This window comes from Capricornis sumatraensis, chromosome 1, assembly GCF_032405125.1.
Source record: "Capricornis sumatraensis isolate serow.1 chromosome 1, serow.2, whole genome shotgun sequence".
Taxonomy (NCBI): Eukaryota; Metazoa; Chordata; class Mammalia; order Artiodactyla; family Bovidae; genus Capricornis; species Capricornis sumatraensis.
In genome coordinates this window covers 258,897,261-258,969,349 of record NC_091069.1, presented here as the reverse complement: position 1 = coordinate 258,969,349, position 72,089 = coordinate 258,897,261, and positions in this window count along the sequence as shown.

Sequence of the window (72,089 nt, the reverse complement as noted above, 5' to 3'; positions counted from 1 at the left end):
CCCAGAAAAACGCACAGTCAAGCAAGGTATCCGTCACTGCATCCCTCCCTCCCCAAGCGTGAGGCTCCCAGATTCAAGCCTTTAAAGTGAACCAAGCGAAAACAGCTCACAAACACCACCATATGCCAGAGGCTTCATAAACTACATCTCATCTCATCTTTAGAGAAAGGCCTGGGTGAAGGGCCCACTCACGCCTTCTCTAAAGGTTCAGAGAGGCTGGGTGTCCAGCACATGTGAGGGCAGACAGCTGAGCAGTTTCTCTCCCAGCTCAGTAGCCCTCCTTGTTTCCTCATGGGCCCAGCAGAGATCATCCATCGATCCACAGGAGGGAATCAGCATTTTCATGCCTGTTCTGCCGGTGAGGACCCTGGGGCATCCTGAGAAGGCCTCGTAGGAAGTGAAGGTGGTAAAATCGAGACACCCCAGGTCATCTGAGCCTCAGGAGGGTTTCCTCCATTCTGGCAAGTGTCTGAGCATGGTATGTGCCAGGCCCCGGGCCAGGATCTGATACATACCAGCTTATAAAGAAGCCCATGGCCTGGGACTTCCCTGACAGTCCGGCAGTTAAGCCTTCGAGCTTTCAGTGCAGGGGGCACAGATTCCATCCCTGGTCAGGAAGCTAAGATCCCCCATAGCTTGTGGCCAAAAAAACTAAAATATAAAACAGAAGCAATACTGTAACAAATTTATTTTAAAATAAATTTTAAAATGGTCCACTTAAAAATATTTTAAAAATAAAGAAAGAAAGAAAAGGGCCTAGAGGCAAGTAGGCCTAGATTGGGATTCTCGCTCTATCAGTTTTTTGCTGGGTGACCCTGAGGAAGTTAATTCATGCCTCGAGCCTCAGTTTCCTTATCTGTAATGTCAGGTTAGTCCACTCTTCATTGGGAAATTATCTTACAGGTCAGGGGGGCCGACGTTAGGAGAGCAGCCTGCCGGGGCCTGTGCAGAGTGGGTACTGTTCGAGGTCACTTCCAGATGAATTGGACCTGTTTTCGGTAGTCAGGCAAGAGATCCTTAGAGAAAAACAGAAAGTCCTGCCCTGGAGAGGAGCCCCGTGAGAAGGGCGGAGCAGGGCCCCTGCAGGAACACTGACTTCCTATTCTGTCCAGACCACTCGGCTGACACGCCTCTTTGTTTTCATGCTGAAAAGAGAAAAATATTTTCCTGGCAGTTGGAAGTAGAGTTTTTCCATTAATCTTCCCTCTGCGTGTTGTTTCACCAAGATCGAAAGGGATACAAAACAAACCCCAGAATGTCACCCTGAGGAGGAAGGGAAAATGCATTCCAGGCTGGACACTATTGAGCCCAGGCACCAGAGCCAGGGGACTCTCATCAGGGGGTATGCTGGTCACCCCCAGTTGTACCCCCAGCTCACACACAAGAGCAGCTTCCCACGGATCTCCCCAGATATTTGAACGCAGCCCTGAAAGCGTATTTTAAAACATTTCTGGACCTCCAAATAGAAAGCCAGCCAACGCCCTGTCTCCTGCCCCAAAGCCTCCAGCAAGGACTAAACCTCAGCTTTTCAGTTCAGGGGCTTGTCAGTTTCCTTTCAGCCACGAGGGATGATCTTTAACATGGATTTCATCGGCCAGTCCAGCCTGATGTCCTGTCCAGATATGGGCACTCACATATGAAAAGCCTCCTTCCACACTTACAGAACAATAAACAAGGCTAGAGAATCGAGCCAGCTCTGCCAGCCCAGAAACCAGCCGGGCTTCAGAGAAGCAGCCCCTGCCTCCTTCATCAATGGGGTGCTTGTTTCGCCACCGAACAGCTAGCTATTGATTGTGCAACTGCCCTTTCTTTCACACCAGGGTGTGGCTGGGGTTGGGAGGGTCAGCCTGTCATCTGCATGTGAGCCTCTTGGCTCTGGACATGTTCCTGCTGCTTTGAGGCTGCTGGGCCTGCAGGGGAGGGCGTGGAGGGAGGAAGATGCTCCTGGGGATGGATCCTTGGGGGCGGGTTCCTGTTGAGCCTCTACAGAGCATGGCTGTGGGGTGGAGGTGAGGCAGGCAGCACCCCAGGGCCTCTCAGTTCAGTCTCAGTCACGCCGGACTCTCTGCGACCCCATGGACTGCAGCACGCCAGGCCTCCCTGTCCATCACCAGCTCCCGGAGCTTGCTCAAACTCATGTCCATCAAGTCTGTGATGCCATCCAGCCATCTCATCTCTGTCCTCCTCTTCTCCTGCCTTCAAGAGCAAATTGTTGACTTGATCTGATTGTTTGGCTTTTGCCAGGTTGGCAGGTGATCGGTTACCAACAACCATCTGGATTCCAGGCACTGAGGCTGGTAATATACGCACATATCCCTTCTGATCTTCTCATCAACTCTGTAAAGAAGATTCTTTTCCTAAACTCATTTTGTAGCTGAGGAAACTGACCCAGAGAGTTAAAGTGATCTGTCCATGGTCCCCTGAAAACTGAACGTAGAGCTGAGGCTCAAATCCAAGTCTTTCTGGTTTCAAAGCCTGTGATGCCATAAGCTTCACTCAATGATTCCGTCTTTGTAAGTGCAATGGTGGGCGTTTGTCCCCCCTCCTCATGGACATGCTTGGAGCATCAGATGAGTTATAAATCCAAAAGGGGAGGCCTGGAAGGGCCTGAGCAGTCACTTGGCCCAATTTCTTCACATTACAGATGAAGAAACTGAGGTCCAGAGAGGCAACCTACCCAAGACCCCATAGCTACTGGCAGAACCTGGAGCTGTAGGTGTCTGAACACCCCCTTGTTTCACTGTGAAAAAGAGCACAGGAACAGAATGGCTTAACCCAACACTAAAAAATGAACAGCTTTGTAACCACCAGTCAGATCAAACACTGGAATATTCCAGAGAACCGTAGGTTTGCTGGTTGGAGCCAGAAGTAGGTGGGGCAGAGAGGAGCACTTCCCTGGGCCATCTCCTCATGTCATGGGGAGACGGACCCTGCTACCTGTGAGCCTTGAGCTCTGGTGGTGAGGAGGAAGAGAGGAGCCAGACCCAAAGAAAACATAGTAAGTCATCTAGAGAGTTGCAGGTAAGTAAATTGCAACCTGTCCTTTTAGCATAAGCAGTTTTGGGAGATGGTTGCTTTTAGATAAAGATGGTGGAGAGACCTGGGCAGTCAACCACATTCTTCAATAAGATCTTCCACTGAAACTTAGACTAACCAGGCACCATCATAAACACTTACAGCCCCATAAGCTAGTTACTGTTAATCCCATTTTACAGAAAACGATGACAGTGCAGAGAGGTTAAGTGCCGTGCCTTAAATCCCACCACACAAAGGGGCCTAGTCCCAGTCAGACCCAGTTGTGTGTTTGACTTGTTTCTGTTTTTTAAAGTGGATTCCTCATCGTGTCTCAGGTTGTGTGTGTGTTAAGTCACTTCAGTCGTGTCCGCCTCTCTGCCACCCCATGGACTGCAGCCCGCCAGGCTCCTCTGTCCATGGGATTCCCCAGGCAAGAATACTGGAGTGGGTGGCCTTGTCATCCTCCAGGGGACCTTCTCAATCCGGAGGGGAGGGAGGAGTCTTTACCTCTAGTGCCACCTAGAAAGCATGTCTCAGTTTCCCTTTCAGCAAAAGAGAAGTAACGATTACACAAAGCGTAGCGCTGAATGAAAGCGCCGCCCACCCAGACTTCTTGATGCCAAGTGCTGTAACTTACCAGGATACCTACGCAGTGAGGGATCCGAGGAGCACTAAATCCTTATGTTTTCAAAGAAGCACAGATATTCAGTGGGGTATGAATGGAACTTTTCCTCACAGTGGAGTAGGACATTTCTAATTTTAAATTTAGGAGGACAAAGTAAGACCAATTTAAAGCACAAGGGCTTAAATTGGATTAACTTTACAATTGTTGTAACACAAACCAAATGATTGGGGAGATTGGAATAACTTAGTTCTCAGTGGGTTATTGTTGCTGTCGCTGTTTAGTCGCTAAGTCATGTCTGACACTATTGCAGCCCTGTGGACTGAAGCCCGCCAGGCTCGTCTGTCCATGGGGCTTCCCAGGCAAGAGTACTGGAGTGGGCTGCCGTTTCCTTCTCCAGGAGATCTTCCTGACCCCGAGATCGAACCCGTGTCTCCTGCATTGCAGACAGGTTCTTCACCACTCAGACACCAGGGAATCCCTCCCAGTGGGCTGGCCTATACTATTTGCGAGAGTCTATTCTGTATGCCCCGTTCTTGGGTCACAGCCTTGTCATGGTGAAGGCGCTTGTGTAACTCAATGAAGCTATGAGCCATGCTGTGCAGGACCACCCAAGGTGGACGGGTCATAGTGAAAAGTTCTGACAAAACATGGTCTGCTGGAGGAAATGGCACCCCCTTCCAATATTCTTGCCTAGAGAACCCTATGGAAAGTATGAAAAGGCAAAAAGATATGAGACTGGAGGATGAGCCTCCCGGATCAGAAGGTGTCCAGTGTGCTACTGAGGAAGAATGGAGCGCAATTACTGATAGCTCCAGAAAGAATGAAGCAGCTGAGACAGAGGAAACAATGCTCAGTTGTAGATGTTTCTGGTGGGAAAAGTAAAGTCTGATGCTGTAAAGAACAATATCTCATAGGAACCTGTAATGTTAGGTCCATGAATCCAGGTAAATTGGACGTGGCCAAGCAGGGGATGGCAAGAGTGAACGTTGACATTTTAGCAATCAGTGAACTAAAATGGACCGGAATGGACAAATGTAATTCAGGTGGCCATTATATCTACTACTGTGTGTAAAAATCCCTTAGAAGAAATGGAGTAGCCCTCATAGTAAAAAACAAACGAAAAAAGAGTCTGAAATGCAGTACTTGGGTGCAATCTCAAAAACAGCACAATGATCTCAGATCTTTTCCAAAGTAAACCATTGAACGTCACAGTAATCCAAGTCTATGCCCCAACTACTGATGCTGAAGTTGACTGGTTCTATGAAGACCTATAACACCTTCTAGTCTTACACCTGGCGTGCTGCAGTCCGTGGGGTCACAAAGAGTCAGACATGACTGAGCGACTGAACTGAACTGATCTCTGCTTTGGTGAAGGAGCTATTCAGATTTTTTGCCCATTTTTTAATTGGATTGTTTGTTTTCTTAATGAATCTTGAGAGTCTTTTGTATATCCTGGATAAAAACTATTTTCAGATACGTCATTTGTAAATATTTTCTCTTAGTCTGTGACTTGTCTTTATTTTCTTTTGCAGAATAGAAGTTCTACATTGTGATTAAGTTCATTTAATTAGTTTTGTGGTTCGTGTGTTTGGCATTCTGCCTGACCCCAAATCAGGGACATTTTCTCCTGTTTTACTTTTACATTTTTATGTTTAAAACTATGATCAGTTTTGAATTTGTTTTGTATAATATGTGAGATAAAGGCCAAAGTTCATTTTTGTTGCTACTGCTATATTTTTGTTATATTTTTAAAACAGGGCTCAATATTACCTCTTTCTTCAGAGGAGCCAAACCAAATAGTAGTTTATTTTAGTTTTTTCATGGGTTACATCTTCATATCTTACACAATTTGGAGTACACAATGAAAAATAAGTCTCCCATGTTGGTCCTGAGGGCCACCCAGATACCACCATTCCCCTCTTCCCCCTCAAGACAACCATTGTTATCTGTTTTTTATTTGTCTTAACAGGAATAATTAACACATTTATAATTCAACTGAGTTCAGTTCAGTTGCTCAGTCATGTCCAACTCTTTATGACCCCATGGACTGCAGCACACCAGGCTTCCCTGTCCATCACCAATTACTGGAGCCTGCACAAACTCATGCCCGTTGAGTTGGTGATGCCATCCAACCATCTCATCCTCTGTCGTCCCCTTCTCCTCCTGCCCTCAATCTTGCCTAGCATCCGAGTCTTTTCTAATAAGTCAGTTTTTTGCATCAAGTAGCCAAAGTATTGGAGCTTCAGCTTTAGCATCAGTCCTTCCAAAGAATATTCAGGACTGATTCCCTTTAGGGTGGACTAGTTGGATCTCCTTGCAGTCCAAGGGACTGTCAAGAGTCTTCTCCAACACCACAGTTCAAAAGCATCAATTCTTCAGCACTCAGCTTTCTTTATGGTCCAGCTCTCACATCTGCACATGACTACTGGAAAAACCATAGCTTTGATTATATAGACCTTTGTCAGAAAAATAATGTCTCTCCTTTTTAACATGCTGCCTAGGTTTGTCATAGCTTTTCTTCCAAGGAGCAAGCATCTTTTAATTTCATGGCTGCAGTCACCATCTGCAGTGATTCTGGAGCCCAAGAAAATAGTCTCTCACTGTTTCCATTGTCTCCCCATCTATTTGCCATGAAGTGATGGGACTGGATGCCACGATCTTAGTTTTTTGAATGTTGAGTTTTAAGCCAGCTTTTTCACTCTCCTCTTTCACTTTCATCAAGAGGCTCTTCAGTTCCTCTTCACTTTCTGCCATACAGGTGGTGTCATCTGTGTATCTGAGGTTATTGGTATTTCTGCTGTCAATCTTGATTCCAGCTTTTGCTTCATCCAGCCTGGCATTTCACATGATGTTCTCTGCATAGAAGTTAAATAAGCGGGGTGACAATATACAGCCTTGATGTACTCCTTTCCAAACTTGGAACCAGTCCATTATTCAATGTCAGATTCTAACTGTTGCTTCTTGACCTGCATAGAGATTTCTTAGGAGGCAATTGTCTTTTAAAATAAATTATAAACTGTTCTCCCCAAAAATAAAAAGAAAGAGAACATTCCAGCATGCCAGAAACCCCTCTCATGCCCACTTCCGTCTCCTCCTCAAGGTCACGACCGTTCTGAATTTTATGGGAATCATGGACTTGCTTTTTGCTATGGTACCATCATTGTCCCTGAACACTACAGTAAACCTTGAACGTCATAGCATAATATCACAGTACATATTCCTTTGTGTCTAGCTTCTTTCATCAAATACTGGGTTTGAAGCTTTCATTCACACTTTGCATGTGGCTATAGTTCAGCCAGCTTCACTGTTTTGTGGTATTTGTACTGGGTTGGACAGTGTCTCTCCGAAATGTATGTTTACCTAAAACTTCAGAATGTGGCCTTCTTTAGAATAGGGTCTTTGCAGATGTGATCACTTAAAATGAGATCATACTGGATTAGGGTGGAGTCTGAACCCTATGGCCAATGTCCTTACAAGAAGATATTGAGAGGAGAAGGTCATGGTAAGACAGAGTGATCCAACCACAAGCCACAGTGGTTGCAAGGCAAGCCCCAGAAGCTATGGGAGAGACAGAGCAAAACCTCTGTCCAAGGAGCCAGGAGGAACCAGCCTGGCCAAAATCTTGATTGTGAACGTCTAGTCTGCTGAATCGGGAAGAATACATTTCTGCGATGGGAAGCCACCAGTTTATGGTAATATGCTATGGTAGCCCAGGAGTCTACTACAGTATTCCACTGAGAAAATCAGCCACCATGTGCTTATAAATAAACCTCCACTTCTGATCCATTCTGCAGCGGAGGTAGTTTGGTTAGTTTCAGGCTGGTAGCAACTCTGAGCAATGGTTCTGGGAACGCTGTGATCACATGTCTTGGAGCAAAAGGCTGACACGCCTCCTCTATACCACACTGCTTCCTGAGTGCTCAGCCTCTGATGGCTCTGCCTGTAGAAACTCCTGGTCCTGTCATGAAGCAGACTCAGAAGAAGGGACAAAGGACAGCAGTGCAATTGGCAGAACCCTGGGGATGCCTCTCGACCTGCCCCAGCTCCAGCTCAGGCTGCAGAATCAGGGGCCCCTCACCCTCTCCTGCCTGAACCCTCCTCCTTGCTTCCATCTCTGGCCTTGCTGTGGACCTCCCCCCAGCCATCACTTCCTGTTTACAGGACCCCCTGCACACACACACACACACACACACACACACACACACACACACACACACACTGATGTTGACTTTGCATCTACCCCTAGCCAGTCTCTGATCCCCCTTTCAGTCCCTTTCTTCCTTTGCTGGTTGACTGGGTTCGGGACTGGACCTGCTCTATTCTGTCTTGTGGACTCAGCCAACGCATCTCAGGCGGAAAGTCCTTAACAATGCGTCCCCTCTTGCAAGGATAAGCCTTTTGAAGTATTTTCTTTCCCCCAAGGAGGAAATCCATTGGCAGTAGAGAATGGTCTCTCCCAAGGATAGCAGAAGGTTGGGGGCAGAGCACACAGGCGTCTTGGGGAGGAAGAGGTGAAGGGCATTTCAGTGGAAACGGAGACGCTGGTGCTTACGGCTGCAGCGCACCTCCCAGAGACAGCGTCACGGGGAAGAAAGAATGTGCCCGTCAGCTGCCAGAGGGCTGAGGCGAACGCCTGCCTCCCCGCCTTCAGCGCCCGCTCCTCAGGATGACTCACTTTCTAAGCTTCCAGAGTGGTGACGACGATTGTTTATCTGACACAGACGTCAAACTTGTTTTCATGACTGCAATACTAACCCAAAGCCCGCTGGGTTGCCTTTTTCCGGAGTAACAACATCCTCTTGTTATGAATTCTGTGTTTCACTTGGACCTATCTTCATAGCATTTGTATTTTTCTGTACAGCTCGTTCTGGGAAATTGGGAAAATAGCAATACTGATGTAGATAGAATTCCTTTTTTGTTTTATTCTTAGGGATAATCTACTGCTTTGATTGTGAAATACGATGACAGACCGGTGGCTAACCCCACCCATCAGTGCTCTGAAGCCAGGAGTGGAATATTTGTTTCATGAGGATTTCAGCAGCCAATATTCATTCACGGCTGCTCAAAGGTCTCCTACAGAAAAGTCTAGGGAGATGGGGGGTGAGGGGCTATAGTTGAGAACCGAAATGTTTCGGGTTATGGGAATGCAAACTTTTTTTGGAAGAAATCCTAAGTTTTCAATCATGCCACATCTTCTCTCCCAACTCATAAGTTAATGTTTCAGAGGTCAGGATATTAGTCAAGGTGTGCTCAGGGAAGCATGCTGAGTAACGTGGGAAAACACAGATCTGCTATGGAGATGAGATGGTGAATAACGGTGGGAGCTGGTGAAGAGGGCTGTTAACTCTGCGTTTGGTGGGGGTCAATCCTGAAGTCACTGTAGGTTGGCAGGCCAGGCGGTTAGGAAGAAATTCTGGGAAATGGAGTTCTGATAGCTAAGTTAACATGAAAACACAAGCATCCTAATGGTGGACTCAGAAGTACCAAGCGGCAGTTGTCTGGAGCTCCATCATGGAGGCACCACTAAGCTAACGTGCGTATTCCACTTCACATGCGCCGGACACTCTTCTAAGCTCTTTGTATGTGTTCCACTCATTTAATCCTCGCAAGACCCCTATGAAGTAGTTGTTTCCATTCTTCCTATGTCACAATGAGAAAACCGAGAGATCATGAAGGTCCTAAGCGACAGGCAAACCCTAGTTCAAGAGCAGGAATGCTGGGCAGTCTTTCATTCATCTTCTCGTCTCTCCTTTTTTTAGCAGCCTGCCGTTCAACGCGGAAGCTTGCTTTGCTTTGCTCTTCTGTTTTGGATCTCCTTGCCCCTCTCCCTATGAGACTGGAGAGGCTCTGGCTGGATTTTCCCGTGAGTGCTTTTTCTGGTATGCCCGTTGTTCCTTTCTTCCCTGCAAATCATTTGACTTCCCTGCGAGTCAGTTTTCACTGTGGACCAAATGAACTCAAATAGTGTCTGAACAGCATTCATTAATTCTTGCTTTGTCTCTGAGGCTTGGCTGAGGGTCTGCTGATCCAGGCTGGTATTACCTGAGTGGTTCTGCTTCAAGTTACAAGTCCAGATGGGCTTGGCATCTCATTGACTGGGGGCTCACGGCAGATCCATGCATATTGATTGTTGCTAGAAGGCAGTGCCTACACAGGACTAGCACTTCTCATGATGATAGAAGAGGCAGAGAGACAGACAGGAGAGCCAGCGACGACTCCTAAGACTAGGCTCAAATCTTTGTACCACATCCTACGGGCCCAAGACAAGTCTGGGTCAGGGAGGTATAAATATATGACGTAGTGTGTCTCCAGAGGAAGGGGAGAATTGGAGTCAATCGCATACATTATTTAATAACACTGCTATTATTTAAAGGCAAGCAACTATCCTGAGGTTCTCCTTGAAATACATTTCTAGATCTCAGAAGATTAACTTTCAGAAGAAAAACAGAAATGAGTGGATATTTCAGATCTGGAAAGTTGACTAAGTGGTCAACAGCCAGAGGAAAACTTTAGGCATGTTCTCTGCTCTCCTCCGCACACCTCTAAGGTCAGACCTCACCCTTTGATATTCCATCCCGCATCGCTGTGACCCTCAGGCATAGGTCCATTGATTGATGTCATCAACATATTGCTATCCCTCCAGCATCAATTCTGGTGTGTTTGTAGCCTGACCATTCTAGGTTCTCACCATCTTCCATTTCCCTTCCAAACATCTCCAAAGACATTTATCCTCCACGCATAGAAGTTGGACATGATTCTCAAGGATTTAAGGAACAGACTGTGCCTCTAGGGAGAAAAATCTGCCCCATCCTTATGACTCAGGTGTGTCAGAAACTCAGGTTGAATTTTCTTGCTTCCACGTATCTGCATCCTGTATCCTCTTATTTATTTGTTCATGCATCATTTGTTTTAAAAAAATATTTTGTGTCCATGGTGGGGCATGTCATCCACATTTCTTCTCTTTGGTGAGCTTTATGCCTGTTTTTTCTTCTGGGAAAAAATTAAAAACATTTTTTTGGAGCTGAACTCATATTGGTCAGCTGAGTTCCCTGCAACAGGGGGCAGCCCTCCTCCAAAAGAACTTCATCCCTGTAGAAGTCTTAACAACAACAACCATAGCATCAAATCAAAACCCAACCCCGTTACCAATTCCCCAGGATACTACAAGCTCCTGGAGGAAAACAACGCAGGCTGTCTTCACATTTTAACATGCACTAGGCCTGGCACAGCTGGAATTCAAATGATCTTTGTTAATTAAATGAGTAAATTCCAAACCTCCATGACACAGAATCCATTCTGGCAACACTTCTGAAAACAAGAACACTGCCAGGTTGAATCGCTGTGGATGTTATTTTCTGAGTAAAGTTCAATTCTAGGCAAAATTACGACATGGCTAAACAATTCTCTGGATTTCAGAATCTTGACTCTGTAGGTCCCCCTCTTAAAACTCTATGTCCCTATATTCCTCTGGGTTATTCCCAGGGTGCAAAACAAATGTAAAGAAGCTTTAGAGCTATTTGTTTACTTTTTGTCCACAACGATTTATCTAGTATCTATTATAAGTCAAGTACTATGCAGGTTTTAGCAGTTAAAAAGTCAAATACAGCAGGGTAACTGCCTTGAGGCAGTTAATGGGGGATATGAACAGTACATACATGTAAACATATAATGATTACACATCATGACAAATTACCAAATGCAATGGTGATCCAGGGAAGGCACCCCTAGTCCTTCCTGGAAGAGGTGACATCTGAGCTGATTCCTGGTAGATAAATAAGAACTGGGGTGTGGTCCCAGCAGACAGAATGGCATGTCCAAGGACTCATGCTGGAGAGCAGTGAGCATTCTTGGAACACCAGGAGTTCACCATGACGGGGGGACACAGTGTTAGTGGGGGTGTGGCTGAGCTGTGTGGTCAGAGAAGGAAGCAAAGATGGATCATGCCTGTACCACTTTAAGGTGACTTCTGAAGCGCTGATTTGTCCTGAGGGCAATGCAGAATCATTGAACATTTGTAAACAGGAAGATGACCTGATAAAACTTGTGCTTTAAAAAGACACAGAGTCAGGGAGACCAGTTATGAGACCATCGCAGTGATCAGGCAAGAGGTAAGTGTCCTTGTCTGAAGGACCCAGTTTGGTGGCAGGTCCCTGGTGACAGGCTTTCACCGTCCAATGCGCCACACAGGCTCTGGTCTACATGCCTTGAACACGTTACAAGCTTTGGCTACTTGATTCACACTTGACTTGAACTTCCTTCTTTCACGACCATTTCATCCTGCCAAGTTTGGAGTTTACAGACTACAACCTTTAACAGCTTTTCAATACATATTTCTCAGACTTTTTATTTCTTTTTAAGTAAAAAACTGTGGGGATTTTTCATGCATGAAACCCGAGAATGCATGAATGATTTGGTTCAAACTTCTTCCAAAATATTGACTTTGGATAAAGAACAAATAACCAAATGTTAGGCTGGAGCTCAAGAATAGGTTGGACATCTTGCTTGCTTCTTCTCCTAAAAAAAAAAAAAAAAAAAAGAAGAAGAAGAAGAAGAAAGTGAAGAGAAAGGAAAAGCAAATGAGATTTCTCGTTTCAGGAACTATCTGTACACACACAGCCGATTCACTTTGCTATAGACTGAAAACTAGCATGATACTGTACAGCAACTATATGCCAACGGAAAAAAAACAGATTTCCCATTTCATCATTTAAGAATTAGTATCTGAATAATACAGTAATATCCATGTGAACGTCTCTAATTCTACAGCAAATGGCAGTATCACATTCTAGCCCTCAGATAAATGTCAGGCTCAGCACTGCCCATCATGCTGAGTCCTCCCCTGCCCTCCAGGCTGTGCCTACATCCTCTCCCCAAACTGCCAACACCGAGTAGGCAAGGTCCCAAGCAAGAGTGGCCTGGGCTTCTTGTCATTAGGATATAAAGGAGTTCTGTTCTAATGATTCCTCAAAACAAGCAATGATCAAGTAAAGTGAAAATTTTGCTTTTCATTTTCCCAGGCCTGGCTACCTGTACCCGACTCTGAGGTTCCATAAAGTCACATGTGATGCAATGGGATATAACCCATTTTCTGTCCTCATCCAACCCCCTTATACTCAGATTCTGGATGCTGTAGAAGCTCAGGAGCTGTTCTGCAAAACACCGCCATAAAACATAGGGACATAGAATGAAACGGTTCATTATTCCTCACAATGCTGTGGATTGACTGGGTATTCAAATGCCTTGCAGGTACTGGCTGGGGTGTTGGGTGGTTACAAAGTCTTTGGTGGCTTCAGGCATGAGATTGGCTAGCTCAGCAGGGCTGTTAGTTGGAGATCTCCATTCTTCTCTTTGGGGGTTTTTCTCATGGATAATTGGGCTTCCTTACAATGTGGCAGCTGTGGCCCAAGGAGGGATGTTCCAACAGGTGAAGATGGAAGATGCTCTTCTCCTACACAGAGTACTTCCACTACGTTCCCTGGTTACAGCCACTCACACAGCTAGCACAGATTTGAGGGGAGAGGAAATAGACGCTAGTTCTTGATAGAGAAACGGCAGGATCTGTTGTGTAAGAGCATGTGGGGAGGGCGAGAGAACGGCGACGTCTTGAGCAGAAACAGGAAGAACCCAGTCCTTAGAGGCTGTGTGGACGACTGACTTAGCAGTGCTGAGATCCGGATGCTGAAGGGCAGACTTTCCTGGGGTAGGACCAGTGAGTAGCTAAGCACTCACCCTTTGTGGAGACTTTTGTTAAAAACAAACCAGCTTTTAGGCTTGTTTCTTGGATCATGGTTGTAAATATCCTTCCTATACAAAGGCTGTCAGTCTCTTTAAATCTGGCCCAGCGCACAGTCTGGTCCCGAGGGAAGCAGTCATGATAGCATCCTTCAGATGAGACTGGGCACGTTCAGGGTGGGGTGGCCGGAGACTGCACTTTCCTTCAACATACACTGCCAAGCTCTGGGCGGTGACAACCTGGTCACAGCAGATGGACCCAGGGTCCAAGCCAGGGAAGCTGGCCCAGGGGAGACAGCGGGTAATGAGAGGCCTCGCCTGACACCCCACCCACCAGAATCACGGCACACTGATGGTGATTCCCCAACATGCTCCAGTGGAAACAGACATGCAGAAATGAGCAGAGAGAGAAGCAGAGGGAAAGGGCAGCTGAGTCATGAGGGTGGGGTCAATGGGACAGAAAGAAATAGATGCCCATTCCTGGGGAAAGAGGTGTTCAGGACACCAGAGCCACCGCTGGCTCCAACAGTGGACCTGTTACAGCTTCCGCTGCATCTGGCCTGATGAGGAATACCCGGGGCTGCCCCTCTACCCTCCATGCTCCCGCCTCACTGGCCTCCTGTGTATTCCTGAAACTTACCAAGCTCTCACGTAAGGGCCTCTGCACCAACCGATCCCTATGGCTAGAAGATTCTGCCCCAAGATCTTCCCCACCTGGCTCGTTGGAGCCTTCAAGCCTCAGTTACTTCTTCAGAGAAGTTTTTCTGGACCATGCAACCTGGAGTAGCTTCAGACCCTTCTCCCCTATCACTCTCAGGCATATCATCAGATTCTTTACTTCCTAGCACTTAAGCCATCTGAAATTACCTTGCTCATTTACACATGTTTTCATTGTTTATCAACCCTCCCTTGAGTGGAAGTTCCACGCGGTCAGGAACCTTGTGGGTTTTATCCACCACTAAAGATTGAAGGCAGGAGGAGAAGGGGACGACAGAGGATGAGATGGGTGGATGGCATCACCGACTCAATGGACATGAGTTTGAGTGAACTCCGGGAGTTGGTGATGGACAGGGAGGCCTGGCATGCTGCAGTCCATAGGGTCGCAAAGAGTCGGACACGACTGAGGGACTGAACTGAACTGAACTGAGACTCCCTGGAACCTGGAACACAGTCTGATACACAATCGTGCCCAATGTTTGCTCCAGTGGGTATCCCTCTTCATTCCTCATAAATTGAAAGCACCTCACACCAACAGAGCAAGGGCCCTGAAAACCTTTGTGGTAAATGACTTTGTGGTGAGAAGCGGCAAGGTGGCCAAAAGCCCCAGAAGCCCTCTGCACTGAGGAATATTTAAGTTCCCTAAAGGGCTTCCCTGGTGGCTCAGATGGTGGAGAATCTGTCTGCAATACAAGAGATACAGGTCCAATCCAAGGGTCGGGAAGATCCCCTGCAGAAGGGCACAGCTACCCACTCCAGTACTCTTGCCTGAACAATTTCATGGACAGAGGAGCTGGTGGGCTACAGTCCATGGGACTGCAAACAGTCAGACATGACTGAGTGACTAACACTTTCACTCTCAAAAATAGAACAGAAACTGTTCCTCAAACAACAGCAAAACTAAGGACATTTTGCTGCTAAGTTGCTTCAGTCGTATACAACTCTTTGTGATGCCAGGGACTGTAGCCTGCCAGGGTCCTCTGTCCATTGGATTCTCCAGGCAAGAACACTGGAGTGGATTGTCATGCCCTCCTCTAGGGGATCTTCCAAACCCAGGGATCAAACTCACCACTCTTAATGTCTTCTGCATTGGAAGGCAGGTTCTTTACCACTAGCGCCACCTGGGAAGCCAAGGACATTTGATCCCCTGTAATTAACAGTATGGTGCTGGAGAAAACTTGAGAGTCCCTTGCACTGCAAGGAGATCAAACCAGTCAATCCTAAAGGAAATCAGTCCTGAATATTCATTGGAAGGACTGATGCTGAAGCTGAAGCTCCAATACTTTGGCCACCTGATGGGAAGAGCTGACTCATCGGAAAAGACTCGGATGCTGGGAAAGATTGAAGGCAGGAGGAGAAGAGGGTGGCAGAGGATGAGATGGTTAGATAGTACCACTGACTCAATGGACATGAATTGGAGGAAATTCCAGGAGATGGTGAAGGTCAAGGAACCCTGGCGTGCTGCTTTCTGTGGGGTCACAAAGAGTTGGACACAACTTGGTGACTGAACAATAACAAGAATAATTAACAGTGATACATACTTTTCACTCACACCCAAGGACAGCCAAGATGAGTCAAGAAATTTCTGGAAACTTTCTAAGACCTTCCTTCCTTCAGTGGCCCACTATCTGCCTCTCACTACCACAAACATAGTAACACTTATCAAGACATCTAGATTTGCAGATGATCTGCCAAAGCTGTATGCATGTTTCTCTGTGTCTGGTCCTCTAAACAAACATCCAGTGTCCAAGGCATTTTAGCCACTGGATCCTATAGACAGAGCATCTGAGGTCAAAAGCTTTTGAATGGTTTCTGAAATGCCTGAGATCTGAAAAAAAAAAAAAACCCACGAAGAATATGGTATCTCAGACAGAATAAATATAATTCAATAAATGTTTAAGTAAAATGCGTGTGGAACAGGGTTTTTTCTCAACAGTAAATACTCAGTACTATAATCTGAGGTTGGCCAAACCTGCGGATGTGGAGGGACTGGGGAGACAGGGGAAAGACTATGAAGTCTATGTGGGTTAGCCCCCACGTTGTTCAAGAGTGAGTCGTCCCTCTTAATATCTTTGGGGTGGTGGGGATATTATCAAAGCCGGTGTGCCAAGCACTGCTGACCATCATAAAACAACTCTCACACTATTTGGTGTCCCTAAGCCATGGAGATGTGGCCTCATCTACACATGAATCCATCTGTACGTGAAATCTTTGCCTCACTGACAAGGTCTAGAGAAGCCAACAAGTTTGCCCCTGATTTTGTGGTTTAGGGCTTACTTAGTGCGTGACCTGAGACCAGGATTCCCAGTTCCGGTCTCAAGGATATAATGTCCCAATTTTCCCCATACGTACACCTGTCAGATCTCGTGTCCTTGTTTTGGTTCAGAAACCAGGGCTGGTTATGGAGGACAGGATTCAAGGATGACTGAGAGAAGGAAGAGGAAAGTGGGAGGCGTCTCAGGGCCAAGGTTCCCCTGATTGCTCCCCAGGCCACCTCTCTCACCCCACCCTCCCACCTCCATGTTTCCCAGTTAAAGCTCAAGAGAAGATTCAGGATCCATCCAGAGAGTCTTTTGGAAGTCTTGGAAACCAGATTAGGAAGGATGGATGTGAAGAAGGAGTCTGGGGGAAGGGTGCAGAGGTCACAAATAGTGGAGGTGAAAGTGAAAGTGAAGTCGCTCAGTTGTGTCCGACTCTGTGACCCCATGGACTGTAGCCCACCAGGCTCCTCCATCTATGGAATTTTCCAGGCAAGAGCACTGGAGTGGGTTGCCATTTCCTTCTCCAGGGGATCTTCCTGATCCAGGGATCGAACCCAGGTCTCCTGCGTTGCAAGCAGACGCTTTACCATTTGAGCCACCAGGGAAGCCCCAAATAACAAATCTGAACTATAACAAATCTAAAACTGCTTCGGATCCAGGGTGGGTGTAAATAAAGAGCTTTGTGGTTGCCATGGTTTTAGTTTCTTCAGGGGCTGTCATTCCAGTCCATGGCAGAGTAGAGACAAGTCATTGTATTTTTTTTTAAAGATCTCCAAAGTGTTTCCAGGGTCCTCTGTCACAGTGTTCTGGATGTCTGCAAGCTCTCAAGGCTGGCGACTTCTTGCTGCTGCTGCTGCTGCTACTAAGTCACTTCAGTCGTGTCCAACTCTGTGCGACCCTATAGACGGCAGCCCACCAGGCTCCCCCGTCCCTGGGATTCTCCAGGCAAGAACACTGGAATGGGTTGCCATTGCCTTCTCCAACGCATGGAAGTGAAAAGTGAAAGTGAACTCTCTCAGTTGTGCTGACTCTGTGCGACCCCATGGACTGCAGCCCACCAGGCTCCTCCGTCCATGGGATTTTCCAGGCAAGAGTACTGGAGTGGGGTGCCATTGCCTTCTCTGACTTCTCCTTGAGATCTAACTAAATCTTACCTGCAGAAGCTCCGGCCATCCAGCATGGGAGCCAGAGGAACCTTCCACCTGTTTCGACGTCTTCTTCGAGATGGTCAGGAAGCCTTTGGAGGCCTGATAGTCCTAATCCCCACCATCTCCACTGTGGCTTGTGGAGTCGCTGGTTCTAGGACCTCAGCGTTCACTCTGCCCCTCCCTGAAGAGGTCTCTTCGCACCTGCCCCCCAGGGAGCAGCGACGGCAGCTCACAGCAGCAGCGAGAGGGTGTGCACGGGTGAGTGAAACGGCAGCCCACTCAGGCCTGGCCCTCTCCCCCGGGCCTGCCGGCGGCCCACTCAGGCCTGGCCCTCTCCCCCCGGGCCTGCCGGCGGCCCACTCAGGCCTGGCCCTCTCCCCCGGGCCTGCCGGCGGCCCACTCAGGCCTGGCCCTCTCCCCCCGGGCCTGCCGGCGGCCCACTCAGGCCTGGCCCTCTCCCCCGGGCCTGCCGGCGGCCCACTCAGGCCTGGCCCTCTCCCCCCGGGCCTGCCGGCGGCCCACTCAGGCCTGGCCCTCTCCCCCGGGCCTGCCGGCGGCCCACTCAGGCCTGGCCCTCGCCCCCCGGGCCTGCCGGCGGCCCACTCAGGCCTGGCCCTCTCCCCCGGGCCTGCCGGCGGCCCACTCAGGCCTGGCCCTCTCCCCCGGGCCTGCCGGCGGCCCACTCAGGCCTGGCCCTCGCCCCCCGGGCCTGCCGGCGGCCCACTCAGGCCTGGCCCTCGCCCCCCGGGCCTGCCGGCGGCCCACTCAGGCCTGGCCCTCTCCCCCGGGCCTGCCGGCGGCCCACTCAGGCCTGGCCCTCTCCCCCGGGCCTGCCGGCGGCCGGCGGCTGCTCCCCGGCACCCCGCGCGCCCAGGCAGGGCGCTCACGCACCCCGCGCCCCGAGCCGCAGAGGCAGACGCGACGGGGGAGGGTGGCCTCACCCAGAGGAAGAGGCCTCTCTGCAGCCGGCCAGAGGGCGCGGGGCCGCAGGGGCGGCCGGCACACCCGGCCGTGGGTTTCTGAGGAAGGAAGGGAGGGGCGGAAGCAGGGCCCGCAGGCCTTCTGAAGGCCGCCCAGCCCCCGCGAGGGGCCCCCTCGCGCCTCAGGTCGCCTGGAGTGAGGCTCGAAGCCGACTGCAGCTTCTCTTCCAGCCCAAGGCCTGCTCGACTGTCGGGGCTACTGAGACACAGAGTGGAGGCGAGCCCTGCCCCGCGGCTCCAGGGCACGGGGCGCCTTGAGAAGGGGCCCGTGGGGGCGGACTGCCGCTGTTGGGAGCGTGTGCCTTGCACGTGCACAGCTCCGGAGCTCGTGGACACCCGAGGCCTGGTGCCCGAGGCCCCCCAGAGGGAAAGGCCTACCGACGCGCCACTGTGGGCCGCAAGGGCCCTGGGCTTGGAATGAGGGCCTGGTTCTGCCGCGGTCTCTGGACGCCACTCGGGGTCTTAGGGGTTCCTGGGCTCCATCAGCTGAGGCTTAAATTTGTGCCCCAAATGTTCCCAGACCTCCACGTGCCATAATTGGTGAGCTGGGTTCTAAAGATAAAATATAAAGTGAGACCATTGTGCATACAAAGAGTCCCCTTTAAAATCCCTTAAATTATTCGTGAACACAGAGACACATTTTGAGAGGCATTTGTGAGGTCAGAGACCCACCGAGAGGAAGCAGTCATATCTACCCATCCCTGCTCAGCCCAGGCATCCAATCCCCTCATTCAGAGGAATCACAGGAACCAAAGAGCTAACACTGCTAAGTGGTTATGGGTTTGGATTGGCTGTTTGTGACTCTGCTAAGCCCCTGTTGTCAAATTTGCGTAGGTTCTGTATGCTTGTTTTGCAATTGTAAGTGTATTTTGAATTATTTGCTAGTTTTAAAAATACACTTTGACTAGAAACTAAGGAAAGCTATTATATGATTTTGTTTTATTTATTGCAATGATATCTAGGCACATTTGGAAAAATTTTTCTAAACTATGAACAAGTGTGATGAAATACGCGGATTATCCATGACATTAGATGCAGATGGACTAGGGGGTCCCGGCAAGAAGGCTGACATGGTCAAGTGGAAGACAAGTGAATGAGAAGGTCTAAACCACCCCCATGGAGAAGGCAACGGCACCCCACTCCAGTACTCTTGCCTGGAAAATCCCATGGGTGGAGGAGCCTGGTAGGCTGCAGTCCATGGGGTCGCTAAGAGTCAGACATGACTGAGCGACTTCACTTTCACTTTTCACTTTCATGCACTGGAGAAGGAAATGGCAACCCACTCCAGTGTTCTTGCCTGGAGAATCCCAGGGACAGGGGAGCCTGGTGAGCTGCCGTCTATGGGGTTGTACAGAGTTGGACACAACTGAAGCAACTTAGCAGCAGCAGCAGCAAACCACCCCCAACTTGAAATCTCCAGATGTCTATGCTTCCTAGGCAAGACCGTGCTGATTGACCCACAGGGATATTTTTGTTTTCAACCCACATAGCAAAACACTAATTTTGAACAAGAGTGGTTGGACTTATTTTTCTTTAGCCCCTGGATTCTGCTTACACCCCACATGTGGCCTTGCCATTTTTAAGATGTTCATTATTAAACTGTGCTTGGTTGCTTGTGGACCTCAGAACATCCTAGGGAGGTAGGAAAAATGAGTACACGTCCCATTTTCCAGATTAAGAACCTAAAGCTCCCAAACCCAAGGGTCTTGTCTGAGATCCAACATGCTAAATGGATGTTAAGAGTTGGAACTAGAATCCAAGCTTTCTGATTTGAAGATGGTCCAGGTTCAAAAAAATTAAAATAGAGCACATATTTTTATCACTGTGCTTACCAGGAAGGGTTTGTTTGTTCTTGTCTTAAACAGAGGAATGGCCTGTGTGCCCAGTGAACTTCCCTTTTGGCTCTAGAATAGGTCTTTGAATTCTCAGCCTGAATCCTTCCAGACGGTGCTGTTCTCGGGACCCTGCTCGCCTGCCCCCTCTGGTGGCTGTTACACACATAACAGGTCGCTGGACGGCTCCTAGGGCAGCGGTGGATTTCCCTTTCATCCGTCCTGCATTCACCCCTAGGCGTGCAGGCTCTACACCAGCGCCGACATACACAGGTAAATATAATGGAGCGCTGTCTCCTAGGTGCACGACAAACAAGTGAATGCCCCACGACAAAACAGTGGGGCAAATGTCCTGGAGAAGTGTGCAGAAAATGCTGGCGATACGAAAGACACGTTTGCAGGGAAAGGAGCAGAGAGGGAAGGGAAGGAAGTGGCCCCTGAGCCGAGTTCCAGAGGCCGAGGAGGAGGAGGCATTCGGAATTCAGTGAGCGGCCAGGATCAAGTTCAAGACGGTAGAATTCAAAGCACAGGTTGCAAGGAAGGAGGGCAGGAGATGGGTCTGAGAGACTGACTGGGGCTGGATCATGACAAGTTCTCCAGGCCACGCTAGCATCTGAGTTCATATTCCCTGGGCTAATGGCCTCCAGACTTTTTTGATCATGTTCCCCGATAAAAATGTTTGAGTGTGCATCCCCAACAAACAGATATTTACTCATTTATATATCTTATGCCCAAGTACGCGTGCTAAGTCACTTCAGTGGTGTCCGACTCTTTGCGATCCTATGAACTGTGGCCTGCCAGGCTCCTCTGTCCTTGGAATTCTCCACGCAAAAATACTACAGTGGGTTGCCATGCCCTCCTCCAGGGGATCTTCCTGACCCATCTTTGAACCCGCGTGTTTTACATCTCCTGCGTTTAGCGCCCCCTGGGAAGCCCTATGCCCAAGCAATGCAGCATAATAGTTAAAAGCTTGGGGTCTGGAGCCAAACAGACTAGGTCTGAGTTCTGGTCTTGCTGCTTATTAGCAGATGACCAGGTGGCGCAGGTTGTAAAGAACCCTCCTGCTAATGCGGAAGATGTAGGAGGTGCAGGCTCGTTCTTTGGGTCAGGAAGATGCCCTGGAGGAGGGCACGGCAACCCACTCCAGTATTCTTGCGTGGAGAATCCTATGGACAGAGGAGCCTGGCGGGTTACAGTTCATAGGGTCTCACAGAGTTGGACACGACTGAGCGACTTGGCACCCTTTGATCACATAAGGTCTCTGGTCCTCAGCATCCTCATCTGTAAACTGAGGATAACAGCAGATCCACCCTGTAGGGCTGTGGAGAGGATTAAATGAATTAATTTGGAAGAGTTTAGAACAATGCCTGGCATATCAGTTCAGTTCAGTGGCTCATTCTCAAGCTCAGCAAGAATCTGTTACGTTTAAGCAAATTGTATGTGCAGTATGCCTATGTGCGCTATTGATGTGACTTTAAAATTTTTATTTTGTGATGAAAAGCCCTAAAGACCTTTTGAAGAAAAACACAAATAAATGCAAGAGAAATAATAGATAAGCTAATAATGATAAGGTCCCTAACCAGCCCACACAGGAAAATTAAGGGAAAAAATTCTAATGTATCCCATTCTGGTTCTCCTCAGAGAGCTGAGATAAAGCGTGAGTGTGTCTAAATGTGGGGGCACAATATGTGTGGGGGTGTGAGTCACATAGTGTGAATGTGTGTGTGTGGATGTAGGTGTGAGCATGTGGTCATGAATGTGAGTGTGAATGTGGGTGTGCACATGGGAATATGTGTGTGGGCACTGACTGTACGTAAACACGACTGCATGTGTGTAAGAGTTGTGCATTTCAGAGCTCAGTGTATGAGTGAACATGAGTGTGTATGTTACTGTTCAGTCCCTGAGTCCTGTCTGACCCTGCGATCCCATGGACGGCAGCATGCCAGGCTTCCCTGTCCTTCACTATCTCCCTGAGTTTGCTCAAACTCATGTCCATTGAGTCGTTGATGCCATCCAACCATCTCATCCTCTGTCGTCCCCTTCTCCTCCTGCCCTCAATCTTTCCCAGCATCAGGGTCTTTGCCAGTGAGTCGGTTCTTCACATCAGATGACCAAAGTATTGGAGTTTCAGCTTCAACGTCAGTCCTTCCAATGAATATTCAGGACTGAATTCCTTTGGGATGAATTGGTTGGATCTCCTTGCAGTCCAAGAGACTCTCAAGAGTCTCCTCCAACACAGTTCAAAAGCATCAATTCTTCGGCACTCAGCTTTCTTTACAGTCCAATTCTCACATCCATACATGACTACTGGAAAAACCATAGGCTTGACTAGACAGACCTTTGTTGGCAAAGTAATGTCTCTGCTTTTTAATATGCTGTCGAGTTTGGTCATAGCTTTTCTTCCAAGGAGCAAGCGTCTTTTAATTTCATGGCTGCAGTCACCACCTGCAGGGATTTTGGAGCCCAAGATAGTGATTTTGGAGCTCAAACCTGGCACATAGTACATGTTCCATCAGCCAGTTTTATTACATGCCTTTATAATTTGGAGCTAGTTTAAAATTGGAGTTGGGATTTACACCAAGTAGGGGATCTATTTACTCCAAAAAAAGTCTGTTTTAATATAAATTTACTTCAAAATGTCAGGAATTATTCTAGTCTTCAAAGTCTCCAACGAAGAGCAGACCACTCCTAGTCCCTCACCCACACACCTGCCTAAGATGAGCTATCGTTGTCATCCCTTGATACTATGTCTGCAGAATTCACACGTGTGGGTAATTCCTCGATTTAGCCTGAAGCAGCCAGGCCGGGCTGAGGGTGGGGCCTGAGAGGTCCAGGCGACGCTGATACTGGTCTCGGTACCACCCTTGGGAATTTTAAAAGGAAATACAAATATCAAAGAAACAGCATTTTAAAAACATTTTCACTTTGATAATTAGGACACAGCATATTTTTGTTCTCACTAAAAAAAAAAAATGTCTTTTAGCAATGATAAAATGTGCTTGATTTTTTTTGACATCTTGGTGTAATACTTTGTAGTGTAGCCATTTGAAGTTCTGGTTCTAAATTCAGGTTATTCTAGTACTCGGTTTTGAAATAACTGAAAAGGAGCTTCACCAGCATAGACACCAAAAGAAATAAGTGCTTGATGGACCATGCCTAATAAATAGCGATACTCATTTTCCAGTCTCATCCACCAATTATACAAAGGTATTTGTTGAAATTCAGCTGACAGTTTCCACTTTTCCTGAAGTCATGCACTTGTTCTTGCAAAATAATTGAAAGGTTTTACCTTTTCCTATTGTTAAAAAGTTAGTTGGTGTATAAGGTTAGAATATCCTGTTTCTAAGTTTTGAAAGTAAGCAGATATGTGAGTTTCTATAAGTGGCCCACTTACATAATTTTCAGCCTCAAAATCACATAACTCTAGAGAAATTTCTGCTATACATTTCAGTATAAACTCACGTTCTCGAAAGCATGGGTTTATTTTGAAAAGCTGTTACTGGCTCACACTTTGTTATAACATAACCTTTGCCTCCAAAAGACGAGTGTATTTATTTTTCCCAAGTATCTTTTAGGTACATTTTACTGACACCACTTTCATCACGGAAAAGGTCAGCAGATTTAGAGCACTGTCTGTTTATAAAAGAAAAACTTATAATATGTTTTAGGTTGACAACTTATTTAAATACTTTGCCACAGGAAACCCTTTTTACTTGATCTAGTACTGATTGGGAGGCAAACTGTATTCCTCATGGCCAGTTCTCTACTTCTAGGTAGAGAGTTGTATACATAGACACGTGTATAAAACCAAAAGCCTTCACTGGGGCCCACAGATGAAATCACTTCCACCCGCATAATTTTAATCAGATGGTGTGCTGTTACATGTTTAACCATCAGCAATCTGAAAAGAAGTCAGGACCCCGGAATAAAGAGTCTCACCGTGGTCAGTTTCAAGCTCCCAACATGATGCCACTGACAGGCTTCCCTGGTAGCTCAACTGGTAAAGAATAGGCCTGCAATGCCGGAGACTCCAGTTCGATTCCTCGGTCAGGAAGATCCCCTGGAGGAAGGCTTGGCAACCACTCCAGTATTCTTGCCTGGAGAATCCCTACGGGCAGGAGCCTGGAGGGCAACAGTCCATGGGGTCACAGAGAGTCGGACAGGACTAAGTGACTAAGAACAACACAGACCATTACACATGTGCGTCACCCAGATGCACGAGCCGTAGATGACCTCCAGAGCATACGTGCTGTCAAAATATAGTAAAAATAACTAGAAAGCAATGAGTGTATTTAAGAATGCATTACTTTTGTTTTTAAAATAGCTTATTTTATTTTTATAATAATGCCCGTGCTTATCAACCAATACACAAAACTCCTAAAAATTTAATAATATGCTCTCGTGATCTGTCATAAACCTCTCCCGCACTTGGACAGGTACACTCAGAGAGCAGTGTCCTGCCCAAGTATCCCCGTGTGCGCATGTGTGTGCTGTGTGCATGTTTGGGTGTATGTCCCAAACTATTAATGGTATTTACTTCTGAACATTTTATATGACACAGTTCTGACTTTTAAAATATAATCAGTCTTTGAAATTCAGTATTTTTCTTACAAGAATAATTCGGTCAGGTATGGACAAAAAAGAAATCATCTGTCTGGAATTTACGTCGTGTTTATAGATTGATTGCTTTGGGAATAATCTGGATCTTTTCAGTATTGATTTCTAAGCTATAAATGAGCATGCCTCCACATTCAGTCATCTTCCCTTTGTCTCTCAGTAAAGTTTTAGAGTTTGCCTCCTATTAGTCTTCCATAAGCGAGCTGCCTGGTAATACCTAGTTCTGGTTGTCATGGTTAATATAATGGTTCCCCCCCCCCAATATTTCCAAGTTGGTAATTGATGTTATACATAAAAGCTGCTGATATTTTATAGAATGGATGTTGCTTTTTAATATATTTATTATAGAAATAGAGTTCTTATTGAAAAGTGCCTTTGGCTTTTAAATAATGTGTAGCAGGACTCCAGGTCCCATGAGCAGAATCTCAGGCAGGCTCCAGAATCAGATGGCACAGGCCAGGATCCGGGCTCCACCAGTCACCACTGGCCACCACGTTAACCTCCTGGAACTTTGCTTCCTCACCTGTAAATTAGAAGCAATGATAAATATGCTTCAGAGTGTTCCTAGTAAGAACTAATGTTATTTATAAAGCACTTAGTAGAAAGGCTGGCAGGCAACGAGGACTTGGAGTATAAAAGTCACTAAGATTTCTTCTTGAGCCACCAAGATTTCCCATTTAGATTAGCACATCTTGAAAGAGTAATTTCACATGATAGCAAGGTAATGCTCAAAATCCTTCCAGTTAGGCTTCAACAGTACATGAACTTCCAGATGTACAAGCTGGATTTAGAAAAGGCAGAGGAACCAGAGGTCAAATTGCCAACATCTGCTGGACCATTGAAAAAGCAAGAGAATTCCAGAAAAACATCTACTTCTGCTTCACTGATTACACCAAAGCCTTTGACTGTGTGCTTCACAACAGACTGGAAAATGCTTTAAGAGATGGGAGTATTAGACCACCTTACCTGTTTCCTGAGAAACCTGTATGCAGGTCAAGAAGCAACAGTTAGAACTGGACATGGAACAACAGACTGGTTCCAAATTGGGAAAGGAGTCTGTCAAGGCTGTATATTGTCACCCAGCTTATTTAACTTCTATGCTGAATACATCATGCAAAATGCTGGGCTGTATTGCTGTAAGAAATATCAGTAAATCTCAGATATACAGATGACATGACCATAATGGCAGAAAGTGAACAGGAACAAAAGAGCCTCTTGATGAGGGTGAAAGAGGAGAGCGAAAAAGCTGGCTTAAAACTCAGCATTCAGAAAACTAAAATCATGGCATCTGGTCCCATCACTTCATGGCAAATGGATGGGAGGAAATGGAAACAGTGATAAACTCTATTTTCTTAGGCTCCAAAAACACTGCAGATGGTGACTGCAACCTTGAAATTAAAAGATGCTTGCTCCTTGGAAGAAAAGCTATGACAAACCTAGACAGCGTATTAAAAAGCAAAGACATCACTTAACTAACAAAGGTCATGTAGTCTAAGCTCTGGTTTTTCCAGTAGTCGTGTAGGCAGATGTGAGAGTTGGATCATAAAGAAGGCTGAGCACCAAGAACTGATGCTGTCAAACTGTGGTGCTGGAGAAGACTCTTGATAGTCCTTGGACAGCAAGGAGATGAAATCAGTCAATCCTAAAGGAAATCAACCACGAATATTCTTTGAAAGGACTGATGCTAAAGCTGAAGCTCCAGTCCTTTGGCCACCTAATGCAAAGAGCCAACTCATTGGAAAAGACTCTGATGCTGGGAGAAATTGAGGGCAGGAGGAGAAGGGAGGGACAGAGGATGAGATGGTTGGATGGCATCATAGACTCAATGGACACGAGTTCAAACAAATTCCTGGAGATGGTGAGGGACAGGGAAGCCTGGCAGGCTACAGTCCATGGAGTCACAAAGAATTGGATGCAACTGATTGAACAATGAGCAACAACAACCCAACTTTTCCAACACCATTTGTTGGAGAGACTGTCTCTCCCTCATTGTATATTCTTTCCTCCTTTTCTGAAGATTGATTGTTCATAGATGTGTAGGTTTATTTCTGGGCTCTCTATTTGGTTCCATTGATCCGTATATCTGTTCTTATGCCAACACCAACTGTTTTGATTACTGTTACTTTGTAGTATTGTCTAAAGTCTGGGAGGGTTATGCCTCTAGCTGTGTTCTTTTCCCTCAAAATTGCTTTGGCAATTCTGAGTCTTTTATGGTTCCATAAAATTTTTAGGATTGTTGTTCTTGTTCAGTTGCTAAGTTGTGTCAGACTCTTTGCAACCCCATGGACTGCAGCATGCCAGGCTTCCCTGTCTTTAACTGTCTCCCAGAGATTGCTCAAACTCATGTGCACTGAGTCGGTGATGTATATCCAAGCATCTCAACCTCTGTCGCCTCCTTCTCTTCCTGCCCTCAATCTCTCCCAGCATCAGGGTCTTTTCCAGTGATTTGGCTCTTCACCTCCAGTGGCCAAAGTACTGGAGCTTCAGCTTCAGGTACAGTCCTTCCAATGAATATTCAGGGTTGATTTCCTTTAGGATTGACTGGTTTGATCTCTTTGCTGTCCAAGGGACTCCAGCAACACAGTTTGAAATTATCAATTCTTTGGCGCTCAGCCTTCTTTATGGTCCAGTTCTCACATCTGCCTACATGACTACTGGAAAAATCATAGCTTTGACTATATGGACCATTGTTAGCAAAGTGATGTCTCTGCTTTTTAATACACTGTCTAGGTTTGTCATAGTTTTTTTCCAAGGAGCCAAAAGTCTTTCAATTTCACACCTGCAGTCACTGTCTGTAGTGATTTTGGAGCCCAAGAAAATAAAATTTTAGGAGTATTGGTTCTAATTCTGTGAAAAACATCATGGGTAATTTGATAGGGATCATGTTAAATCTGTTGATTGCTTTGGGTAGTATGGCTGTTTTAACAATATTAATCCTTCCGATTCAAGAGCATGGTATGTCTTTTCATTTCTTTGAATCATCTTCATCTTAGTTTACTTTATCCTGTTTACTTACTTTGCTTCATCTTTAGTTTACTCCGTTTTGTGGTGGTGTTCAGTCATTAAGTCATGCCCGACTCCATGGCCCCATGGACAGCAGCGTGCCAGGTTTCCCTGTCCGTCACTGGTTCCCGGCGTTTGCTCATGTCCATTGAGTTAGTGATGCTGTCTAGCCATCTCCCCCTTTGTTGCCCCCTTCTCCTTTTGCCTTCAATCTTTCCCAGCATCAGGGTCTTTATTAAAGTTTTGTAGTTCTCAGCATATAAGCCTTTAACCTCCTTGGTCGGATTTATTCCTGTTTTTTTTTTTTTTTCATTTTGCTGTGATTTTAAAAGGGATTCGTTTGCTTACATGCTGTTTCTGACATTTCATTGTTTATGTAAAGAAATGCAACATATTTCTGTATGTTAATCTTGCATCCGGCTACCTTGCTGAATTGATCAGTTCTGGTAGTTTTTGTGTGGAGTCTTTAGGGTTTGCTACGTATAGTACCCTGTCATCTACATATAATGACAATTTTACCTCTTCCCTACCAATGTGAATACCACTTTTTTTCTTATCTGATTGCTGTGGCTAAGACTTCCAATACTATGTTGAATAGAAATGGTGAGAGTGGACATTCTTGCCTTGCTCTAGATTTTACCAGAAAGGCTTTCAGCTTTTCATCATTGAGTATTATATTGGCTGTGATTTTGTCATAAAAAAATTCTTATTTTGTTCCCTGTACACTCATTTTGTAGGAGTTTTTATCATGAATGGATGTTGAATTTTACCAAATGGTTTTTCTACGCCCATTGAGATGATTATGCTATTTTTGTCTTTTCTTTTGTTACTGTGATGTATCACATTAACTGATTTGCATATGTTGAACCATCCTTGTGACCCTGGAATGAATTCAGCTTGGTTGTGGTATATGATCTTTTTTTGTATTGTTGGATTCAGTTTGCTATTTTGTTGAGAATTTTTGCACCTATATTCATCAAAGATATTGGCCTGTAATTTTCTTTTTTGGTAATGTCTTTGGTTTTGGTATTAGGGTGATGATGGCTTCATAGAATGTCTCTGGGAGTATTCCTTTCTCTTCAGTATTCTGGAAGAGTTTGAGAAGGATCAGTATAAGTTGTTTTTTTTTTATTATTTTATGTTTGGAACAATTTGCCTGTGAAGTCATCTGCCCCTGGATTTTGTTTGCAGTGAGGTTTTGCACTTCTTCTTGATCCTGTATTGGTGGGCTGTACATGTGTGGAAAGCTGTCCTTTCTTTCTGAGTTCTCCAACTTGTTGGCATACAATTGTTCACAGTATTCTCTCTTTCTTTTGTATTTCTGCAGTGTCAGCTGTGATTTCTCCTCTCATTTGTCATTTTATTTGGGTCTTCTTTCTTTCACCTTGGTGACCCTGGCCAGAGGTTTGTCAATTTTGTTTATCATTTCAAAGAAACAGCTCTTGATTTTATTCCTGTTTTTTTAAATTTCTGTTTCATCTCCTTCCTCTCTGATCTTTATTATTGCCTTCCTTTTTGCTGAGTTTAGGTCTTACTTGTTCTTGTTTTCCTCATCCTTTTAGGTGATAGATCAGGTGTTTAGCTGAGATTTCTCTTGTATTTTAAAGGCCTGTCCTGCCATGACCTTCCCTCTAAGAGCTGGTTTTGCCACATCCCATAGACTTTGTATGGTTTTGCTTTCATTGTTATTTGCTTCAAAGTACTTTTAAATTTCTTTTGATTTCATCATTGACCCATTGATTTATTTTTTTTCTTTTCTAGCATGTTTTTTGGTCTCTGGGTGATTTTTTTTTTCTTGTTTCTTTTCTGTGATTGATTTCTAGTTTCATGCCACTGTGGTCAGAACAGGTGCTTGAAATAATTTTTATATCTTTAAATTTATTGATGCTTACTTTGTGCCCTAGTATGTGGTCAGTCCTAGAGAGTGTTCCACATGCAGTTGAAAAGAATGTGTATTATGTTTTTTCTGGGGTGTAACACGTCCTGAAAAGATCAGTTAAGTCTAACTGTTCCATTGTTTCATTTAGGACCTGTTGCCGTATTGATTTTCCGTCTGGATGATCTGTCCATTGACGTGAGGGGGTGTTAAAAGTCTGCTCGTATTATTGTATTCCCATCAATTCCTCCCTTTATGTCCGTTAGTATTTATGTTATGTGTTTGGGCTCTCCTAGACTGAGTGCCTATATGTTGATGAGTATAATATCCCCACCTTATAGTGATCCTATATCATTATGTAGTGCCCTTCTTCGTTTTTCATTATGGCCTTTGTTATAAAGTCTATTTTGTCCAATATGAGTGTTGTGACCCCTGCTTTCTTGCAGTTTCCACTTAATGAGATACCTTTCTCCATTCCCTTACTTTCAGTCTGTGTGTGTGCTCTGTCGTCTCCTCCACCGCACTATATGATTTTGATGTCCTCTTTCACATCTTTCTGTCATCCTTTTGCTGTTTGTTGTGGTTGCCATTGTTTTCGCAGAAATTTATCTTTTTTAATCTGGATACTGGCTTATTTAATTATGATTTTCTCTTTCTTATAGACTCTTACTTCTTTGCTATTTAGAGAAGACCTTTCAATAGCACCTTTAGGGTGAGTTTAGTATGTTATATTCTTTTAGCTTTTGCTTGTCTGAGAAATTCCTTCTAGTCTAAATGATCTTGCTGGGTAGAGTATCCTATGTTGCAGTTTTTTCCCCTTTCAGGACTTTAAATATATCTTGCCAGTCTCTTCTGGCCCATAATGTTTCTGTAGAGATAATCAGCAGACAGCCTTATGAGGATTTCCCTTGTAATTAACTCTTTGTTTTTCTCTTGCTGCCTTCAAAATCCTCTCTAACTTTTGTCATTTTATTTATAGTATGTCTTGGTGTAGGCCTATTTTAGGTTCATCTTGTTTGAGACTCTTTGTGCTTCCTGTACCTGGATATCTGTTTCTCTCTTTAGGTTTGAGGGGGTTTTAGCCATAATTTCTTCAAATGCACTTTCAACCCTCCTTTCTCTTTCTTCTCCTGGAATACTCGTGAAGCGTAGGTCGGCACACTTTATCCATGGATCGCTTCTGTTGCTTTCATTTTTTTCATTTGGATTTCTGTCTGCCATTCTGACTGGTTGATTTTCATTACTGTATCTTCCAGATCATTTATTTGTTTCTGCCGTATTCATTCTGTTAGTCACTGCTTTTGGCTCATCTTTCATCTTAGTGAATGCGTTCTCTAGTTTTTCTTGGCTGCTTTTTATAGTTTCTAGTTCGTTGTAATAGTAATCTGCATTTCTATCAATAGCCCTTAATTTCTTCAGTATTTTCATTATCTCCTTTTTTCCCCTTAGTGTTTATTAGATTGAAGAAGTCTGTTTCATTGTTGGTTCTTTCAGGGGAATTTTCTTGATCTTTTAATTGGGAGAGCTGCCTCTGCTTCTTCATTTTGCTTCTATTTCTCTTGCTCTATGAGTTTAGGAGGAACAATCATCTACTATGGTCCTGAAGGGCTATTTTTATGTGGGAGCATCCCTATGTAGCCTGTGTGAGTTTAATGTTTTTCTGGTTTGAGGACTGTTTTTAGTTGGATGCCTGCTGCTCTTTCCTCAGTGTATGGTGGCTGTTATCCCTTTGATAGGAGGTGTAAATGGTGTTATGGTGGCCAGAACCTGCACTGGATATTGAACAGGGCCTCCTCTTTGCTCTGTGGTTGTCACTGCCTGTCAGGTTCAAGGTCTGTTCCCTGTGTGTTGGAGTAGAAGCCCCAAGAGCTGTTTCTAAGCTGCATTTCTGAGCTGCAGTATAAAGTAGGTGGGATTAGAACGCTCCTACTGGGAGAGGAGCCACCAAGGGTTCCTCTGCCAGAGCCGCTCACCCCTGAGTGTGCTCTGTGGTGTCAGCTGTCACTCATTGTGCAGGCTTGCCAACTACACTACTGTTGGCACTGCCCTTGGTTCCACCTCAACCATGGGAATGCTGGCAGTGGACCCTGGTGTCCCGTAGGCATTGTTTCCACAAGGCCACCAGCATGAAGTCACTAGAGTCAGGTCCTAGGTCCACAGTAGTCACCCACGTCAGCCTCCTTTGGGAGCTATGGAGGCAGCTCAGACCCTGGTCTAGCCCAGGCCGCAGGCATATGTGCCCACAAAGCCCACAGCTGCTAAGGTCAGACCCACCCCTGCCTTGGGAGCACTTGTTGCTTACTTGGATGTCATGCATGTACCATTCACAGAGCTCACAGCAAAGGTGTAAATCCATGGCTTATGATGTTGTGGGGAAAGATTTTAGTCTTGCTTCTTAAGTTACCTGGGGCTTAGCTGTGATTTCATTCCCATCTCTGTGCCTGGGCAACTTGCTGGCATCTGCTCCCAGAGCCCACTGAGGCAATGACTGGGGTGTGGGAGCTCTCTGGGGCAGGAACCCCCAAGTGGTGGCTGGGGCATGCTCTTCTGGAGCCCGTGGAGGCAGGGGCTGGGGTGTGGAGAAAGGGGTGCTAGGGCAGCCTCCCCACTGCCCTGCTTTGTGCTCCACTTAACAATGGTGCTTTGCTTGTATGGTGGGATGAGCTTCTTCCACGAACACCCCTGGTTATGGCCACACCACACTCCAGCCCCTTGGCGCTGTCTCTGAGCAGCCAGCTCAAGTCATCTCCAGGTCTGTCCTCTAAACCCCAAGCTTCAGCTCCCAGCCCCCATCTGTGCCGGTGGACGAGCATCCCAGGCTGGTGGACCAGATCACCTGTGCAGGTCTCTCTCTGTTCTGCCTGCAACAAACCAGTTGTTGCGTTTTCCTCTGAGTCTCTGAAGCTCCCTCTCTGTCCTCGCTTATCACCCCACTGGTTGAGGGAGCTTTCCTTCCAGAGCATGAAAAATTTACCTTTTTCCAGCTTTCTTTCAGGGCACAAGTCCTGTCCTGCTTCCTGCTTTCGTCTTTCTTTCACCCGACCTGGCTATGTGGAGATTTTTCTCATCCTGCCAGGAATTTGAGGTCTTCTGCTAGTATTCAGTAGATGTCCTTTGAGAATTGTTGCCTTTGTAGACGTATTTTTGATGTGTTTGTGAGACGAGGCGAGTTCCACGTTCTTCTACGCCACCATTGTGATGGGAACCCTGAGTTTCATTCTTGACTTTGCTAAGTAATAATTAAATCTTTCACTGTTAAGTATGATGATGACTGTTAGTTTAAGAAAGATATTACTGATCCTGTTTGTTTAAAATGTTTTCTTCTTTTCCTTATTTACCATGTTTTATTAAGGAATAAGTAGAATACGAAGAAGATAGCCTTCCTCATTTGGCTATTGATGAGATGAATTATCACAACATATTTAATAGCATTCTTTTATTATTTCAGTTACTCAAGTAATATTTGATTATATTTTCATTGTAAAAATGTTAAATGGTATAGAAATATACAGAAGATACAAAAGTTCCATATTTTGGCAGCTATTGCTATCTCCACTGACCCCATTTCATCCACAAAATTATAACCTGGATATCTTCCATAAAAATATATTTATACTAATTTACAGGTGCACATGTAGATACGTAAGTATATAGTTTTGTTTTTCAATATGAATGGAATCTTTCTATAATATGATTTAACCCACAAATTTTTTTGTTTTTGTTTTGTTTTTACTTAATGTGTGTCAAAGATTTTTTTCCAGTACATATACTATAACATATTCTTTATTTAATTTTTATTGAAATATAGTTGATTTATACTATTGTGTTAGGTTCAGGTGTACAGCAAAGTGATTCAATTATATATATATATATATTTTTTTGATGTGGACCATTTTAACAGTCTTTATTGATTTGTTAAAATATTTGTTTCTGTTTTATATTTTGGTTTTTTGGCCACAAAACATGTGGAATCTTAGTTCCCCCACCATAGATCAAAACCACACACACAGCATTGGAAGGCAAAGTCTTAACCAGTGGACCACCAGGGAAGTCCATATATATTATATATATTCTTTTTCGGAGAAGGCAATGGCACCCCGCTCCAGTACTCTTGCCTGGAGAATCCCATGGACGGAAGAGCCTGGTGGGCTGCAGTCCACGGGGTCACTAAGAGTCGGACACGACCGAGCGACTTCACTTTCACTTTTCACTCTCACGCATTGGAGGAGATGGCAGTCCACTCCCGTGTTCTTGCCTGGAGAATCCCAGGGACCAGGAGCCTGGTGGGCTGCCGCCTATGGGGTCCCACGGAGTCGGACATGACTGAAGCGACTTAGCAGCAGCATATTCTTTTTCAGTTTATTTTCCTTATAGATTATTATAAGATATTAAATATAGTTACCTGGGAAATAGATGGGGAAACAGTGGAAACAGTGTCAGACTATTTTTGCGGGCTCCAAAATCACTGTAGATGGTGATTGCAGCCATGAAATTAAAAGACGCTTACTCCTTGAAAGAAAAGTTATGACCAACCTAGATAGCGTATTCAAAAGCAAAGACATTACTTTGCCAACAAAGGTCCGTCTAGTCAAGGCTATGGTTTTTCCAGTGGTCATGTATGGATGTGAGAGTTGGACTGTGAAGAAAGCTGAGCACTGAAGAATTGATGCTTTTGAACTGTGGTGTTGGAGAAGACTCTTGAGAGTCCCTTGGACGGCAAGGAGATCCAACCAGTCCTTTCTGAAGGAGATCAGCCCTGGGATTTCTTTGGAAGGAATGATGCTAAAGCTGAAACTCCAGTACTTTGGCCACCTCATGCGAAGAGTTGACTCATTGGAAAATTCTCTGATGCTGGGAGGGATTGGGGTCAGGAAGAGAAGGGGATGACCGAGGATGAGATGGCTGGATGGCATCACTGACTCGATGGACATGAGTTTGGGTGAACTCCAGGAGTTGCTTTTGGACAGGGAGGCCTGGTGTGCTGCAATTCATGGGGTCGCAAAGAGTCGGACACGACTGAGCAACTGAACTGAACTGAACTGAATAGTTACCTGTGCTATACAGGAGGCCTTTGTTGTTTACCTGTTTTGTTTATAGTAGTATGTATATGTTAATCCCAAATTCCTAATTTATTCCCCCTTTCTCCCAATACATATTTTTTAAACACTGAGATTTAGTCATTCTCTTACTGATAAATATTGGTTTTTTCTCTTTTTTTATAAAGAAACTCTGCTACAGTAAATATTCTTGCAGACATCCTTGTGCCTGTTATGAAAGTGTTTCTTTAGGACACAGATAACTATAAACGATATCGCTAAGCCACAGACTAGATGCATGTCTAAATGTAATAGATTCTACCAAGCTACCCTTCCAGAAAGTTGTGCCAGCTTACCCTCCTCCCCCAGTAATGTCTGTGATTTTTTTCATTGTTGAGCTACTTCTGCATTCTTAGGAAAAAACTTTACTCATTATGTTGTTCTTCTGATGGAATATTGTGCTTTACTTTTTACGATTCTTAGGACTATATTTGTACCTGAGGTGGCAGTAGATTTCTGCTACAAGTTTTATACCAAGATTATGTGAGTCATGTACACACTGCTGTACTTAAAACGAATAACCGACAAGGACCTGCTGTAGGGTACGTGGAACTCTACGCAATGTTATGTGGTGGGCTGGATGGGCAGGTAGTTTGGGGAGAATGGATACATGCATATGTATGGCTGATTCCCTTCATTCTTCAGCTGAAACTATCACAGCGCTGTTGGTTAATCGAATATACCCCAATAGAAAGTAAACAGTTATATATATATATATACACACACACACACACACACACACACACACACACGAATGAACTAAAAAAAAAATAGATTATGCTAGTCTAGTAAAATTAACTCCATCTTTTTCAGTGTTCTGGAATAGTCTAAATCCCATGGTAGTTATACGCTCCATGGAGTTCTAACGGAATTAGCTGATAAAATCTAGGCACATCTTGGGAGTATTTTGACAAGTTTTAAAATTTCTTCTATGGTTGTGAGCATATTTATACCTTCTTCATCCTTGATAAATTTTGATATTTTATGTGTTGTTATAAAATCATTCATTTTACCCAGATTTTATAACTCTTAGCTCCGAGTTCAACATAATAATCTACATATAAAACCTGTGAAGCTGTCCTTTATCTATGGTTATATTGCTTTCCTCATTCCATACTTTTTTTTTTCTTGATTAGCTTTGCAACAGTTTTTTCTATTTTTCTTGTATGTTAAGCAAATATCTCTGACTTACCTTACTTTTCTTTTCTAAAAGCTATTCTGTTTTCATCTTGATCAGTCCCTACTTCCTACTTTTCTTAGTCATATTTTCTTGGCGCTCTTCTGAACTTCTAGTTGAGCAGTTTATTTATGCTCTTTTTAACTTATTTAATTATAAAAGCTTTAAAATTCCTAATTGTTCTATGTGCGCAACCTTGACTTTGTCGCTTATGTAATGCTCTTGTTATTATTGTTTTCTAAATAATCTGTAATTGCAGTTTTGTTTTCCCTTTGATCTAAAAGTTATGTAGGAGTGTGATGGAGTTTTTTTCTTTCTTTTTAAAGTTTTGGCACTCACACATACTTTCTTTGTATTTTGGTCCAAGATTGTAGCCTGCGTGATTTCTTCTTCTTGGAATATGTTAAAATTTTTCTTGTGGCCTAATAGCTGATCACTCTTAGCACATGTTCCATGAGCTTAGAATAGAGAATAGATTCTCTGCAGGGAATAAAGTGTGACACATATCTGTAGATGGGAAAATATTTTGATACAACCTAATTCAAGTAAGTCCACTAAACTGCCAAATGGAATTTTTAACTCACAGCAAAGTAGGTTTTTTTTTTTTTTATTGCAAAGGTTTGGATTTGTGAAGCTCTCTGAAGAAGGAGAAGGAGGAGGAGGAAGAGGAGGAAAGGGAATGAAGGAAGTTAGGTTGCTCAGAATTCCAGAAACTAGGGCTTAAATATGAAGAGCCGATTCTGGAGGACTAGCTTACTACAGAGATTCATGCTGTGGACCCTCAGTTCAGTCAGTTCAGTCGCTCAGTTGTGTCCGACTCTTTGCGACCCCATGGACTGCAGCACACCAGGCCTCCCTGTCCATCACCAACTCCCGGAGTTCACTCAGACTCCTGTCCATCCAGTTAGTGATGCCATCCAGCCATCTCATCCTCTGTTGTCCCCTTCTCCTGCCCCCAATCCTTCCCAGCATCAGAGATTTTTCCTATGAGTCAACTCTTCGCATGAGGTGGCCAAAGTACTGGAGTTTCAGCTTTAGCATCGTTCCTTCCAAAAAACACCCAGGGTTGATCTCCTTCAGAATGGACTGGTTGGATCTCCTTGCAGTCCAAGGGACTCTCAAGAGTCTTCTCCAACACCACAGTTCAAAAGCATCAATTCTTCAGTGCTCAGCTTTCTTCACAGTCCAACTCTCACATCCATACATGACCACTGGAAAAACCATAGCCTTGACTAGATGGACCTTTGCTGGCAAAGTAATGTCTCTGCTTTTCAATATGCTATCTAGGTTGGTCATAACTTTCCTTCCAAGGAGTAAGCGTCTTTTAATTTCATGGCTGCAGTCACCATCTGCAGTGATTTTGGAGCCCCCAAAATAAAGTCTGACACTGTTTCCACTGTTTCCCCTTCTATTTCCCATGAAGTGATGGGACCAGATGCCATGATCTTCGTTTTCTGAATGTTGAGCTTTAAGTCAACTTTTTCACTCTCCTCTTTCACTTTCATCAAGAGGCTCTTTAGTTCCTCTTCACTTTCTGCCATAAGGGTGATGTCATCTGAATATGAGGGTATTGATATTTCTCCCGACAATCTTGATTCCAGCTTGTGCTTCTTCCAGTCCAGCGTTTCTCATGATTTACTCTGCATATAAGTTAAATAAGCAGGGTGACAATATACAGCCTTGATGGACTCCTTTTCCTATTTGGAACCAGTCTGTTGTTCCATGTCCAGTTCCAACTGTTGCTTCCTGACCTGCATATAGGTTTCTCAAGAGGCAGGTCAGATGGTCTGGTATTCCCATCTCTTTGAGAATTTTCCACAGTTTCTTGTGATCCACACAGTGAAAGGCTTTGGCATAGTCAATAACGCAGAAATAGATGTTTTTCTGGAACTCTCTTGCTTTTTCGATGATCCAGCGGATGTTGGCAATTTGATCTCTGGTTCCTCTGCCTTTTCTAAATCCAGCTTGAACTTCTGGAAGTTCACACTTCATGTACTGTTGAAAACGGCACTCCACTCCAGTACTCTTGCCTGGAAAATCCCATGGACGGAGGAGCCTGGTGGGCTGCAGTCCATGGGGTCGCTAGGAGTCGGACACGACTGAGCGACTTCACTTTCACTTTTCACTTTTATGCATTGGAGAAGGAAATGGCAACCCAGTCCAGTGTTCTTGCCTGGAGAATCCCAGAGATGGGGGAGCCTGCTGGGCTGCCGTCTTTGGGGTCGCACAGAGTCGGACACGACTGAAGCCACTTAGCAGCAGCAGCAGCAGCAGTACTGTTGAAGCCTGCCTTGGAGAATTTTGAGCATTACTTTGCTAGTGCGTGAGATGAGTGCAATTGTGTGGTAGTCTGAACATTCTTTGGTATTGCTTTTCTTTGGGATTGAAATGAAAACTGACCTCTTCCAGTCATGTGGCCACTGCTGAGTTTTCCAAATTTTGCTGGCATATTGAGTGTAGCACTTTCACAGCATCATCTTTCAGGATTTGAAAGAGCTCAACTAGAATTCCATCACCTCTACTAGCTTTGTTCATAGTGATGCTTCCTAAAGCCCACTTGACTTCTCATTCCAGGATGTCTGGCTGTAGGTGAGTGATCACACCATTGGGTTATCCAGGTCATGAAGATCTTTTTTTGTATAGTTCTTGTGTGTATTCTTGCCACCTCTTCTTAATATCCTCTGCTTCTGTTAGGTCCATAGCATTTCTGTCCTTTATTGTGCCCATCTTTCCATGAGATGTTCCCTTGTATCACTAATTTTTCTTTAAGACATCTCTAGCCTTCCCCGTTCTATTGCTTTCCCCTGTGGATCCTACACTTGAGAAGACATGAGACATTACAGAAAACAGTTTTCTGTATTTGAAGAGATAAGTGTGTGAGGTAGGAAGGAGAAGGATTAGAGAGGGGTAAGAGAGTGAGTGCAGGTGAGTATTACTGAATGCAGGCTCTGGTCCTGTGCCTCCTTAGCAACGAAACACTGAAAGAGGAAAGGCAAGAGTTAGGGTTGAGGATCTGAAGAAAGCCCTGCTCTCCCCCGGAGTGCTAGGAGGCAGGAGCTCTCCCAGTGTTCTGTGCCCATGTGGGGTGGCCTCCAGGGAGTAGAAACGGTGGCGGGGCTCACCTGGACAAAGCAAGGGCCCTGGGGGACTCCAGTGACAGCAGAGAAGGCTGGCAGGAGAGTTCAGCGTGGCGAGGGGTGCAGGGACCTGCATTCGACAGTGAAAGACTGGATGCTGCAAAGCCACAGCCAGGTGTCAGGAGAGCTGCCAGAAGGAAGGTGAGGCCCAGGCTCCCAGGGCCCTCGGGCACAGGTCAGGGCAAGGAAATGGACTAGTTACTACCCCTGGTCACCAAGAAAGGAGGCCGCCACCAAAGACCGAGCCGGACAAGGCTGTGCAGTAAGGCCAGAGCCAAGGTTACCTGAGGCTTTTAAACCTGAAAGGAACTCAGGAAAATGGGAAGGGCAGCCTTGGTAGAGAGAAGCTTTCTTCATATTTAATATCTCTGGGACGGGACGCAAGCCACAGCTGATGGCCTCTTGCAGTCTCAGTGGCCAGTTTGTAGTCATCACAGTCGTCATTGCCTCTTATGTGAAGATCAAAAGTACCAGCTTCAAAACTCGCAGAATGATGGCTGTCCACAGCTTAGAAGAAAATGTCAAAGTAATAGAAAAACAGTGACCACCCTTTGGAGGAAAGAATCTGTCAATTATGAGCCAAGCACGAACCAGAAGTGTTATCAGTCAGGTTCACCGGGAAGCAGACTCTGACATGGGAGATAAGCATGCAGAAGGTTTATTAGGAAAAGCCCTTGGGTCAGACCCATAGACGGGAGCAGAACTGGGCAGAGAGAAAAACTGGGCTATGAAGGCCTCAGTCCAACCCACAGGGAGTTCTGAAGCTGAGAAAACCTTTTTGATTAGTTCCAAGTTGGGGCAGAGACCAAGGCTTTCCACCCCTGTGTCAGCCAGCTTTTAGAAAGAGACACAACTTTGGGTGAGGTGGCCTTCTTCAAACAAGGCAATGCCCAAAGGGGACTAACAGGTAAGGGCTGTCTGCCAGCAACATTTCTATCAGCTGAGGATATAAGAGTTTCCTTACTGAAGGAGAATTGGGGCGGCAGACCATCCTTTCCACCCAAGAAGGTCAATTCAGCCTAATAAAGCCCAGCCCCAAAGGCTTTGGGATTTCTTATGGATTCATTTGAAGAACCATAGCTCTTGATGGCATTAGTGGATAATATTATGTGGAAAACACAACACCAATGACTTTAAAAAAAAAAGATGCCCCTGGAAAATGGTGCTCCATGAGGCTCTGAGGGTATGAAAGGCACACCCACACCCAGAATAGGGTCTGTTGTTGTGAGGACAGGTTGCCATCAAGCGGTCAGTCGGTCTCCTGAAGGAGCAGTGCTGTATCAGAGGCTCAGCACCAGCCTCTGTGCCGGAAGGTTGGACTTTCAGAGAGGGCGGCAACTGCACCAGTCTTTCTACAATGTCAGTGTCCATAGGAATGCATTTTTCCTAAGAATTATTTTAAATTGTTATTGTTAGGTCTTCTGAAGCAAGGGAAACATACATTAGTGATCTTGAATATATCTTTTAAAATTCAATTTTAAAATTCATTGAGGTTCTTCAGAATTCAGAAAGTTTGTAAAGTTGGATGGGAAAAGGTACACCTTTATCTTTCAGTTCAGTTCAGTTCAGTCGCTCAGTCGTGTCCGACTCTTTGCAACCCCATGCACCGCAGCGCGCCAGGCCTCCCTGTCCATCACCAACTCTCGGAGTTCACTCAGACTCACGGCCATCGAGTCAGTGATGCCATCCAGCCATCTCATCCTCGGTCGTCCCCTTCTCCTCCTGCCCCCAATCCCTCCCAGCATCAGGGTCTTTTCCAATGAGTCAACTCTTTGCATGAGGTGGCCAAAGTACTGGAGTTTCAGCTTTAGCATCAGTCCTTCCAAAGAACACCCAGGAGTGATCTCCTTCAGAATGGACTGGTTGGATCTCCTTGCAATCCAAGGGACTCTCAAGAGTCTTCTCCAACACCACAGTCCAAAAGCATCAATTCTTCAGCTCTCAGCCTTCTTCACAGTCCAAATCTCACATCCATACATGACCACTGGAAAAACCATAGCCTTGACTAGATGGACATTTGTTGGTAAAGTAATGTCTCTGCTTTTGAATATACTGCCTAGGTTGGTCATAACTTTCCTTCCAAGGAGTTAGCATCTTTTAATTTCATGGCTGCAACCACCATCTGCAGTGATTTTGGAGCCCAAAAAAATAAAGTCTGACACTGTTTCCACTGTTTCCCCATCTATTTCCCATGAAGCGATAGGACCAGATGCCATGATCTTAGTTTTCTGAATGTTGAGCTTTAAGCCAACTTTTTCACTCTCCTCTTTCACTTTCATCAAGAGGCTCTTTCGTTCTTCTTCACTTTCTGCCATAAGGGTGGTGTCATCTGAATATCTGAGGGTATTGATATTTCTCCCGACAATCTTGATTCCAGCTTGTGCTTCTTCCAGTCCAGCGTTCCTCGTGATTTACTCTGCATAGAAGTTAAATAAGCAGGGTGACAATATACAGCCTTGATGTACTCCTTTTCCTATTTGGAACCAGTCTGTTGTTCCATGTCCACTTCTAACTGTTGCTTCCTGACCTGCATACAGATTTCTCAAGAGGCAGGTCAGGTGGTCTGGTATTCCCATCTCTTTGAGAATTTTCCACAGTTTCTTGTGATCCACACAGTGAAAGGCTTTGACATAGTCAATCAAGCAGAAATAGATGTTTTTCTGGAACTCTCTTGCTCTTTTTCATGATCCAGCGGATATTGGCAATTTGATCTCTGGTTCCTCTGCCTTTTCGAAAACCAGCTTGAACATCTGGAAGTTCACGGTTCATGTATTGCTGAAGCCTGGCTTGGAGAATTTTTAAACTGTAACTGAAATTTCACATTTCCTTCATTCTACATGTAAATCACACACAATAGAGATGTTAGTAACACCTGTGACCATCACTAAGTGGAATCACAGGTATTTTCATGCCATATCACAGTTATAGGGTAGATATCTTAAAATATTGCTTATGCTCATCACTGCTTTAAAACTATTGTAGGTGGTAGATCTGCTACTGGATCTCAATATCTCATGTGGTAGTGAAGAAGCACTTTTGGCGCCATATTATATTTTAAATATTTTGATAGCTAGACTTAATATAACACTACATTTTTAAATTAATTCACTCATTTATTTTGAAATATAGATGATTGACAATGTCGTGTTAGTTTCTGGTGTACGTCAAAGTGATTCATTTATTTATACATTATATATATATTCCTTTTCATATTTTTTCAATTATGATTTATTATAGGATATTGAATATAGTTCCCTGTGCTACACAGTATATACATATTTTCTTTTATATAGTAGTTTGCATCTGCTAATCACAAACTCCTAATTTACTATGCTTTACCCACTCCAGTGATCTGGCCTAGAGAATTTCATGGGCTATATAGTCCATGGAGTCCTAAAGAGTCAGACACGACTGAGCGCCTTTCACTTTCACTTTTCACTTACACATTTCAAAATCTATTGTGCAAAGGAGTCCAGAGGCTTCACTGGATTGCCAGAAGGATCCGTGGATCAGATAAGATCAAGAGCTCCTGCTCAAGAGTGTGCAAGAGTATTCGTGCAGCTTTCCACTACCCTTTAAAGTCAAAGTTCTGTTTCTTCTGCCCCCTCCCCCCAGCCTAACTTCTTCCCCCACCCCACGCCCCAGTTTTGGCGGCCCTAGATCATCCTGGTAGCTGCTCAGAGGCTCGGGGAGAGCCAAGGGGGTACATGCAGAGCTCATTAGGGCCTGAGCCAGGTGGCGCCCCAAGGGATGGGAACACCGGGGAAACGCGTTCATATCTGATTCCTCCATTTCACATCCAGTCACAGCACACGCCTGAACTGTGTGGACGCTCTTCTGGATGACCTGTGGGCATGAAAGCTGCCTTCAGTTCCAGCTTCATTTTCCCTCCCAGCAGCCCAGGGTTTTCACCTGATCAGACAAGCTTCTGCAATGAGGTGTGCAAGAATTGCTTTCTTCCTTGGCAAACACTCACAGCTTCTCCCTGCTTGGTTCCAGGAGTTGCTAATAAGTGCTCTTCACTGGGACCTGATTTGCATACCTTATGGATTATTTGTGGTTTGTAGCTAATGGGGATCAAAGCTTGCACAGATAACCCCACTGCACCTACCCCACAGGACTCTGGACTGCCCCAGTCTGCACCTCCATGCTTGCTGTAAACAGGGTTATCAAGCTGGGGCCAGGACGCCCCTGGAGATGAGATCGACACACTTCCTCCTGCTCCTGCCTGACACAAAGGAAGCCCTTCCCCTGGGCATGTTTGGGAGGATGGCTGCCTGATGCAGGGTGCTGTGTGAGTTAGTCCCCTGTAGGAGATTTCTACTGGCACCCCTGCCCCCAAGCGATGCAATCACAAGCATGCTGGCATTAGAATTCCGGAGAGGTTTTCTTAGTTTTGTTCAGGGATTTTTTTCCCCCCTTCTTCTTCAAATCATAGCCTTTAAGTGCTCTTTGTGTTTATAATTAGCCATAAGCCCTGGGATGGCCCCATTGGCATCGCCGTGCAGGCCCGCCCGTCCCCCCAGCTTGCCCAAGTGCTGTTAATTAGCCCTGCAAAGATTGGCGAGCTTGATTGGCAGCAGCTTTTGCAGAAAGGCTTCCAGCCCTCTGCGCAACAAAGGAAACCGGCTTCACATCTTGGCATTAGACCTGTCATCTGGATCTTTTGCATTTTCCCTCTGCTGCTGCTGAGAATTTCATGGATGCATTTATTTATTTTGAAATGTTAGCACCGATGTTTGGTAGAAATTTGTAAATCTTGCAGTTGAGAGAGAATGTCATGTTTGAGATTGGTCCCAACTCTAAGAAGCAATAAAATGAGGGCAGGACGAGTCTTTGTAGATGAAGAATAGGGTTAACAGTTTGGGAAACTGACTATCACCAGGGCTCAACAAAGACGTACCCAATGACCCAGCAATTCCACTCCCCATTAATTCCCACAGAAGCGTGGTGTATGTATGTTTCCCCTGCAAAAGTACTAAGACGTGCCTAGCTGCCCTGCTATAATAGACACAAACTGGACTCTGCCCAAATGCCCATCAACAGCATCCTGATTTTTTAAATCGTGGTGTATTCACACAATGGAACACTGCACAGCGGTGAGAATATGAATCACACACGGCAATATGGATGAATCCCAGAAGGGCAATTCGAGTGAGAGAAGATAAAAGAAAGTATTCTGTTTATACAAGGAATGTGTTCAGTCGCTCAGTCCTGTCTGACTCTCTGCAACCCCGTGGACTGCAGCCTACCAGGCTCCTCTGTCCATAGGATTCCCCAGGCAAGAACACTGGAGTGGGTTGCCATGCCCTCCTCCAGGGGATCTTCCTGACCCGGGTCTCCTGCATCGCCTTCATTGGCAGGCAGATTCTTTACCACGGAGCCACCTCAGTGGCTGAGCACCTCTTCTAAGTGGAAGCCCTATGTAAGGAACAAAAATTGGTAAAAACTAAACAGCATTGTTAATCCAAACAGTGGTTAACTCTGGGGGAGAAGAAGCATTAGTTAGAGTAGAACATTAGAATAGAACGGCTTCCTGGGTGTTGGTAATGTTCTATTCCTTGACCTGTGGGTTGGTTATGGGAGAATGCGTGTGCTGTGCTCTGCTCAGTCACTCAGTCATTTGCGACCCCATGGACTGTAATCTGCCAGATTCCTCTGACCATGGGGATTCTCTAGGCAAGAATACTGGAGTGGGTAGCCCATCCCTCCTCCAGGGGATCTTCCCAACCCTGGGATTGAAGCTGGCTTCCCTGGTGGCTCAGACGGTAAAGAATCTGCCTGCAGTGCAGGAGAGGGGTTGGGAAGATCCCATGGAGGAAGGAAGGCATGGTTATGGGAGAGTGTTTAGTGAATGAAAATGTATTGAGTTGTAAATTGGTATGTGTACTTCTCTACATGAATATTGTACTTTAGTCAATAGTTTAAAAAAAAAAATGAGGCTAAATTGAGGTTACCTCTTCAGCAGGAAAGTTTGTGGAGTAGTAATTAGAAGAGACAGGGTTGATTTTATCTCCCAAACCAGGCCTGGGATGTGATGCCTGAGACCTGCCTTGAGGCCTGGGGTCCCTCGGCCGTGGATGGTGGCCTGAGAGCTGGAGGTGTCATCCTGGCTGGATCTCAGGGAAGAACTCCTATGAGAGCAGGTAGATGGCCTGAAGAATCACAGCTGACAGGGGAGAGGGATTGCAGCCAAAGGGGATGTGACGATGTGTAGGATTTACGAATTCACCCCCAAGGCTCTCTATGCACCGTGGCTACCACCTGGGGGCGTCTTCAAGTCCCATGAAAACTTTTGAGGGTTTATAAAAATGACTCCAAAATGCAAAACAGAAAATTATATTCTCAAAATCAATACATGTTTAATTGAATATCTACAAAATATAACATAGGTCAAGCAATTCAGTGTTTCTCAAACATTAATAAGATCCCCAAAATCTGAGGATCTTATCTGCATACAGATTCTGATTCTGTAGATCTGGGCTAGAGCCTGGGATTCTGCATTCTCACAGGTGCCCAAGTGATGCCTATGTTTCCAGTCCATGCACGCTACTTTGAACTGCAAAAATTAGTTAACTGCAGCTCAATTCAATTCTTACACAGCTATTACAGATACCTAAAATGTAAGATGAATATTTTATTTTTACAAAACTCAAAATTACATTTTATTGTGGTAAGCCATACATAACATAAAATTTAGCATTTTAACCGGTTTTAAATACACAGTTCAGTAGTATATTTAATAAGTACATTTACATTATTTTGCGACCATCATCACTCCCCATCTCCAGAATCTTTCCATCTTCCCAAACTGAAAAACTTGGTACCCATTAAACAATCACTGCCATCCCTTCCTCTCTCCAGTCTCTGATAAGCACTGTTCTACTTTCTATCTCTATGAATTTGACTACCCTAGGCACCTCCCAAAGAAAGGCAATGCTAAAGAATGCTCAAACTACTGCACAATTGCACTCATTTCACATGCTAGTAAAGTAATGCTCAAAATTCTCCAAGCCAGGCTTCAGCAATACGTGAACCGTGAACTTCCTGATGTTCAAGCTGGTTTTAGAAAAGGCAGAGGAACCAGAGATCAAATTGCCAACATCCACTGGATCATCGAAAAAGCAAGAGAGTTCCAGAAAAACATCTATTTCTGCTTTATTGACTATGCCAAAGCCTTTGACTGTGTGGATCACAATAAACTGTGGAAAATTCTGAAAGAAATGGGAATACAGACCACTTAACCTGCCTCTTGAGAAATCTGTATGCAAGCCAAGAAGCAACAGTTAGAACTGGACATGGAACAACAGACTGGTTTCAAATAGGAAAAGGAGTACGTCAAGGCTGTATATTGTCAACCTGCTTATTTAACTTCTATGCAGAGTACATCATGAGAAATGCTGGGCTGGAAGAAGCACAAGCTGGAATCAAGATTACCGGGAGAAATGTCAATCACCTCAGATATGCAGATGACACCACCTTTATGGCAGAAAGTGAAGAGAAACTAAAAAGCCTCTTGATGAAAGTGAAAGAGGAGAGTGAAAAAGTTGGCTTAAAGCTCAACATTCAGAAAAGGAAGATCATGGCATCTGGTCCCATCACTTCATGGGAAATAGATGGGGAAACAGTGGAAACAATGTCAGACTTTATTTTTTTGGGCTCCAAAATCACTGCAGATGGTGATTGCAGTCATGAAATTAAAAGACGGTTACTCCTTGGAAGGAAAGTTATGGCCAATCTAGATAGCATATTCAAAAGCAGAGACATTACTTTGCCGACTAAGGTCCGTCTAGTCAAGGCTATGGTTTTTCCCTGTAAAGAAGGATGAGCGCCGAAGAATTGATGCTTTTGAACTGTGGTGTTGGAGAAGACTCTTGAGAGTCCCTTGGACTGCAAGGAGATCCAACCAGTCCGTTCTAAAGGAGATCAATCCTGGGATTTCTTTGTAAGGAATGATGCTAAAGCTGAAACTCCAGTACTTTGGCCACCTCATGCGAAGAGTTGACTCTTTGGAAAAAGCTCTGATGCTGGGAGGGATTGGGGGCAGGAGGAGAAGGGGACGACCGAAGATGAGATGGCTGGATGGCATCACTGACTCGATGGACGCGACTCTGAGTGAACTCCAGGAGTTGTTGACAGGGAGGCCTGGCGTGCTGCGATTCATGGGGTCGCAAAGAGTTGGACATGACTAAGCGACTGAACTGAACTGAACTGAACTGAGGCACCTCATATGGGAGAAGGTGATGGCATCCCACTCCAGTAATCTTGCCTGGAAAATCCCATGGGCGGAGGAGCCTGGTAGGCTACAGTCCATGGGGTTGCAAAGAGTCAGACACGACTGAGCGACTTCACTTTCACTTTTCACTTTCATGCATTGGAGAAGGAAATGGCAACCCACTCCAGTGTTCTTGCCTGGAGACTCCCAGGGACGGCGGAGCCTGGTGGGCTGTCGTCTATGGGGTTGCACCGAGTCGGACACGACTGAGGCGACTTAGCAGCAGCAGCAGCAGCAGGCACCTCATATAAGCAGAATCATGCACTACTTGTCCACTTGTGAGTGGCTTATTTCATTCAGCATAACGTCTTCAGATTCATCCGTGTTATATATGGGTCAGAATTTCCTTCCTTTTTTATATATTCCATTGAACAATATATTCCATTGTATGTATAGACCACATTTTGTTTATCTGTTCATCCATCAGAGGACGTCTGGGTTGTTTCCACCTTTTAGCTACTATGCACAATGCCACTTTGCACATGGATGCGCCAATCAAATCACTACTTTCAAATCTCTCAGATATAGATGCAGAAGTGGAATTGCTAGTATTCCTGTGTTTGATTTTTTGAAGAACGAAAATACTAATTATTTAAAAACTTGTTGGAGACTGTCATTTTGGTGACCCAGATGGTCACATGTCCCAGTGCGTATGCCCTTGTGTAGGTCTCTCCCACATTAACTGTGGGCCAGGCAGAGTTGGACATGACTGAGCGACTGAACAACAAGGTCTGTCACTGCTTTGACTAGGAAAATACAGAGAAAGCAATGTTATGCCAATTCCACAACTAGACTTTAATTGATCTGAAAGTTTCTGCTTCCTCCCTCTTGGAAGGCTTACGCTTGGAACAGTCCTGCTAGAACTCAGCCACCATGCCGTGGGCCAGGCCAAGTGGCCATCTAGAGAAGCCTGCATGGAGAAGAACCAGGTGCCCCAGATGACAGTCCAGCTGGGCTCCCAGTCAAGTGCCAACTGACTCAGATGGCCAGGGGTCCCGGACGTTTTAACCTCAGCTGAGTTCCCAGTCAGTGCTCCAGATGATTATAATTGCCCACCGACCCAGCTAACCCTACTTGGAGAAGAACCACCCCATGGAAGACAATGCATTGTTTTAAGCCACCAAGTTTTGAGGTGATTTGTTATCCAGCATTAGCTAGCTGAAACAAAAATCCTTTCAAATGTTTTGGAACAAGAGTGAAATACATTATACCTAATGTAAGATTGGATAGAATTTAAGATATTTGATACAGAGTGAAATAGGCCCAGAGTCTTCAAAGATCTTAAACATCTCAGGCACTAACCAGAAAATTGTTGTTATTGTTCAGTTGCTAAGTCATGTTTGACTCTTTGTGACCCCATGGACTGTAGCATGAGGCTTTCCTGTCCTTCACTGTCTCCCAGAGTTTGCTCAAATTCATGTCCATTGAGTCAGCGATGCCATCCAACCATCTCATCCTCTGCTGCCTTCTTCTCCTTTTGCCTTCAGTCTTTCCCAGCATCAGGATCTTTTCCAATGAGTCCACTCTTCGCATCAGGTGACCAAAGTATTGGAGCTGCAGTTTCAGCATCAATCCATCCAATGAAAATTCAGGGTTGATATCCTTTAGGATTGACCAGTTTGATCTCCTTGCTGTCCAAGGGAATCTCAAAAGTCTTCTCCAGGACCACAATTTGAAAGCATCAATTCTTCAGCACTCAGCCTTTTTATGGTCCAACTCTCACATCCATACATGACTATTGGAAAAACCATAGCTTTGACTAGCTGGACCTTTATTGGCAAAATGATGTCTCTGCTTTTTAATATGCTGTCTAGGTTTTGAAAGGTCGGGCAAGGTCGGGCGTGTTGAGGCATGCCTGGGCATGTCGGGACATGTCCCGGCAGAGTGCCGCAGACAAGCCCCGGAGGCGGGCCGACGACCAAAGCCGTCCAATCAGGTGCCGACACGGAGCCCTTGGACACCAATCACCGCTGAGCCCGCGCTTTCTTCCTTATATGGGAGCCCGGCCCGGGCTATAAAACCCTTCCCCACCCCTTACACCTTGCAGACTCCCTTTGCTTCGCAGACCCCCTTCGCTTCCTCGCTTACCCGCCCCCAGGAGTTCTGCCTGAGAGCGACCGCCCAATAAAGGCCCTGATCAACGGTCCATAGGGGTGGCTCTTTCTTCCCACGGTGTTTCTTACAGGTTTGTCATAGCTTTCTTTCCAAGAAGCCAGCATCTTCTAATTTCAAGGCTGCAGTCACCATCCACAGTGATTCTGGAGCCCAAGATAATAAAATCTATCACTGCTTCCGCTTTTCCCCTTCTATTTGCCATGAAGCAATGGGACCAGATGTTATGATCTTAGTTTTTTTAACACTGGGTTTTAAGCCAACTTTTTCACTTCCCTCTTTCACCCTCATCAAGAGGCTCTTAGTTCCTCTTCACTTTCTGCTATTAGAGTGCTATCATCTGCATATCGGAGATTGTTGATACTTCTCCTGGCTATATTGATTCCAGCTTGTGATTCATCCAGCCCGACGTATCAGATGATATACTCTGCATTTCTGGAGGAGGGCATGGCAACCCACTTCTATATTCTTTCCTGGAGAATCCCCGTGGACAGAGGAGCCTGGCGGGCTACAGTTCATGGGGTCGCAAAGAGTCGGACATGACTGAAGTGACTGAGCAGGCATGCATGCACTCTGCACATAAGTTAAATAAGCAGGGTGACAATATACAGCCTTGTCATACTCCTTTTCCAGCTTTGAACCAGTCAGTTGTTTCATGTAAGCTTCTATTTGCTGCTTCTTGACCTGCATACAGGTTTCTCAGGAGACAGATAAGGTGATCTGGTATTCCTATCTCTTTAAGAATATCCCACAATTTGTTGTGATCCACACAGTCAAAGCCATAGTATAGTCAATGAAGCAGATGTTTTTCTGGAATTCCGTTGCTTTCTCTGTGATCCAACGAATGTTAGCAATTTGATCTATGGTTCATCTTCCTTTTCTAAATCCAACTTGTACATCCGGAAGTTCTTGGTTCACATACTGCTGAAGCCTAGATTGGAGGATTTTGAACACCACTTTGCTAGCATGCAAAATGAGTGCAATTGAATGGTAGTTTGAACATTCTTTGACCTTGCCCTTCTTTGGCTTTGGAATGAAAACTGACCTTTTCCAGTCCTATGGCCACTACTGAGTTTTCCAGGTTTACTGACATATTGTGTGCAGCACTTTCACAGCATCATCTTTTAGGATTTGAAATCGCTCAGCTGGAATTCCATCACCTCCTCTAGCTTTGTTTGCAGTGATGCTTCCTAAGGCCCACTTGACTCACACTGCAGGATGCTGGCTCTAGGTGAGTGGCCACGCCTTCGTGGTTGTCTGGGTCGTGAAGGCCTTTTCTGTGCAACTCTTCTGTCTGTTTGTGCCACCTCTTGTTAATCGCTTGCCTCTGTTCTGTCCTCACCATTTCTTTATTGTGCCCATCCTTGCATGAAATGTTCCCTTGGTATCTGCAATTTTCTTGAAGAGGAAAAAAAATCAAACGAAAAGATGAAAAGCAACTTGTGGAATATGGGTCCCTGGAACCAACAGCAGCAGGAGTTTTGTAGCTGCTGTGGTGGCTGTTCTGATTGAGTTAAAAGCCTGGCTGGCCCAGATCAGCATGCCGGTTAGCCTCTATCATCCATGTACTAAAGATGGGTAGCCAGGGATGTTTTCACACAGGTAACTTGGCATATGGCTTTTTGGGGGATTTGAACTCTTAATTAGAAGCTTCCTTTTGCCCAGAAATTAACGTGTAACTGAGTGATAAGAATGAATTCAGCCAAGACAGATCTCAGATTCCCATAAACACAACAGATAAGCAGCCTGAACATGAAGCCTTGAAAGCCGTGGCTGAGATGAGGCTCGCTCACCTGGACCCTGAGTCCCCAGCCCTCTCTCACTGCCAGACGCTGTAAGGGAACCAGCTTCTGCCCTGCTCCATTCTCCCAAGCTGAGGCCCCATGGCCCACACCTGCAGGAGCAGTCCTGGTCTTAGGCGGGACGCGCAGTGGGCAGTGGTTCACTCAGTATTCAGTAATGTATAATAAGCACATGCTTTGTGCCAGGCAGGTGCTATGCTGGCCACTGGGCGTATGATTTGTTGGTAAATAAAACAGACATGGTCCTTCTGGAATGGAAGCTGGAGCTCAGTGGAGAAGACAGATGGTAAGCACACGAAAACAATACAAATGCTGCTTTTGTTCATGCTTCGGGGCCCTTTTCTTGATTTTGTCTTCTTGACGTTACTCTTTATTCTAATATCTTTGTCATTAGGGTTAGCTTAAATATAAGCTCCTCACCCTCCTTGCTACAGAGTCACTCTAATCCATCCCACCGATTTTTTTTTTCCTTTTCCATTATGGTTTATCACAGGATATTGAATATCATTCCCTGTACTATACAGTAGGACTTTATCCAATTTTCTTATAGCTGTGTGTGTTAATCACTCAGTCGTGCCTGACTCTGTGACCCCATGGACTGCAGCCCACCAGGCTCCTCTGTCCATGAGATTTTCCAGACAAGGACACTGGAGTGGGTTGCCATTTCCTTCTCTAGGGGATCTTCCCAACCCAGGGATCAAACCCGGCTCTCCTGCATTCCAGGCAGATTCTTTACCAACGGAGCTACAAGGGAAGCGTAAGAAAACTTAAGAAAAGTTGCTTATCCATTCTCTACATAATAGTTTCATCAGCTAATCCCAAACTCCCCAAGCATCCCTCCCCCACCACCCCTCCTTGGCAACCACAGGTCTGTTCCTCAAGTTTGTTATGTTTCTCTTTCATAAATAAGCTCATTTGTTTCATGTTTTAAATTTCACATGGAAGTGATATCATACGATGTGTGTCTTCATCTGGCTTACTTCGCTTGGTGTGATCACCTCTAGGTCCATCCATATTACTGCAAGTGACATTCTTTTGTTATTTTTTATGGTTGACTAATGTTCCATTGTATAGATACACCACGTCTTCTTTATCCAGTCAGCTGTTGATGGACACTTAGGTTGCTTCTGTATCTTGGCTGTTGTGGATAAGGTTTCTATGAACACAGAGCTGCGCGTATCTTTTCACATTAGGATTCTGTCCAGTACGTCCCTTTGATTTTGTTCTCTGAGTGGCACTCACTGTTATCAGATATTTTCTTGTGGTTTTTTTTTTTATTAGTATTATCTATCTCTCACCCACAGGAGGTCAACTTCCAAAGGACGATCTCGTGTCTCTCGTTCACTGCCACACCTGGGGCCTAAAACACTGCTCTGTGTGTAACGGATGCTCAGGAAGCTTGAATGACTTGATGAATAAGCAATGACATAAAATTGGCACCTCACCTTTCTATCACATAAAAAAAGAGTTTATTTTTATCATGTGCAAATTAGCTGGTGATTTTACTTACTCCTCCTCACTCAGAAAATTGCACTGACATGATAAGAGGACAATTACACCTTCTGTTCCTCACGAAAAGACTAAGGACACCAGAGAGGGCGGACAGAACTCCAGCGGGATACGATGCAAGGAAACCTTTCGTCAGGGGCTGTTTCTTAACCTGGGTTACTGCGTGATACCCAGCTGGCATTTGGAAATCTTAAAACTAGTGCACAGACCCATGTGACAATTGTCACAATTCCGGGTGGGCATGATTGACTTGCGGAGCTCCAGCTGGCACCCTAAAACTCATTATCAAGCATTTCAGAGTCTTTGTTCATCCAGCCGCCCTGGTATGGAACAGGCACTGTGCTGAGCGTGGTTGTCCAAAGACACACAGGAGAGTCTGGCCTCAAGGTGACCGTGTGGGGAGACCGAGATCACAATCCGCAATTTAACACACTGTGATTCGTGCAGTGATAGAGCTGGCAGCGGAACACGCTGGAAGGAAACCTAATATGATCCGCGACGGTCAGGGTGGGGAGCTGCCTGGAGGAGGCATTCTCCACGTTGAATGTGACTGGACAGAGAAACGGAAAGGGGGTGGCTGGGAGGAGAAGACAGCAAGGGGGCAGGCACGGGGGAGACGCGTCCTGAGTATTCGGAAAATGAGACGCTGCTGTGGGAGCAGGAAGGAGTGGGAAGGAGGGGCTGAGCTGGGCAGGAGGATGCCTCTGGTGCGATGCTGCGCCCCAGCCCTGAGGACCACCTCCCTCCGTGCTCCGTCTGCCTTCCTGTCTCTGAACCCTACCCAGGACCCAGGCGCCTGCTGTGCGAGAGCCAGGATCCAGATTCATGAACAGGGGAGCATTTTTGTCACTGCTATTCACTTCTTCGGGAAGAATTTTTTGCCTACCTGGGAGAATCTGAAGGTAAGCATTTTTCTCTTGTGCTTCTTTTTGCTCCTGGTAACAGCAAGCTTTTTAGAAGTCAGCATATGTCCATTAACTTTGAAAACTGCAGCAAGGAATCCAGGAAATTTCCATCGTTTGGACAACGGGCAAGGAAGAGTAGCTTCCTCCCAGGAGCGTGCAATACGTATACCTACGCGGTTCATGGGGTCACAAAGAGGTGGACACAACTGAGCAACTGAACTGAACTGACCCTCCAGTTAGACATCAGGACAGACAGACAGACAATTAGAGGAGATTAGCATTTAACACAACCGGGTTTTTTTTTTTTTTCTGGTTTATTAGAAACCTCAGAGATCCAAATTTTGCTTTCCTCTTCCATGACGAAAATCTAAGTACTTCTCGCAGTTTCACTGCTTTGTTCATGGAAACACTTGGCCACCAAAATAGCATCCACGTTGCTGTGAAACCTGAAAGAGCAGTTTTGGGAGAAGGACTGCAGTGGTGGATCTCCAGCTGCCCTCCCAGGCTACTCACCAAGGGGCACATTACATTCCTTTCAGTGTGAACTGCTCGCCACGAAATCTTTCGCCCGCATTGAAGCCCATACCCAGAGGCCCCTGTAGTCTTCACATCTGTCTGTCCTGCTGTGCACACGCTCACACCGTGGCCGCTGACTTTGAGGCACAGCACACCAGGAGACCGAAATTGGGGCAGTGCTACTGAGTCACTGGGGAGAGAGGGGCAGGGAGCCCTCAGATGAGGGTGCTGTGCCCCGTTACTGCTGCCCCTGCAGCTTCCTGGAGCTGGGGGTCTGTGGGCAGGTCTGAGAGCAGTCAGAGAGGGAAGGATTAATGCCAGGATAGTAGTCATCAGAAAGGACAAGAAACAACTTTGCTAGATTTAGCAAATTAAAGTACAGAATTCTCAGTTAAACTTAAATTTCAGAAAAACAGTTTTTTAGTATAAGTATATCCCAAATGTTGCATGGGATATACTTATACTAATTTTTTTCCCCCACACTGAAATTCTAATGTAACTGGATGTCCTGCATTTAATCTGGCAGCCCTCCCCGGTAGGTCTGCAGCTCACCAGTCCCTCCACCTAGCGTCCCAGCCCACCCCTACCCCTGCTGTTTTCTCCCTTCTTTCCTCCTCTTCTGGCCCGTCCTCCTCCTATCATTCCTCGCCAGCAATACAATAGAGGATCTGACGATAGGTCCCAAGTCACTGAAGCCCATTCGTTAGTGGTATATTCTTGTCCCTCCGTGTGCGTGTTTACTTCTTTGTGGCTGTCCAAAGCTTAAAGACTTTATTCCCTGCTCAAATCACCCCAAGCAACATACAAACAAAGAGGGGAAACTAATAATTCAAGCAGCCCCTTCCGAAGCGCTGGAGAGCATAAGCGGTCTGCACCAGGCCCCCTACTTTGATGCCACCTCCCTGGAGAAACCCAGCTCACAGCCTCCACATCCAGTTTTTGCCACCCAAGCCCAGGCCACTCAGCAGCTTTCATCTGGGGAACAGAGAGAAATAGAAAACGCTGGGAACAGGAGGCCGAGACAAAGCATCCAGCTACTGCAGAGTGAGATCCAGGATCGTCATAACTGCATTAATGTGAGTGTCAGAGTTCACACGCGGGGTGACAATTAAGTGGTAGGTGGTGATGGGGAAAACTTACGCACACGGAGGCTGATGATAGATACTGGCGACACAAGCTAACAAGAAAAGTTAAACGGGTTTGGCTGTGTTGAAATACCACTGATTACATTTTGGTGAGCCTTCTACCTTGGATGCCTAATTACTATATGGTGCCATGATACTTATTTATATCACTTTATATGCCTTAAATTAATTTTGTTAAATTAACTTTGTTATTAACTTTGTAATTTGATTAGAACAGGAGACCCAACCTCTATTGAACTGCAGGCTGGATATCTGCTGCTCTGAGAAATTCAGGGCAGCTACGGGCTGAGTCATGGTGAGAAGGCCCCCGTACATGGCTCCCAGTAACTCTCCACTTTCTGGGTTCATGTGTACCCTGGGTCTCCTGACTCGCTTCTAACAGAAGGGATGGGGTGTCACTTCTGAGACTGGGTGGAATATACCTGTGCCTTGTGCCCTTTTAGCCATCTCTCACCCTCTCTTGTTCTGGAAAAGCCAGTTGCCACGTCATGAGATGCCCTGCAGAGAGGCCCACACAGCAGGGACCTTGTGGGGGCCTCTGGCCAATAGCCACTGGGAACCTGAGACTTGGCAACAGCAGGGAAGTGAACTTGGAAAAGGATCCGCCCCCAGGTGAGCCTTGAGATGTAGACAGACCTGGTGGAAATTTCATACAATATTGTGAAAAGCTCCAAGCCAAAGGCATCCTGACCACAGAAACTGAGATAATAATTTTTAGTAACAAAAATTCATTAATAATTGCTTCCCTGGTGGCTCAGTGCTAAAGAAACCTCCTGCAATGCAGGAGATGAGGGTTTGATCCCTGAGTTGGGAAGATGCCCTGAAGAAGAAGGAAATGGTAGCTCACTCCAGTACTCTTGCCTGGAGAATCCCAAGGACAGAGGAGCCTAGTGGGCTACAGTCTGTGGGGTCGCACAGAGACAAGACTTAGCAACTCAACAAGAGCAAACAACAACAAAATAATACCTGTGGGTTGTTTTGCGCTGCTCAGCTCTGGGGTAATTTGCAGCGACAGGTAAAAGAATACAGTCACTCCCTGAGGACCACGCTTGTGTGGCGCTTCACTGAGAGGTGAAGGTGTAACCACTCGGCAATGCAGAACCCCCGGCGCTGAGGAGGCTCCAGTATGCAGGTGATGGCAGGTGGGGGCTGCGAAGGAAGACAGACCTGGAAACTGGCGGTTTACTGCACCCACATTGCCAGGTTCTCGGGAGCTCTAGAAATGCTCCTGCGTGTCACTGAACTTTGTTGAAATCCTGCTGTCAACCCTGATTCCTGTTTACAAACGGAATATCCGATCACCCATGGGGACCGGGAATTGTTTGGCCTTTCCCTTTGATTTACATTCGTGACCAGCTTCCGGGCCACTTCTACCTGAGACTCCCCAGATATAGACTCTTGAGGAAGGGACGCCCCTTATCCAAGGCTCTCGGTCTCTTGACTCCCAAGTCTCCCATTGCGACCTCAGCTGTGTGAAGCTGGAGGCAGCTCCTCAGAGGGCAGCCCGGCTTTATCGGCAGTGCAGTGCCGGGCCCGGCCGACAGGGGGCGGTAGACGGTGCCGCGGGGCTGGGGGCGGCTCCTCAGAGGGCAGCCCGGCTTTATCGGCAGTGCAGTGCCGGGCCCGGCCGACAGGGGGCGGTAGAGGGCGCCGCAGGGCGGGGGCGGCGGGGCTGCTCCCTCGGCTTCCCTACCCAGGGACTGAATCCGGTTTGCAGTTTCCTGGACCCAGACCCTCATCGAGTCAGCTTCGTGGGCCCCTGCAGAGGCAGCAGCACCTGCCCCTCGGAGCCTGGAGTCCCAGCGGCCGGAACCCGTCGTCGAGTTTCTAAACTGGCGTCATTTCAGTCTCTCCCTTATTTCTCGAGCACCCGCATCCTAAGAGGCGGCTGCCTCGCAGATGCTGCCTCCGCGACCCCTTCGAGTTCTCCGGGGCCTCTGCAGTTACCTCCTCAATAAGCCTTCCGCCTACATCGTCTCTCTTGCAAAAGCAAGCCACCGTGACTTCTGTCTCCTGCGTGGATCCTGGCGGACACGGCGCTTCGCGTCCACACCTGGCCTCAGGCCTGCTCAGCGTCTCCCTCCTGCAAAGCGAGGCTCTCTGGGCCTGCATGCCCAACGCTCCACGGGAAGCCTGCTGTCTCCGTGCCCCAGGCTCCTGCGTCTCCTCACCGCCGGCCCAGCCCTGCCCTCAGGGGAGGTGAGGACCGCAGACAGGCCAACCCCCAGAGCCGGGGACAAAGAGGGGCTGAGGCGGGGGGGGAGTCAGTGCAGAGAGGCGGCAGCCCAGCGCCGGCAGTGCTGTGCCCAGTGTGTCCAGCCGCAGCGGGAACTACAGGGGCTGCGGAGAGCAGGGGACAGCAGGCAGCAAGCGCTGGCCACCCATCTGGGAGACAGTTCGGTTCAGTTCAGTCGCTCAGTCGTGTCCGACTCGTTGCGACCCCATGAACCGCGGCACGCCAGGCCTCCCTGTCCATCACCAACTCCCCAAGTCCACCCAAACCCATATCCACTGTGTCAGTGATGCCATCCAGCCATCTCATCCTCCGTAGTCCCCTTCTCCTCCTGCCCTCAATATTTCCCAGCATCAGGGTCTTTTCAAATGAGTCAGCTCCTCACATCAGGTGGCCAAAGTAATGGAGTTTCAGCTTCAGCATCAGTCCCTCTAATGAACACCCAGGATCTCCTTGGAGTCCAAGGGACTCTCAAGAGTCTTCTCCAACACCGCAGTTCAAAAGCATCAATTTTTCAGCACTCAGCCTTCTTTATGGTCCAACTCTCACGTCCATACATGACTATTGGAAAAACGACAACTTTGACTCTCCAGACCTTTGTTGGCAAAGTGATGTCTCTGCTTTTTAATACACTAACCGGTTTGTCATAGCTTTCTTTCCAAGGAGTAAACGTCTTTTAATTTCATGGCTGCAATCACCATCTGCAGTGACTTTGGAGCCCAGAAAAATAGTCAGCCACTGTTTCCCCATCTAGTTGCAATGAAGTGATGGGACCAGATGCCATGATCCTAGTTTTCTCAATGTTAAGCTTTAAGCCAACTTTTTCACTCTCCTCTTTCACTTTCATCAAGAGGCTCTTTAGCTCCTCTTCAGTTTCTGCCATAAGAGTGGTGTCATCTGCATATCTGAGGTGATTGATATTTCTCCCAGCAATCTTGATTCCAGCGTGTGCTTCCTGCGTTTCTCATGATGTACTCTGCATATAAGTTAAATAAGCAGGGAGACAGTGGGGGACCTCAACTCATGGGCTGCTTGTTGGTTTTACCTGCTGCAGGGGCGCCTCCACAGTCGGCTCTCTCCTTTCTTTAAAGGGCAGTGTTACAAGCCTCCCCAATATTTTGTGATACTTTTGTGTGAGTTAGGGGACCCATCCATAACGTGGTTGCTTAGGAGGGGCGGCCTGAAAGGGAAAAAGCAAAACTGTTAGTGGCTCAGTCGCATCTGCATATAAACTCAAATTGAGATGTAAAACGTTCTATCAGGCAATGATTAAGGCTGATTTCAGTATTTAAACAGCTGATGCAGTGACCTGGTTATAGGGGCAGTGCATAATCTGAGTGCTTGAAAGGGGCGGGGAAGAGGATCCCCACAGGAAGCCGCCCGCCTGTGAGGCAGGACGGAGGAAGACGTGTGCCCAGGCTGGCTTCTCAGGAAGCACACACTTTGGCATAGTTCGGAGTTCACGGTGTTTACCGGAAGTCAGCCCCTGGGAAGGAAAGGAGAAACAGGAGGGCGAGGAAGAAACTGTCCTGTGACGCAGACCCGCCAGAACCTCAGCCAGGTCTGGAGTGTTGCCTACCAGAGTGTCCGGCCTCGAGTCAGAATGGCTGGGTGCTTAATACCCAGCCCCTTGGGCTCAGGATGTGGGCTGGTCGGGAAGGGCGTGACCACCAGCAGGGCTGACCCTGCAGGGGCTGAGGGCTGGAGGCGGGCTGCCCGCTGCGCCCTGCCGCCGGGCAGCGGGTCGCTCTTTGAAGGGGACCTGAGCCTCTCGTGTCTCCCACCGTAGAATCGCCAGAGCCCGGGGGCGGAGGATCCCTGATGGAGAGTGGACCCACCCTCCGTCTGAAGAGGGGTGCTGGAGCTGGGCTCCTGGGGGGAATTTGGCAGGAAACAAACACCCAGCCTTGCCCTCCCTTCTGTTTACAATGTCTGACTAGTGACTGCAGCCATGAGATTAAAAGACGCTTGCTCCTTGGAAGAAAAGCCGTGACCAACCTAGACAGCATATGAGAAAGCAAGGACATTACTTTACTGAAAAGGTCCGTCTAGTCAAGGCTATGGTTTTTCCAGTGGTCATGTATGGATGTGAGAGTTGGACTATAAAGAAAGCTGAGCACTGAAGAATTGATGCTTTTGAACTGTGGTGTTGGAGAAGACTGGAGAGTTCCTTGGACTGCAAGGAGATCCAACCAGTCCATCCTAAAGGAGACCAGTCCTGAACATTCACTGGCAGGACTGATTGATGCTGAAGCTGAAACTCCAATACTTTGGCATCTTATATGAAGAACCAACTCAGTGGAAAAGCTGATGCTGGGAAAGACTGAAGACAGGAGGAGAAGAGGAAGACAGAGGATGGGTGGCGTCACTGACTTGATGGACATGAGTGTGAGCAAGCTCCGAGAGTTGGTGATGGACGGGGAAGCCTGGCATGCTAGAGACCATGGGGTCACAGAGTCGGACACGACTGAGCAGCTGAACTGACTGAGTGGCTCCTAAAGGCCAGACCTGGTCAGAAATAACCATGGGGAGCTAGAGAAATCCAGCCTGCAGCTGTGAGTGCCTTGAGCTGAGCCAGGGAAGGGAAAGGACCCTGCAAGCAAACAGAGCCAGGAAATCCACTCAGCAACTCTCCTGACTTTTTTCCCAGAGCATCAAGGCTTAGAACCAGGGCTTACTGACTGCCAGCTGCCAACACCCCAGCCTGTGTGCTCCCCTTCGGGTCAGGCCACCTTGACTCACTGAGAAAAGCTCCTTCAGGAACGAAAGCCCCAGCCCCTCAGCTGCCAGGAGTGCTGGTGACCCCTTAGGGGATGGTGATCACTGAGAGCCATTGTGCCCAAGGGCATACCCCTTTCTGTGGTTCATCCGTGTGTGCCAAGTCGCCTCAGTCTGTCCAACTCTGCAACCCTATGAACTGTAGCCCACCAGACTCCTCTGTCCATGGAATTCTCTAAGAATACTGAAATGGGTTGCCATGCCCTCCTCCAGAGGATCTTCCCAACCCAGGGACTGAACCCATGCCTCTTACATCTCCTGCATTGGCAGGCGGGTTCTTTACCACTAGCACCACCTGGGAAGCCCAAGCTGACTGGGGTGAGGAGTCTGCCATCTGGCCAATTATTTAGTGTTAAATTGTGTGTCTCCACCCACTCAAGAGCAGGGAGTTTGGTTTTGTTCATAGCTGTATGTACCCAGTGCCGTGTTAACACACAGTGTGAATTCAGATAAATTTGTTAATGAACTCATTCACTGAGCGCTAAGCCTATGCCAGGCACTGACATGACCCAGAGGACCCTATGGGGCGTTCCTGGGACAGACTCCTCTCCCACGACCTCACTGCAACTCTTCTCTGAAGTACCCAGATAATAGCATCTCACACATATATCCTGAGTTTTCCAGGTGCTAAAAGCCACCACCAAATGGAAGAAATTAAGCTTGATGATTAAGAAACTGCTTAATGATCATGAGCACATAGCCCTCAGACCTACTGATGCCTCAAGACTGATAACGTTAACCCAACAGCCCTGTTACCACACCATCAGCCAATCAGAGAGCTGTGCATGAGCTGATCGCAGGCCCTGGGAGGCCCCTCCCTCACCCTTTGAGGAGTTTGGGTTTGCGAGGACAATCTACCCATTCTCCTTGCTCGGCCCTGCAATAAACATTTCTCTGCTCCAAGCTCCAGTGTTTGATATGTCAGTCTGACCTCATTCCACGTCAGGCACATGAACTTGCGTTTCGTCGTGATGATGCTTTCGGAAATTCTGATCTACTGGGAAAATGAGACCAGTAGAAAAATAATGATAACAGAACGCAGCAAGTGGTCAGGTGACGTGAGCTGCATGCTCTGCCGGGGCAAAGCTTCACTGAGAAGGAGATAAGGGACTGCTCCCCAGGGAGGAGCCAGGCAGAGAGGCCCGGCACTGGGTGAACCCCAGGATGACCTGAGCAGGCAGGCCGGTGATCATAGAGGTCTCTAGGACATCAGGGTCAGGAGGACAACGAGACGGGGGAGGCCAGGCAAGCCCTGAGATCCGGCACCACCACTTCCGGAAACTTGTTGTCAGAACGCGAGCATGAGTGTGCCAGGTCTCACACAGGAGGCAGATCACTGCCACGTCGGGTGCGGTGGCAGGAAACAAGGAGCGACGTCCGTGTCGACCGTGAGGGAGACAGCCAAGTAAATAAAGCAACTTCCGTACTTTGGAACTGCAGCTTTCAGAGGGAGTTGTGTTGGTCTGTATGCACCAGCTTGGAAAGACTGTACATAATACATTAGAGGGGAAGGGAGATTGTATACTGATACCCATTTCAACAGAAGAAGTCATCTGGAAGGAAGCAGACAGTTGGGACTGTGGAAGGGGAACAGACAAGGGGAGGCTATCACCTTGGGGCACTATATGAATCTGTTAAAACCAGCATGGATTAACTTTTAAATCAAGGGGGAAAATATATAAAAGTCCAGGGAGCTTGTGGTCACTGGGCATCAGGGACAAGCTGAAGGTTCACAAGATCAGGTCAGGATAATTGATCAAAACAGGTCACGGGTTAAAGCAAATGAGAGGCAGAAATCAGGGAAGTGAGCTAGTTCAAGGGCAGGGCAGGGCGGTGGGGAGGGGCAGAGACCCAGGAAACCTGCATCCAGGAGACGCACTGCTGACCTCTGCAGGGACCCGCTTCCTGCAGCCTCGCATGTGCAGTAGGCCTCAGAGGGTGAAGGTGTTCTCAAAAGGAGGCCCAAGCCTTCTAGCTCTCTCTAAGCCAGCCCTCCCTCCATCCACCCCGAGGGAAGAGAAGACGGACAGCCTCTGCTGTTTCTCACCAGCTCCTTACACCAAAAAAAAAAGGCCTATCTATTTTGCTCCTTGCAGGACCCCTCAGAGCCTTATTTAACTATTTACTTATGTATTTAGCCTGCACTGGGTCTTAGGTGAAATACACAGATTCTTTGGTCTTCGTTGCAGTGTGTGGGATCTTTTTTAGTTGCTGCATATGGAGTCTAGTTCCCTGACCAGGGATCGAACCCCAGCCCCCTGCATTGGGAGTGTGGAGTCTTAGCCACTGGACCACCAGGGAAGTCCTGTCTTAGAGCCTTCAGCAAGCTTATTGTTTGCCCTGTGAGTGTCTAAGGCATGCCACGTGCAGTATTTCCAAAAAGGATTTAAACAGGGCACTCCTGCGTTAGGTAATAGATTTTACTTACCGCCAAGTTTTCATTACATGAGTATTATATGGGTCCCTTCTCCTTGTCAACAACCCCAGGCCATCTTCCTGGAGGGAAAGACCACATGGAAAGAAAAGGCCTGCGGGAGAAGCCATGTGTCAAAGGCTTGAGGTGCCCAGCCTAAGAGTGGGGCCATCCTAATCCTGCAGTGCAGCCCAGCGAGTGCAGCCCCCAAGAGAGCCAGCTGGTTCTAGTGGGACAGAGACCCAGAGAATCACAAGTTTTGTGTCAAGCCACTAACTTTTGGGCTTATGTTGTGTTATGTAGCCACAGACAACTAATACTCACCTATCCTATCCCCTGGTGGCTCAGAAGGTAAAGTGTCTGTCTACAATGCGAGAGACCTGGGTTCGATTCCTGGGTTGGGAAAATTCCCTGGAGAAGGAAATGGCAACCCACTCCAGTACTCTTGCCTTGAAAATCTCATGGATGGAGGAGCTTGGTGCAGGGTACTGTCCATGAGGTTGCAAAGAGTTGGGCACGACTGAGCAACTTCACTTTCTTCACTTTTATCCTATCCCCAGTGTCAATCTGCTCCACTTGCAAGGAAAAAACCTCAAAATTTGTTCATATCATTACTTTGTTTTTAATAGTGCCATCAACTATCTATTTTTTTGCAATCCCTTTTATCTTTTTGAGTAGTTTTTGAGCTTTATAAACATAGATCCATACTCCATGTATTATAGTGAGAATGGAATTGTGGAAAACTCTCCCAGTGAAATATTATTACAGCATGAAGTAAACATTGCCACACACAATACCGAGGAAGGATGAAGTTTTGAGGCACGGTTGGTTACTGTATTGAAAACATCACCTTGCAGAAAACTAAAACACAGATCATTCATCTTTTTATATGGTTCTTGGCCGTTTCTTCTTGAGTTTCTGCTACATTTCTTTTACCCATTTTTCTTTGGGATTGTCTTTTTCTTCTTAATTTGTTGGAATTCTTTATAAATTTTAAGAAGTGTCCCCCAAGATTGGAGTACTAGGAATTACTTGAATCTTGAGAAACATTTCTAAGGATCGAGTTTAAAATGACCAAACCAAACCAACCAATAAAAAAACACTCTGGAAGATATTGGAAAAATGAGCAAATAAAATTAACAACGTGTTACACAGCCTCTTTAACTTCTTAGCTGAAAATCCCAAGGCTCAGAGACCCAGTAGAAATTTGCCAGGAAGAGGCTATTTACACAAATCCACAATGTACAGAGGCTCTATTTCATATTTTCTTTCTACCAAAAGGAAATGCATCATTAAACTTGAGATATGACCCCCCTTTTAAACATTTGCTGGATAGACCAATGAATTACTGTTCTTTCCAATAGTGAATTTATATTGCACTAAGGAAAGATAAACTCCTTTAACCCCTGTAGAGTCACATTTCTTTCGCTTGGGTCACTTGATAGGGCCATTATAGACTCAGATGACGTGCGGGACTCTGTTTAATATCTGGCAATTTTCCTGTGCCTCTTCACTTAGTAAAAGAATGTATCCATTAGCAGTCATTAGTACATTCTGTCAAGATGGGAGCTAAATTCTCCTTAACAGCCTAAGAGAATGCTTTTTCAAGAGAAATAATGGACTTAATTGCGCAGTGAAATAGTTATTGCTTTCTTTGTCATAACCTCTCCCTCCTCCCTGCAGGTGGAATCAGACCCTGCTTACCCTGGTCAAAGATCCAGGCCGTTTCCTCGCTACCCTGTGAGTCAGCCCTTGCTCCATCCAGCCTATGGCCTCTCTGGTGGCAGGCCGCTGTCCCCAGGAATAAGCAGAGTTCTTCAGCCATCACAGGGAGAGGCCAAGGCCTGGAGAAAGAGGAATAAGGCACTCACGGAGCAAGCAGCTTCCTTTGGAGGGACTCTGTTTTAGCAACAAGCAGCACAACATGTTAGAGAAATGGTCACCCGTCCTGGGACTCCACGCTGACATTAATCTCCTTTGTGGCCTTTCATTTGAAACATATGCTCTGTGGAAAATGTGGTTCGCAGGAGGGAGCTTGTAGGACTGTGTGTGTGTGTGTGATTAAAAAGAGTTTTCTGTGTCGCTTATTTATATAAAACCTTAAAGTTTATATAGTGAAAAGCTTCTACCTCTTAACCATGGGTATCTCTCTCCAGGCTTTGTCTTATTCTTACCCCTTTCCTCACAGGTCAGTCCACCCTCAGGGACATTTATAACTGGCACCCACATCAGCTAAAACATCTTCAGGTGAAAATAATAAAATACTAACAGAGACATTTAATAAACATAAGTGTCACCAGAAGCCTGCTGCTGCTGCTAAGTCGCTTCGGTCGTGTCCGACTCTGTGCGACCCCATAGACGGCAGCCCACCAGGCTCCCCCGTCCCTGGGATTCTCCAGCCAAGCACAAGAAGTCTAGATGTTGGCAAATCCAGACTTTGTTCAGCAGATCAACAAGGGCACCAGCGCCCAAAGTTCTTTCTGTCTTTCTGCTTTGTCGCCCTCAGAGTGGCAGCCACACCCTTCAAGGTGCTGCTCCAACAGCTTCCATTCTCTCCTAGGAGGTCCCTATCAGGAAGGAAGGAGATGAATGCAGAACAGCCCTTCTCCTCGTGGAGAAAATCCTTCCCAGGAATCCATGAGTCTCACTGGCTAGAGCTGGATCATGTGGCTCACCCCTGGGCCAATCAGAGGCAAGTGAGGTACCATATCTGGACTCAGGCCGATCATGATTTTTCCTCTCGATCTGGGCCCTGGCAACCCAAACACAGGCGGGATTCTACTCAGAAGGGAGGAGGAAGAGCTGTTGAGGGGGAGACAGCTCCCAGACCCTTATTTCTAGCCCTGACAGTTCTGTCATCTGATTGCATCTTTCCAACTGTCTGGACTACCTACCTCAATGTCCTGTTGCCTCAAACACAGTCTGTCAGGGGGAAATTCCTTTTCCCATCTAATTTCTGCATTTCTCAGCTTTTCCAGTGGAAGTTTCATCCATCCATCCACCATGGAGGATGTCAACCTGAGAGGCAAATATTTTTCTACCTTTTTTTTTTTTTTTTTAAGAGCTGAAGTTCCAATACTTTGGCCACCTGATGCTAAGAGTTAACTCACTGGAAAAGATCCTGATGCAGGGAAAGACTGAAGGCAAAAGGAGAAGGGGATGGCAGAGAGTGAGATGTCTAGAGAGCATCACTGACTCAATGGACACGAATTTGAGCAAACTCTGGGAGACAGTGAAGGACAGAGGAGCCTGGTGTGCTGCAGCCCATGGGTCTGCAGGGTCGGACATGACTTAGCAACTGAACGACAGCAGCGTATTTATTTATTTGGCTCTGCTGCTTGGCATGTGGGATATCAGTTCCCCAACCAGGGACTGAACCCACGGCCGCTGCAGTGGAAGCACAGGACTGCCAGGGAAGGCCCCAGCATCGTTTCTGATGCCCTCTCCGTCTGGACTGCCTTATCCAGTCGGCCTCCAGAGCAGCAGGGCCTTCCCCCCGCGCTGGCTCACCACCTCCGCCGTCTCTACCACCTGTCAGTCATCTGTTCCAGATGCGCACGGACCGCTTCATTTCACCCGGAATGGGCGCCAGCCTCCAGGGCCACGTGCTCTGCCAGCAGGCCCACCTTCCTAAAAAAAAGCCTGCAGTCCTCGTCCCTCCTGGTCTAGAATGAGGCGCCCATGTTCCTACAGGAGGAAAACCCATAATACTTAGTTTAGGCTTTAAGATCTTCTTAACACTATCTTTTAGAAAGGATTCCCCATTATTTTCTGCTCCAGCCACACTGGTTGAGTCATTGTTCCCTGAAGTATGTTTCAATGCCTTCCCATTATGACACATTTGTCCACATCATTTGCCGAGATAAGACCTTTCTGCTTTCTCTCTCCTTTCTGAATCCTACGTGGTCAACCCCTGTCTCACTGCTGAAATCTCCTTAAAATATCCTAGGCTTCAGTGAACGTCTTCTCCTCTGGAATCCTACCTGCCAGTGGAAATATGAGTTAATTTTTAAAAAGAAATTTCAGGATTAAATAATTAGGCAAGAACAATTCTCTTATGGCCGAATTACCAGTGCTTTGTAAGGTGCCATAATAATGCTTTCATGTAAATAATGGTACAATACCCATTGTTCAATATTGCAGAAAATTTTTAAAAAATATTCCATTCTGATTATTAACCTTCAGAAAGTTTGGAATCTTTTCCAAAGATAAAAGTATTAGTACTATAAAGTAATACTGCATCAGATTCTTCAAAAGGCTGCCAGTGAATCTATGCAATTTGATGTCATCTATCAGTGGAGAGGCCATTCATTCATTCACAGTCAGAATATTGCAATTTTATTGCCTGACAACTGTCACCAGAATTCTTGGCAAGAGAACTCTCTATATTTAGGAGAATATCTTGACAAATGGCTTGGGGATAGAGAGTGAGATTCAGAAAGAATTCGACGACATTATTTCTATCCAACACCACACTCATATCCAGGGAAGTGGAAGATTTAGCCTCCTCACCATTTCCTCACAAAGAAATGCCAAGCCATTTAAAGAAAAATGGCAATGTTATCAAGACAGAGCATTATGTAGAAAATCAGAAGACACACAGAACACTTTCCTGTTCAAATATTTTACAAGAACTATAGCAAAAGAGCAGGGGGGCTTGAAATTGCTCCTAAACTTAGGTGAAGGTGGCCCTGGTACTAAGTCACCCATAGAGCTTCTCTGAAGGAGTTTGTGCAAGTGTAGCTTTTGGTTGCTATCTAGGATTTTTCTATTCATCCCGGCTTTGCCACTTGAAGCTTTGTCAAAACTCTCTGAACTTATTTCTCCATTTGGGAAATAGAAGAGGGAAGCCAACACTACACCAAGCCTGCTCTGTATTTTACTTTCTAGACGCACATACACATTTATGTTTCTTTTCCATAAGACTGAGTTCTCATTTTTCAATTCACATTTCTTTGGTAAAACTGTCTACATTTGTAGTGATGCTTTGGATGCAAGTAAAAGAAAACTGCTTTTCAATCAGCTTATACCCTAAAGGAGACAGATGTGTTCATGTAGCTGAAAAAGTCCAGATGCTGGGTAGCCCTCGGGTCTGGTTCCACAAGTCCCCCAATCTGCCTCTCTCTGATGTCCTCATCCCCTTCTTTTGTGGGTTGATTGCACACTCAGGCTGACAGCAAGGTGACTGGTGCATTCCCTCCCCTTGCAGCCTGGTCACAACAACGTTCATTACAAGAATCATCTCATCCAGCGGCTCTTCTCTTAACATCAGAAACTCTCCTGACCAGAAACTCCTACCAAACCTTCGATTTCATCTCATTGGTCAGAATTTGGTCACATGACCACTTCTAAACCAATCTCCTTGGCCTGAGGAAGGCCGCATGCTGATTATCTAAGATCTAGATTCTGAAACTAATCTCTGGGGCAAGGGGGCAGGATTTCTCATGGACCAATCAAGCCCACGTGCAGCTGCAGGTGGAGTTAGCTTCCGTAAGCCTCGGGCAGGTGAGGGGTGGGGGGCAGAGTATCTTTGAGCAAAAAAAAAACACAAAGGTGCTTCGAGAACGGGGCAAGAGGAAATGGCGCTGAGTCGGCATCTTCAGAGTTTGTTCTATACAAAACTGTAGAATACCCACTTTAGCCTGGGGATCTGAACCGGATAGGCAGCTGGTAACCAAAGGCCCTAAAGTTCACAGAGTTCAAGTCTGCTAGGTCTTTATCTAACAAAGTCTAAAAATTTCCACAAGGAAATGAGAAAATGTAAATAATTACAGCTCTGTGGGTGACTGTACGGCAGCATACGTGAAACCAATTATTTCCACTCCATATGGGAAACTCATCAGCTTAATTACATGGCAAAAAAATAGCTCAAGAACCAAAACTGCCCCAGTGTTTCATCAGAGGCAAATAACAGAAGCTGAAAGATATACTTTCTTCAAACAGAAAAAATAGGCAAAATCTTGGAAAGGGTCTATCAGCAGTGAAGTGGTCTTTAATTGCTTTCTTTTAAAGGAGCTGGTAAATACACTCTTTTCAGATAGAAAAATAGATGAAATGTTGTAAAAAAAAAAATCAGAGACTGCAGTTTTTAATTGCTAATCATTAATATCCATTTTTATTCCTCCACCAAGCTTACATTCAGAATTTTCTTAATGCTTTCAAAAGACTGTCAGTTCTGTGGCAGTGGTGGGCAGTATGTGAATCCCTTCCTGCTTTGAGCTCAAATTGACTTAGAAGCACAGTTGAGCCATTCTTCCAACAAAACAGCTATTGAGGGCCTCTGAGGTACCAGGCTGCCCTGTGCCTGTCGCCTCATCACGTGGTCAGCCAGCTGCCTCCCTCCCCTTTCAGAGGAAGGGGGCTCCTTGGAAGCCATCATCCGACGTCCCCTGTGACATTAGACCTTCTTCTGAGCTGCCTTGACCCTTCCTCTGATGTCTGTTCAGATGGGTCACTGACTTATTGGGCTCCCACTGCCAAGAAAGAGCTGCATAGAGTGCGATGTGGGAAGGGAAGACAGAAATCACTAACAGAACTCTCACTCCAGAGACCCTGGCAGCCTTCCTGGAGATGGAGCCCCACCAGGAAAGAAAGGAGGACACACACATATCGGAGAGCTGGAAACCTGAGACCCAGAGGGTAGGCAGGACAGGAGGGAAATGTGTCTTTCAATCCCAGGTTAACTCGGAATGCACTGGGGATGAGAAGGGCTGCTGCTGCTGCTAAGTTGGTTCAGTCGTGTCCAACTCTGTGTGACCCCATAGACGGCAGCCCACCAGGCTTCCCCGTCCTTGGGATTCTCCAGGCAAGAGTACTGGAGTGGGTTGCCATTTCCTTCTCCAATGCAGGAAAGGGAGAAGGGAAAGTGAAGTCTCTCGGTCATGTCTGACTCTTCGCAACCCCATGGACTGCAGCCCACCAGGCTCCTCAGTCCATGGGATCCTCCAGGCAAGAGCGCTGGAGAAAGGAGGCTGCACCAATAGAGAAGAATGGGGATGAATGAGGGGAGTAAAGGCTACACTGTCGAAGGCTCTGGAAATTAGAGACAGAAGTAGGCCTGGCGAGCAAAGGAAAGGGGGAATAGCCTGCATCTCAAAAGCAGGGATGTGAGGTGTATGTGTGTGTGTGTGTGTGTGTGTGTGTGTATGTTGTGCCTAGTGCTGCATATCTGTGTGTGTGTAAGAATGAAGTTACACTCAATGCTCTGTGTGGTCTAGTTCAGTTCAGTTGCTCAATCGTGTCTGACTCTTTGCGACCCCATGAATTGCAGCACGCCAGGCCTCCAAGTCCATCACCAACTCCCGGAGTTCACTCAGACTCACGTCCATCGAGTCAGTGATGCCATCCAGCCATCTCATCCTCTGTCATCCCCTTCTCCTGCCCCCAATCCCTCCCAGCATCAGAGTGTGGTCTAAGTGGGAAGCAAATCCCAAAAAAGAGATGGTGGTGATGGTTTAGTCACTAAGTCATGTCCGACTCTTGCGACTCTGTGGACTGTAGCCCTCCAGGTTCCTCCATCCATGGGATTCTCCAGGCAAGAAAACTGGAGTGGGTTGCCATTTCCTTCTCCAGGGGATCTTCCCAACCCAGGAATCGAACCCAGGTTTCCTGCATTGCAGGCAGATTCGTTACCAACTGAGCTACAAGGGAAGCCACCCACAAAAAAAAAAAAAATGAGGGGGGTGGATATACGTAAACATAAAGCTGATTCACTTTACTGCACAGCAGAACCTAACACAACATTGTAAAACAACTATACTGCGAGAAAAAGTCATTTAAAAGCAGAACGCAGTTGCAAAGCTCACCCCCTAACAGAGACAAGATTGACGGGATTTGACCACACATACCTCTGCAGAAAATTGGAAGCGGTCCACACAGGTTTTCCACCTGAGGTTTTCCACCAATCCTTTTGGACACATAGTCCTCCATTCTGATGGCAAAAATAACTGGCCACCTGTCCTCTTCTGCTAACTGTTTATCAATATCTGCGGATTGGGAACATATGTGACACCTACAGAGCCCCTGCTGCATTCATGTGCCTTTATGGAGCTAAGGTAAGAGACGGCTGCCTAGACGGACCTCTTCGGCAACGGTGCTCCTTCTCAGGGCGGGCTCAGCCCCAGAGCAGGACAGATGGGCCGTGGAAGAGAGCGGGGGCTGCTGGTGCTCAGTCCTCGGGTGAGTCCCTCAGGTGGACACCTTGGCAAGAGGAGAGCGGATGCCCCCATGCCGAGGCCCTGAGGACCGAAAGGTGCTGAGGGCTCAGGAAGACGTCATCATGAGACGGTGTTTGGGTCACACCACCAGTGTTCAGGTACATCTGAAAAATAGTCATCCCGTCCTTCACAGACAAAGCTTTGGGCACTGAAAAGGATTCGCATACTTCTTGCCATGACTACCCCTCCCCAAGGCTCTGCGGTCCACAGCAGGGTTTCAGACCACCCCAGCTTCTGTCCAAGGACCACCAGGGGCATTAATCGGGGGGGACACCTGACACGCAGTTCACAGCTGCAGAGCAAGAGGGCTAGCCGGGGAGAGAAGGCAGGCGGACTTAGCCCTTTGCCCCAGCAAACAGATCGCAGGACTTTGTGCTGAAAGTGTCCCTTCACATTTTGTTCACACATTTTTGTGTGTCTGTGGAAAACATGCGGACACATGAATAATCTTAACTTAAAATTCTGAGTTTTAATATCCTTTAACTATAGCCATGAGTTAATTTATTCACTCAAGCATTCCATCATAACCAAAATGTACCACTTTAAAAGCTCCTCGGAGGTATTGTTTTCCCTGCAAAGGGCACAGATTCCATAGACGAGCACTGCAAGTTTGTCCCACCACTCCCACATCCAGCCAGACCCTGAGGTCAAGGAAATAGAAAAATAAGCCTTGATATCTGTTACCTGTTCTCTTGAGACTTCACGATACCTTGTCACAAGGCCTTGTGTTTATACTGTATAAGGTATTCATTTTAAGCCTTCTATTAAACCACAAATCATAAACCGCAGAATTAATTTTTTAGAGTTAAGAAGAAGTTTTGTTTTCACAATAAACTTAGAAGTTAACAGAGCGAGTATTATATCTTTGCCTGGTGAATAGACTGAGGATACTGAGGGACAGAGATGATACTCTCACAGTATTAGGCAGTATTAGGGGAACGAGTCCTGGAGAAGGCAATGGCACCCCAC